At 42.3% G+C, this 72,089-nt stretch overlaps 1 protein-coding gene across 3 annotated transcripts; it reads right to left on the bottom strand.

The window, feature by feature from the left end:
- Nucleotides 1-13,147: 13,147 nt before the first annotated feature.
- Nucleotides 13,148-39,406, bottom strand: LOC115147118 (LIM domain transcription factor LMO4-B-like). Of its 3 annotated transcripts, XR_003866274.2 has the most exons (6): nt 38,668-39,038; nt 23,916-24,158; nt 16,663-16,759; nt 16,334-16,492; nt 16,037-16,112; nt 13,148-15,906 (listed from the first exon to the last, which is right to left on the bottom strand). XR_003866274.2 is itself a non-coding variant. In XM_065004607.1 (5 exons), exons 2-5 carry the CDS (start codon nt 24,149-24,151, stop codon nt 16,104-16,106), a joined length of 501 nt encoding a protein of 166 aa, XP_064860679.1. In that variant the 5' UTR covers nt 24,152-24,158; nt 39,321-39,406; the 3' UTR covers nt 13,148-16,103. The 3 variants fall into 3 exon arrangements, 2 of the variants coding, with proteins under 2 accessions (XP_064860679.1, XP_029544993.1); XM_065004607.1 differs by lacking the exon at nt 38,668-39,038 and adding an exon at nt 39,321-39,406 and having other exon boundaries at nt 13,148-16,112; XM_029689133.2 differs by having other exon boundaries at nt 13,148-16,112.
- Between the last annotated feature and the right edge of the window lie 32,683 nt (nt 39,407-72,089).

The following is a 72,089-nucleotide window of genomic DNA, read 5'->3' as shown; positions in this document are numbered from 1 at the left end:
TCCTATCAGAATCTAAGCTTGACACCCAGAAATGAGAGTCAACAACGGGAGTCGACGTGCAAGGTGTCGAGGAATCAATCATTTTGGAGTCGACTCCCCACGACTCCAGTGGCTTGCGAAAGTATTCACCCCCATTTTTCCTATTTTGTTGCCTTACAACCTGGAATTAAAATACATTTTGGGGGGTTTGTATCATTTGATTTACACAACAAGCCTACCACTTTGAAGATAATATTTTTTCTTGTGAAAAAACAACAAGAAATAAGACAAAAAAAAATGAACTTGAGCGTGCATAACTATTCACCCCCCCAAAGTCAATACTCTGTAGAGCCACTTTTTGCAGCAATTACAGCTGCAAGTCTCTTGAGGTATGTCTCTATAAGCTTGGCACATCTCACCACTGGGATTTTTGTCCATTCTTCAAGGCAAAACTGCTCCAGCTCCTTCAAGTTGGATGGGTTCCGCTGGTGTACAGCAATCTTTAAGTCAAACCACAGATTCTCAATTGGATTGAGGTCTGGGCTTTGACTAGGCCATTCCAAGACTCTTAAATGTTTCCCCTTAAACCACTTGTGTTGCTTTAGCAGTATGCTTAGGGTCATTGTCCTGCTGGAAGGTGAACCTCCGTCCCAGTCTCAAATCTCTGGAAGACTGAAACAGGTTTCCCTCAAGAATTTCTCTTTATTTAGCGCCATCCATAACTCCTTCAATTCTGACCATTTTCTAAATTCCTGCTGATGAAAAACATGGTGTTCTCGGGGTGACGTGAGGTGTTGGGTTTGCGCCAGACATAGCGTTTTCCTTGATGGCGAAAAAGCTACATATTTGTCTCATCTAACCAGAGTACCATCTTCCACATGTTTGGGGAGTCTCCCACATGCCCTTTGGCGATCACCAAATATGTTGGATTATTTTTTTTCTTTAAGCAATGGCTTTTTTCTAGACACTCTTTTGTGGAGTGTACGCTTGGTGGTGCCCCTTGTATTCTTGGTGGTGCCCCTTGCTTAGTGGTGTTGCAGACTCTGGGGCCTTTCAGAACAGGTGTATATATACTGAGATCATGTGACAGATCATGTAACACTTAGATTGCACACAGGTGAACTTTATTTAACTAATTGTGTGACTTCTGAAAGTAATTGGTTGCACCAGATCTTATTTAGGGGCTTCATAGCAAAGGGGGTGAATACATATGCAGGACCACTTTTCCATGATTTAAAAAAAATGTGTTAAAACAATGTATTTTTTTCATTTCACTTTACCAATTTGGACTATTTTGTGTATCTCCATTACATGAAATCCAAATAAAAAATAAATTTCAATTACAGGTTGTAATGCAACAAAATAGTTATTCATGAAGACAGGCACATAAATTAGCTAGCATAAAGCTAACTCTCCCGGATTCTCAGTTCACAAACATCAAAGGAAAATGTTACAATTCTCTTTTTTTTTGTTCTGCTCACTCTGATTGTCTATGCACTCAAATCTTCTGTACTATATTTACACATTACACCTTTTGTTTCTTGTAGATTTCTGAGTTATCAGCGTTCAATATTTATACTAATGTTGTAGTACTCGAGACTAGTCCAGTATCGAGACCACACTGATTTCTTGGTTTCTTTATGCTTCTAAATTTGTGGGTGTCTTTGAAGGCAAGTTGGAAAGAGAACGAAATCAAAGTTACAACTAAAGATGTTCAGACAATAAAGGTCGCCAACTAATTCCCAAACCTAGTCTTAAAATGACAAAAAGTTGGGGACTATCTTGTTTTGTGAAAACAGTGGCGACACGTCATTGTTGTGAGTCCCACATTTTTAACTGTTTTATGTGTTATTTTGGGATTATTACGTGTCACGTATCAGTTTGCAAACAATGTAAAAAATATATACTACCGCTCAAAAGTTTGGGGTCACTTAGAAATGTCCTTGTTTTTGAAAGAAAAGCAATTTTTTTGTCCATTAAAATAACATCAAATTGATCAGAAACAATGAAGAGGCGACTCCGGGATTCTGGCCTTCTAGGCAGAGTTGCAAAGACAAAGCCATATCTCAGACTGGCCAATAAAAATAAAAAATGAAGATGAGCAAAACACAGAAACTGGACAGATGAACTACGCCTAGAAGGCCAGCATCCCAGAGTCGCCTCTTTACTGTTGACGTTGAGACTGATGTTTTGCGGGTACTATTTAATGAAGCTGCCAGTTGAGGACTTGTGAGGCGTCTGTTTCTCAAACTAGACACCCTAATGTACTTGTCCTCTTGCTCAGTTGTGCACCGGGACCTCCTACACTTTCTATTTTGGTTAGGGCCAGTTTGCGCTGTTCTGTGAAGGGAGTAGTACACAGCGTTGTACGAGATCTTCAGTTTCTTGACAATTTCTTGCATGGAATAGCCTTCATTTCTCAGAACAAGAATAGACTGACAAGTTTCAGAAGAAATTATTTGTTTCTGGCCATTTTGAGCCTGTAATCGAACCCAAAATTGCTGATGCTCCAGATACTCAACTAGTCTAAAGAAGGCACATTTTATTGCTTCTTTAATCAGGACAACAGTTTTCAGTGCTGCTAACATAATTGCAAAAGTGTTTTCTGATCAATTAGCCTTTGAAAATGATAAACTTGGATTAGCTAACACAACGTGCCATTGAAACACCAGAGTGATGGTTGCTGATAATGGGCCTCTGTACGCCTATGTAAATATTCCATTACATCATTCCATCAGCCGTTTCCAGCTATAATAGTAATTTACAACATTAAGAATGTCTGCAATGTATTTCTGATCAATTGATGTTATTTTAATGGCCAAAAAATGGTCTTATCTTTAAAAAATAAGGACATTTTTAAGTGACCCCAAACTTTTAAACGGTAGTGTACAGTTGAAGTCGGAACTTTACATACACCTCAGCCAAATACATTTAAACTCAGTTTTTCACAATTCCTGACATTTAATCCTAGTTAAAATTCTGTCTTAGGTCAGTTAGGATCACCACTTTATTTTAAGAATGTGAAATGTCAGAATAATAGTATAGAGAATGATTTATTTCAGCTCTTGTTTCTTTCATCACATTCCCACTGGATCAGAAGTTTACACACACTAAATTAGTATTTGGTTGCATTGCCTTTAAATGGTTTAACTTCGGTCAAACATTTCGGGTAGCATTCCACAAGCTTCCCACAATAAGTTGGATGAATTTTGTCCCACTGCTCCTGACAGAGCTGGTGTAACCGAGTCAGGTTTGTAGGCCTCCATGCTTGCACACGCTTTTTCAGTTCTGCCCACACATTTTCTATGGGATTGAGGTCAGGGCCTTGTGATGGCCACTCCAATATCTTGACTTTGTTGTCCTTAAGCCATTTTGTCACAACTTTGGAAGTACTCTTGGGGTCATTGTCCATTTGGAAGACCCAAGCTTTAACTTCCTGACAGATGTCTTGAGATGTTGCTTCAACATATCCATATATCCGATTTGCACATTTTGCACCAAAGTACGTTCGTCTCTAGGAGACAGAACGCGTCTCCTTCCTGAGTGGTATGACGGCTGTGTGATCCCATGGTGTTTATGCTTGTGTACTATTGTTTGTACAAATGAACGTGGTACATTCAGGTGTTTGGACATAAAGATTACACAACAATTTGGAATTCGCAAATTCAACAATGAGTTGTTTGGAAGGAATCAATGGCTAACTCCAAGAGTTGCAAAGCAACCACTAACGTTAGCCTGCTATTCAATGGAGTGGCTATGTGTTTTTCCCCCCAGAGTTCCCACCATAGATCCAGAGAATGCCAGACTTTGATGACAAAATTTGCCCACAAAGGACTGCTGCATAAATGTCTTGTATGCTGCTGCATAAATGATGTTAAATCCCAGGGAGATATTTACTGTAGCTAAGAAAGTAATACTAAGTGTATGTTGTGTAGTAAGCAGTTAGTAGCCCATGTGCCTCATCATAATAATTTGGTCTATTTTCACCAAAGCGGTATTGTAAGCACATGGTTCGTGGCCCAGTGTGTGCTTGTTTGACAACTTTTTTTGTACAGCTTTGACAGTGCTGATTGTAGTGGTGGCGCTTGGCTTGCACGTGCAAATTCAGACAATATTCTATAATAGAATTGTGTTATTTGACGTGTCAAATTAAAACCTTATTTAAAACACGTGAAATAGTGTTACATGAAGTGTATCTTTTTTGACATGCAAAGAACCAAACGGCCTTCAATGTGCCTCACCCTAATAATTTGGTCTATTTTCACCTCTTCATTTCGCCTACTGTTCTGACTTGGTGGTGCACATGTAGCCTATAACCTGTTTTAGAGAAATGTAATCATTGAATATTGTAAGAGCTTTCATTGTCTGTTTATATGCCCCTTTATTTATCTGAATTGGTGTACAGGGAGAACACTGTAAGAATGGCCCATGTTCTGAATTTAAAAAGTGCTGAACAAATAATTATAATGACTACGCCCGTCGTCGCTCGCTCATTAATGTCTTAATCGAAATCCGCTGTCGTTCCCTTATGCCGTAGTTTGTACATCTCAATTGTCAGTAGAAACCACATTTGTTTAACAAAGTCAGCCATATCAGCTGATTTTTTTTTAAAGGCGGTAAATGAGGCTGAATAAACTGTTTCTCTGCCAGTCAAGGCTCCGCTGAAAGCCAGGTGTAGCAGTGGTAAGGTGTTGGGACAGCTTTATGTAAGCACTAACAGTTTGTGGGCACCGTTTGTCACCGTTAAAATGCAAGTAATATATTGTTTAGTGTTGTGTTATGTAGTGGCTTTGCTGGCATGCATCCCACATTATTATTTTTTTGGCCCCACCAAGATTTCCATGGTAAAATCACCACTGCTTTGGGAATGTCTAAAATAGCATGGGCTACACATGCAAATTTGTGCAGAATCTCGAAACAGCATTGATCCCACTTGAACTTTGTTGTGCTTTTATTTGGTTGAAAGCGCATTGCTAACACATTGGGAATTGAACAAACTTCTGTTATTTTGAATGGGTGAAAATAGGTTGAAATCTCATTGATCAACATGAGACCACATATGACTCATATTTCCATGTTGAAATGATGTGGTGTGCTCAGTGGGAAGATATTAGATGTTGCTTAGTGATTTCAAGTGGCTGGCCGGTCAGTGATTATGAAAGAGAGGAGACAAGGAAAGGAAGTTCTTTAATGGAAGTATTTGCATGACTCTGTGGACTTTAGATCCATCAAACTACCCTCAATATACTGTAGCCTCTCTGTGCTCTGATTCACTGTAGACCGTCATGGCTGTAAGAAACTCAAGCTAGATAGTGCCAAGACATTCCACTTTTGGTCTCCAAGGTTACACATGTTCCGACCAATGTCATTCACCAGCCGGTACATGTTTCCCAGGACCCTCCAAGTGCCAAACCATCGAGGCGACACATGCTCTGAGTAACGACAACAGTGTGTGTGTGTGACAGCTGTCTCCCCCTCCCCCCCACCCCCATTTGACAAAAGGATCAGCCTGTATCTTATCCCCATCCCTCCCAATTACTGCGGGTAACTCGTGTAAACAGAGCAGTCCCCCCCCTCTTCCTCACCCCCCTCCCAGGCTCAGCTGTCACGCTCCTTTGATCAGGGCCCCTGGCTCATTAATACCCTTATCTTTAGCCTTAATTAGCTCCAAGGGTCACTGTGGCCTCTGGAAACTGACCTGGGATCTTCTGCGTGGGGCGGTCACCCATCCGTTAGACAGGGGTTCCCCAAAATATTTTCTTTGTGACCCACCAATTGAGGTGCCTTTTGAGTCACGACCCACCATAAGGGTTGAGAGGTGAAAAAACATACAGACCAAAGAATAAGTCAAAATATCCTGCAATTCTACACATTTTGACATGGCTAATGTTGTGTTACTATGCTCAAAAATAACATCAATTGAGGCCTGATTTTATAGTTTTTATTTGGTTGATTATACATTTTCAAAGATTATAAGCTATTATTAAAACATATTTAGGTCCATTATAATTTCTACATACTTTCTGTCAATTAATTTCACACTGAATGCATTTTTCCATCCCCCCCAATTTTTTTTTTTTTTTTTTCAACGATCCACGTGAGCCCCCGACCCACCGTTTGAGAACCACTGCGTTAGACCATTAGACTCTGATCGCAGCAGGAGGAGGCACTGACCTGAGGTCAACGTGGTAGTGTGTGCTGTGGTAACAACATCTGCTGTGCCAACACATGCTAGCCCTTCAACGTGGGTGGGTGTCCTTTTGGCAATGATGATGATGATACGGTGGCTAACTGAGAAACTTGAACTTTGTTGGACTGGCTGCAAAAGGTCTTGCCTTAAAGGCCCAGTACAGTCAAAATATTTTCCCCTCTCTGTTACGTATCATATATACACTGAAAGTGTTTTCTTTATCAGTGTTATTCCCCAACAGTTGCTGGTTGAAAATACAATCTACATAGGACCTTCTAATCAGCAGTTTTTTGCATGGGTGGAGTTTTTGCTTTGCTGGTGACAATGCATAAGTTAATAGACCAATAAACAAAGTGAATTCCAAACCTCTCTGCCAATAACAGCACATTTTCAGGTTACATATTATTCCCATTACTTCTGTGATTGCTTCTGGGAAGGATGGATTATGGGATGGACATCCATCCATTCATTTCTTGCACTAGAGGAATATCACTGCCAGACTCAGGTCAGGCACTGAAACCCCAGCATGGCTCCAATAGGCAACTGGCTCTGCTGTAATCGCAGGTCAATCCTAACACATTAGCATCTACGGTGGTCAGTGGTCCTGAAATAAAAGACATCGGGAAAGAAATGTTTGTAGTTATAATGTACCTAACCTCTTCCTACGACAAGTACGCAGAAGAAAAACATTGCCATATCGACTAGCCTGACACGACCAACAGAGAATTGTCGAGATACAAACCCACTTTTTCTCCACGCCTTCCATTTTGCAATGTCACCAGTATACAGAGACCCAAGTGAAGAACCAATTAATTTAATATGCAAATGACTCCCTTGTCAGTCCATGTGATTTTTCTGTTAATTAGTTTCCCAGATCCCCAGATTGAGATGGAAAGGGAGGATAGAGAGCAGAAGGTTGGTTCCCTGGGGGGAGATTGGAGAGAAGAGATGAGTGTCAGAAACTACATGTCAGGTCTAAATGGTGTGAGTATGTCCAAATATTCCACAGTGGCTACCTCTCATCTCTTCTCCTTCATGTGTACCTCATTTGAGGTCAAAGAATAGGGAGAGCAATTTGCTGGATGTCTACAAGGAATGCTGCTTCCGCCTGTCTCGTTTTCCATACCCATGAAGGAAAGGAGACGAGAGGAACCCCCTATTGAGATGCACCGATAGAAAAAGGTGATAGCATTAGCTAGTGATGAAGAAAGGTCTTTGCTCTCCTAAAACAAAGTAGGATTTCCAAGGGGAGGACAGGCTGATTCTCAACAGACACATCCGTACCCCCGATCCATTTATCATACTCTCCAGTGAGTGTGCAGTGTTGCATCCTAGAATTTTTAGGATGCATTAGCAACAGCTAAAGCCCTCTGAAAGTGTATCAATAATGATTAAATTTCATTAACAGCAAATGTGTTTGGATGGAAAAGTGTATGTGTGTGTGTGCATGTGTGTGTGAAAGAGAGAGAGAAAAAGAGTGAAAGCGAGAGAACGAGTGTGTGTGTATGGAGTTATTTGGGAATAGTGAACGGTGTGGGAGGTGGGGGTGTAAAAATCAAGCGGGGAACTACAATGTTGCTAATTCATTTACAGATTTAATTAGATGGTTGGAACCCTTGCCATTATTAAAATGGGGGAGAGAATGTTGCCAGCACTACAGCACTTAATTATGACTCCACAGCCCCATGTGCTGACGTCTGGGGAACCAGTTCATTAAAATCTTTATTATTGTATTTTTAATTAGTTCCTCCTCTTTTGTTTCATTGCGCCATATGGCCATGTTTTGTGGTCAAATCAACTTAATTTAGCTAAGGAAGTTGATCAGTTTAATTATTGAAAGCGCTCGGATTGGATGGAATTGCTACCCCATACTCCCTCCAAACCTATCCCAACCACACCCACCCCCTATCCATAAAGTTGACGGTGGAATCTCGGTCGCCGATAGCACCTCTTATTGCGGCAGCGCGTATGGTAATGGACACTTAATAACTTCGGTCATATCTATAGAGTGCAAACGAAGCCTCTTTAGCCAAGAGGTCCCATTATAATAACTTCGGTCATATCTATAGAGTGCAAACGAAGCCCCTTTAGCCAAGAGGTCCCATTATAATAACTTCGGTCATATCTATAGAGTGCAAACGAAGCCCCTTTAGCCAAGAGGTCCCATTATAATAACTTCGGTCATATCTATAGAGTGCAAACGAAGCCCCTTTAGCCAAGAGGTCCCATTATAATAACTTCGGTCATATCTATAGAGTGCAAACGAAGCCCCTTTAGCCAAGAGGTCCCATTATAATAACTTCGGTCATATCTATAGAGTGCAAACGAAGCCCCTTTAGCCAAGAGGTCCCATTATAATAACTTCGGTCATTTTTTTTTATTTTAATTTTTTACCTTTATTTAACCAGGCAAGTCAGTTAAGAACACATTCTTATTTTCAATGGCCTGGGAACAGTTTAACTGCCTGTTCAAGAGGTCCTTGTCAGCTCGGGGTTTGAACTCGCAACCTAAGTAACGCTCTAACCACTGGTCAGTCATATCTATAGAGTGCAAACGAAGCCCCTTTAGCCAAGAGGTCCCATTATAATATGGACGTTTTAGCCCACCGTCTACAAATCGAAAGGCAGTGGGCCCCATGAGATTTGTCCTTATCACTGATCCAAAAGAGGGCTGACATGATACTCTTATTGACCCTTCGCCGATGTCGTTAGCTTAGCGCTACCCTGTCTTGCTGCCTGAGGACCCACTAGGCTAGCTGGATTCGTTAGGGAAAGGGGGATACCTAGTCAGTGCAATGCATTCAACTGAAATGTGTCTTCCGCATTTAACACAACCCCTCTGAATCAGAGAGGTGTGGGAGGCTGCCATAATCGACAATGAGCTACAATACAAGGTCAGTCTCTCCTCTCGCTAGGCTAATGACTCACGTTAATGAGGGCTGATTCATCCCAGTCTGTTGCCAACAACACCTAACAACTGTCCTCTCTGAGACAGTCCTTGTCACTGTTCCACTTTATTGATAGTGAACAAAGATATAAACGCAACATTCCAGTTCCAGAAATCAGTCAATTGAAGTAAATTCATTAGGCCCTAATCTATGGATTTCATATGACTGGGAACACATATGCATCTGTTGGTCACAGAAAATAGTGTTTTTTTGAGGGTGTGGATCAGAAAACCAGAAGGCAACTGGTTTTGCATCATGCAGCGTGACACATCTCCTTCACATAGAGTTGATCAGGCTGTTGTGGCCTGTGGAATGTTGTCCCAGTCCTCTTCAATGGCCGTGCAAAGTTCCTGGATCTTAGCGGGGAACTGGAACACGCTATCATACACATCAATCCAGAGCATCTCAAGCATGCTCAATCGGTGACATGTCTAGTGAGTATGCAGGCCAAGGAAGAAGTGGAATTGTGCACAGATCCTTGTGATATGAGGCTGTGCGTTATCATGCTGAAACATGAGGTGATGGCCTCAGGATCTTGTCACGTTCTCCGTGCATTCAAATTGCCATCTATAAAATGCAATTGTGTCCATAGTTTATGCCTGCCCATACCATAACCCCACCACCACCCTGGGGCACTCTGTTCACAACGTTGACATCAGCAAACCCCTCGCCCACACAACGCCATGCATGTGGTCTGTCTGCGGTTGTGGGGCCGGTTGGACATACTGCCAATTATCTAAAATGATGTTGGTAGCGGCTTACGGTAGATAACCAGAGCAGATCATTTAATGTTAACAGCTCTGGTGGACATTTCTGCAGTCAGTAATGCCAATTGTACACTCTCTCATAACATAAGACATCTGTGGCATTGTGTTGTGTGACAAAGCTGCTTTTTGTGTGGCCTTATTGTCCCCCAGCACAAGGTGCATCTGTGTAATGATCAGGTTGTTCAATCATCTTCTTGATATGCCACACCTGTCAGGTGGATGGATTATCTTGGCAAAGGAGAAATGCTCACTAACAGGGATGTAAAGACATTTGTGCACATTTTAGACAAATAAGGTTTTTGTGCATATGGAACATTTATGGGATCTTTAATTTCAGCTCATGAAACATGTTTTTAGTTTAGTTCAGTGTAGATTTATTTTCCTTCAACTGTTTTTTCCCCGTCTAGCCATCGTTTCCCATCTTTCCTCATCTCTCTCACTACTCATCTTTCCCCATCTCTTCTCCTCGTCCTCCCTTTCTTTCGCATAGGCAGTCTTTTGCATGTCCCCTCTTCTCCAGATAGCTGTGGACTTAAGAGATGGCGGAAGGGGAATGAAAAGCCCAGCTAATGTACTAGACTGGGAACTCTGGTGTGAGGGGGGGGGGGGGGGGGGCTGTTACTACTGAACTGACTGTACCTAAGAACATAGATTGTTTTCCATTGTGAGGTTTTTTCCCCCACTGAACATGACCCATGCTTCGTCTCGCATTGGTCCAAACAGAGAGTAAACGCCACGACTCCAGCATCTTGCAAGGGGGATATGTCATAAAGTAGGATGAATGATTTAACCATCTAGCTTTCCTAAATATTCTGAAATCATTTCATATTTCAGAGTTCATAAAGAGACTTGAAATGGGCATGGTGTAAACGCACTCAACACTCTCATGATAATGAGTGGTGCTACTCTGTGATGCAGCCCTCTGCTAGCCTCAAATCAAGTGATCGGGACTTTTGCAAGTGATCAGGCACTTTTGGGATAGTCACATTGCATAATTTTTTCGAGGTGCAGATTTCATGGAAGAAAGTGCACTGTTTGTGGCCTTGTTTTATACTAGGCCGCCTACAAAATCCCAATGACTTTTGTTTTCACAGTTCATTATCTCTTGAAAAGGTGTGTGTGTGTTTTCTACTGAGACTAGCAAGTGAGTTAACACATTTTTGCTGCCTTAAAAAGCTATTTAGAAAGGGATAACATTTTTGTCCTAGTTATCTACACAACCTGCTTAACATTTTCAAATTTATAAAAATATATAATTTTTTCTTAATTTAAAAATCTAAAACAAAGATGTCTTGATTTGCGTGGGTCTTCACACCCCAGAGTTTATACTTGCAGGAAGCACCTTTGGCAGCATTTACAGTTGTGAATAATATAGAATAAGATTCTATCAACTCTGCACAACTTTTAGGGTTTTGCATACAGGTAAACTGCCAAAATAATTCAAACACTTGAGTAAATGACAGATAGAAAGTATACAGGTGTGGTTCCTGAGTTAATTAAGCTTTTAACATCCCATCATGCTTAGGGTATACAAATGCTGGGCAGGCCATTATTTTGGCGACCATGGTGGCTATGCCTCCATAGGATGACAATGCCCTCATTCACAGGGCACGAGTGGTCACTGAATGGTTTGATGAGCATGAAAATAATTCACTGATGTCATTGCTGCCAAGGGTGCTTCCACCAAGTGGGGTGGAAAGACATGTTCATTTCACTGAAAATGTCAAACAGGTTGTGTAGATAAGTAGGGAAAAAAAAGGTAATGTAATCCTTTTTAGACTTTTAAGGCTGCAAAATGTTAACTGTGCAAGGGGTGTGTAGACATTCACTAGGCACTGTAATTGCAGCTATAGATACTCCTCGCCTCAATTTATTTGCAGGATGGGAGTAATGATGGCTTGAAAACTACTGCTACAACTAGTCAGGGAAGTTAACGTTGCTAGCTCGCTCTGAGAGTTAGCTAGTATTGCGTCCATGGTTGTTGTGTCTGTTGGAAACAGGATGACAGAATGTTAAATACATTCATGTTTCTACCCCATGGTATTGTTTAGCTAAGACAATACCTAGCCTTGACTGTATGCGTGTTCAGATAGGAAAGGCATAGACACTGTCAATGAGATTGCATGAGCTCAGTCATGTAGATACAAGATGCCAGGAGCAGATACTTGGTTATGGCTTGATAAAGAAGTGACTGTGGTCTACCTCTGAATAGCTTTTGATAATTCCAAGGACACTATTCCTAATTAAGAGGACGTTGACATATGGCCTCATTTCCCAGAGTGCCATGTGAAGGCAGGGGCATTTGGTGGAAGTCATATACTGACTGGTCTTAGAAAACCAATTCCCAGATCAATTCAAGGGATGCCGTGTGTAAGTACTGTAGGGATTGTGTTACAATCTGCCGATAGGATTTGTTAGGAATGGATGTCAAGCACTTTGGAAGGGTCAGCTTTCTCAGGTATTAGGTCTCGCCTCCTTCTCAAAATACATTGGAGAAGCCAGCCCTGGGACCTTATTTTCCAATGTAGTTTAAGAAAGTGACGAGGAGAGTGGACGTGAGGACTTGAGGAAGACAATTGGCATCACCTCTCTCGCCCAGCCCCTGCTGTGAGGGGCAGGTCTACTGACTGTCTTTCCCTCTCCAGCATCAGGAGGGAAAAAAAATCAGTTGTTTCTTCCGTCATTTTTTCCCTCCTTCACACATGAGGTGACAAAACAATGCAATTACACCAATTAGCATGTGTTAATTTGATTAACTAGTGAATTGAGAGGGTAGAGAGAAAAAAAAGAAGCTAACGCCACTTCTCGAGTAGGGAAAGGCACATCATGAAACTGTGCACCTGAGAACTTTTCTTGTGCCAGCTCGGTTGAAAAAGCAAAGCCGTGTGGCGGAGAAGCTATTTGAGAGACACGCTAATTGGTTTTTGAATATGTGGTGCTAATTTGTGGTATGCAGATGAGGCTTGATTGGTTTGAATGCAAAGTGTAACTTGCACCACAGAAGGGGTTGGAAGATTCCCTCCCCTCTTTTACTTATCAAGATATGGAGATAATTGCAATTAGGGTTGTGTGCATACATTAATGAATTAGTATGATGTATTTCCAAAAATCACAGACGTGGGATAAATAATTGATATCAGCACAAGGGATGTCAAGCTGCCACCCTGCAGAAGGGTGTGGACTGTGGAGCTACAAATAAAACCAGTCTTCACTGAAGATCGCTATTCATTATCTGTGGCAGATATGGAGTCAAAGACTTACAAATCAGTAAATAATGTTTAATTATGGAATTTCCAGTGAATGAGTTACCTATAATCAATAGTTTCTTGATCATGTTCAGTGTCAGTCTTATAACCTTGACCGAACAGTTAAAGGGATTGCCTGAGGAGTTTTTTCACTTTATTTTGATGAGACGACTATTAGTAAAGCTATTGAATAAAATCGTAATTAGGTATACAAATTGAACATTGCATGTGACATTGGTTAGAACTGTTAGAGAGACTGTTTGTGTGGATGTTATCAGTATGCAGTTCTCCTTCGTTTCTTTAAACATCCACACTAACGTTAAGGACTGGTTAGGTAACTGCAATGTGATAACAGGTGCTAGAAAATATGTCAAATGTTTTCTTCAGTAGGTTTGGTTGAAGAGATATTGCTTTATTGTGTAGTTCTTTCAGATCAGGTTTATTCTGATTGAACCCCACTTGTGTCTGGAAGTATGGAAGTCCTATTAGAAAAATTGGGGGAATGCCAAAAATATCTTGACAAAAAAGTTTTGAAGATAAGAAACTGGATTATAGGTCTGAAGATCCCGAGGAGTGTGCTAATTTTAAATTATTCTGCATTATTACAATAGAAATGGTTTCAAATCCAGCCATTCATTAAAAAGCCCATTGTTATTTTGAATGTCAGCGCCTGCCTAGTGGTTAGAGCGTTGGACTAGTAACCGGAAGGTTGCGAGTTCAAGCCCCCCGAGCTGACAAGGTACAAATCTGTCGTTCTGCCCCTGAACAGGCAGTTAACCCACTGTTCCCACTGTTCATTGAAAATAAGAATGTGTTCTTAACTGACTTGCCTGGTTAAATAAAGGTAAAATAAAATTGGCTAACCCTAAAGGAGGACCAGCCGAGGGAGGCACAGAGACTTACGGTAAGAGTTTTCTCATGGCATATTATTTTTTAAAATCACAGCTGAAAACTTCATAGATTATTTTTTTTTTCATCCTCTTTGTAGGCCTGTTGCATGTTTGGTTTTAATTTCTCTCCGTAGAAAAGTCACGGAACGATAAGTAAAAGAGGATCACGAAGGTCGACTGGCAGAGAACACCGTGTGATTTCTAGGCAAAAGGTACCTACAAAAAGATGGAATTTAATTAGCTAACTAAATAAGATCGGAGAGGCGTTTGCGTGCCCCAAAAAAATACTGCAAAATGCCATCCAGTACTATGAGTATAGAGCCCTCTACTCCAACTACCAAGTTCAGAACTCAGCAAATAAGTGAAAATGTCATTCAGACATTGTAAAGAAACAGAACAGTGATACAATTATAGAGTTTAGTAGAACGGTGAAGGAAAAGGCTAATTTCTTCCGTTTGTTGTTGCTGTAAAGTCAACAGCTGCTCCTCTAAAACACCCACAGGAACAGGAAAGGGGTCTCTCCCTTTTTAATTAGACTCCAGCCCAGTCCTTTATCTCCTACCACCTACATATCTTCTGTACTGGCCCCGGATCAAGCCTTGGAAAGTCAGCCATGTTTGTCCAAGCCCTGAAAGCATTACACCTCGCGACACACTCTCCTTCATCCTGCGGCATGTAAATATTATCCAATCACTCACTCGTTAGATGTGACAGAAGTGACTCGCGATATTATGAGTAGTTATTTTGAAATGTTTTACAGCATTTGAAAATGGGCCTTTGTTTCAAGCAAAGGCAACACGATGACAAAATTTAACCATAGAGAGTACACAATACAACACTAGAAAAAAAAATATCTACAGTTTATACTTCTTTCCATCCCCATGCCACTCCCCTATTTCCTCAACCTGGATCGTGTTCATTAGGTACCAAACTGAAGAAAACAGCCTGAACCAGGTAGGGACTACCTGGATTTCTCCAATAAGAAACACTTATTTGTCTTTTCGAAAACTGCTACAGTGAGCCATACTCAACATTACCCAAGTTAAATGTGGACCAGTTCAACTTGGACCTTCTCTTCCACCACCACACATGAGAATACATTTAGGACGTATGGAACACTGCGGCGAAGTCATGTTGGAATTACAATTGTCACCGGAATAAAAAAATATTTTAAAACAATTACAAAATGCATAATTTCTATGTTCCCATAAACATGAGTAAATTTCCTAACCCCACAAACCATTTTCAACTGAAAACACAACTAAATATCAAAGAAAATCTACAAAAAGGCAACCACTTGTAGTACAAAAGAATCATGGGACTAAAAGTTGTGTTTTGATGAATATTCTACAGACATTCTTAAATTTTGTACACAGAGAATATTTTTTTTTGTGTAAATGAGACATCCAGGCAGGTGTATTTGATCTTTACTTGTTCGGCCAGACTCACCAGTCAGGTGAAACACAGCTACGGCAGCATAGCACTGCAACCACAGTATTTCCTGTTTCTCGCAACAGATGAAGGAGTCTAGTGAATCTGAGCTCAGAAAGTGTTGCATATGTGTGTGGCCTGTCTTGTTTGAATGTGCTCTTCATGTTTCAAGAGTCAGTATACTGTAGCTTGGTTGAAGCAGCCCCTGACCAGAACCAGTTTATACGTGTTTCCGTATTAGTCCAGGTCTTCTCTCTCTCTCCCCGTAGTGTTTTGTGCTGGCTAAGGAAAGTGAATGGTCCATCACTGGAAATGCCATAGTCCTCCTCTCAGGGCAGTCAGTCACCATTGGCCTTACCAGAAATGGACACTGGCTTGGCTTGACAGTATAAATCATCCTCATCAATAGTCTTTCCCTCCTCAGCATCTTCCCCTTGAAGGTTGAGAACATGATTCTCTATGAACAGAAGAAATATGATTTTGTTGGGAATGACGTGTTGTTTAGAAAGCCACTGGACACTAGCAGCAGTATCCAGAGAATGGATTTAGGAATATCTGAACAAAGGGATGGCTGGTGTAGGACAAACTTAAAGATGGAGGAGAAAGAGCAGGAGGTGGGGGGGAAAAGGCACACGTTGCTTTGTCATCCATCCTTCAGCACACCTGAGATCAGGAGAAAGAGGTGATTAATGATAAGCATTGATTACGCAAAGACCGCAAGAACAAAGATTGTAAGACAACCACAGTTCCAACACCACCTTCAAAAAATATTACCAAAACGGCAAATTCATTCATTAAACCAAATGGATTCTTAACACACAAGGGACAATGAACCACAAACTGTGTAGTTCTATCAAAATAGGGTCCGGAGCACATCCCCATACCTTCTGGTCAGACATCATGCCGTTCCCCTGCAGTGGGGTCAGGTGACTGCGGAGTAGAGCGCCCCCTGGCCTGTCGTGCTCACAGAAGATGGTGCCATTAACGTAGTGGAAGCGGTCGCCCGGCACCAGCCGGTTCCTACAGGTGGCACAGGTGAAACACTGCAGAGGGAGAGAAAGGAAAAATGGAGGAAGGAGTTGTTTAATGAAACAGTTTTAAGAATGAGCAACAGAAGCTTGGGTCAAATTGCTGTGTCTAAGGACCCTTAAATATTTAGCTTTTGCAGATCTGTTGGGGTCGGGCTTTACATTCAGGCTGAAGTTAGTCTTACCTTGAGGTGGTACACGTTGCCCTGTGCCCGCATCACCATCTCACTGGCAGGGATGGACTGGCCACAGGCGCTGCATGCCCCGCTGTGCCCAAACAGCCTGCGGGTCAACCCAAACAAACTGTCAGACAACTGCAACCACTTACCCTTCAACAGATTGGGAATATGAGGCGACTTGGTCAACGACAATGATGTGTGGTTCAGTACCACTCTCGGCCTTCAACACCTGATTCTATTCAGCTTACCCTTTCTCAATCCTAACTAGAACCAACTCAAGCAATTAATTCTAAATAGTTCTCAGAGCAGTGGTTGAAGTCATGAATAAAGCAGGTTTCCAGAAGAACTGAATGGGAGGGATGCAGCATGGAAATAGTGCCGGTGGTGGTGCTGCGACTCAGGTCTTGTGGTGCTCAGCCGGAGAATACAGCTCAACCACCACCTGGAATCTGTAGACGAAGTCCATGGCGGGTTACTGGGAGAGAATATGTTTCAGCTGATACTGGTGAGGAACCCGGATTAAGGATTCTTCTTCACAAGTCAGTGAATATCTTTTGTAGGTGCCAGTGATAATGTCTGTTTGGTGTGAAGCATATGAAAACAATTTGATCCGCTATAGGACTATTTTTGGTGAACTACATATTTCCTTGCTCCTGTCAAACACTTAGCCTCCTCCTTGGACCAATAAGTAAACTCAGCAAAAAAATAATATTTGGGTGAACGTGTCTTTGGCATGCTGCAAGGAGGCATGAGGACTGCAGATGTGGCCATGGCAATACATTGCAATGTCCGTACTGTGAGACGCCTAAGACACAAGTTAAGTTTGCTGTAAATAAACGCAGTTGACAGTTTTTTATTTTATTTTAATTTTATTTTACCTTTATTTTACTAGGCAAGTCAGTTAAGAACAAATTCTTATTTGCAATGACGGCCTAGGAACAGTGGGTTAACTTGTCAGCTCGGGGATTCGAACTTGCAACCTTTCGGTTACTAGTCCAACGCTCTAACCACTAGGCTACCCTGCCGCCCCAGTGAGAGGACGTTTCTTTTTTTGCAGAATTTACATGCGATTTACAAGAAACCTTCACACCACATTTAGTACAGACTACCCAGAGCTAATCGGACCATCTCTCAGTGCCCCTAGCGTGTAAACAGTTAAACCATTCAGTCTTCATAGGAAGCCCCTTTCCTGCTCTCATTACACCCCCTTCCTTGTGACGCTTACCATACCGGTTTTGGCTGCTATATACCTCCCCCTCTATACTCTCTCCCTTGCCCTATTGATCTTAATACAAACAGTAAATTAATAAGCAAGTGCCCGAGAAGAACCCTGTTCTCCCTAATTAAAGCTCCCTCTCCCTTTATCGGACCTCGTTGGCACCGGGTCACTTGGCCATGAGGACCCACCAACTGTATTATACATATTTGATATGCTGCGAATTGCGTTACAAATGTCTGAGGATGGACCTTGAGCGCATGGACACAAGGTCCTGTCCACGAGTGTGACAACCGTTAAAGCAGCAGTGCAGAAAAAAACAGATACTTCTTATATTAAATGGTGTCGATCCATACGGCTAATTAACTTAGGTATTTTGGTGGCAAAAACACTTATGCAAATCCCAATAATTCTGTGATGGTTGCAATGAGGAGTTATTGGCACAGGCGTCAAGGTGAAATTGAAGCAATACATTGTACATTACATTTCACAACCATACATATTTTGTATATCACATATACTGAACAAAAATAAATGCAACAATTTAACTAGGTTACAGTTCATATAAGGAAATCAGTCAATTGAAATAAATTAGGCCCTAATCTATGGATTTCACATGAATGGGCAGGGGCGCAGCCATGGGTGGCCTGGATCCACCCACTGCGGCTCCAGGCCCAGCCAATCAGAAGGGCTTTATTACAGACAGATATACTCAGTTTAATCAGCTGTCCGGGTGGCTGGTCTAAGACGATCCCGTAGGTGAAGAAGCCGGATGTGGAGGTCTTGGGCTGGTGTGGTTACACATGATCTGCGGTTGTGAGGCCGGTTGGATGTACTGCCAAATTCTCTAAAATGACTTTGGAGGCTGCTTATGGTAGAGAAAGAAACATTAAAGTCTCTGGCAACAGCCCTGGTGGACATTCCTGCAGTCAGTATGCCAATTGCAAGCTCCTTCAAAGCTTGAGACATCCGTGGCATCATGTTGTGTGACAAAACTGCACATTTTAAAGTTGCCTTCTATTGTGCCCAGCACAAGGTGCACCTGTGTGATGATCATGCTGTTTAATCAGATTCTTGATATGCCACACCTGTCAGGTGGATGGATTATTTTAGCAAAGAAGAAATCCTCACTGAGGAATGTAAACACATTTACACATTTTGTATACATGGAGAATGTCTGGTATATTTTATTTCAGCTCATGAAAAATGGGACCAACACTTTACACGTTGCGTTTATATTTTTGTTCAGTGTAGTAGTGAAGTATAAGTGCTTTATTAATTCCACTGGGAGTGGCTTTAAATCCCCTGAACTATTACTGGACAAATGTACAAAGTGCCCAGTGTCTCTGCACTATCCAGGAGGCCTCCCTCCGTGCGGGCGCTCTTGGGCCGTGGGTTTTCAGACTGCTCCGGATCTCCCCCAATGTTTGCCCTGGAGAGCGCTAGTGCGTGAGCAGTGCCAACACAGGACCCACACAATCCCTTGTCTGTGTTAGATCAGCCAGCCTCTGACGCGTGGGTGCGCACACACACCAGAATTTTGACTTCGATACCAATACCAGGTTTAGTATCATGACACTCAATACCAAAACAATACCACAGCAACAAAAATGAAAAAAAAGAAGCAAATTTGATTTTTCATTATCAAAATGAAGGGACTGTATAAAAAAATTAAAATTGGATGTTCTAAGTCCACAACAATGCTTTAACCACACGTGATGGAGTTTGCAAAACAAAATGGCCACTGGATTGATGCCAATTCTGCCAGGTAGGCATAACTACAAAGTAGCCTCAATTGAGAAGGCATTTGTGAAAGCCTAAAGATGGTTAGCCTATCATTAGCATCGCAAACGGCTACACAAGTTGGTAGACAATTGTGATTTTTTTAACGCCGATGCCGATTATTGGAGGACCAAAAAAACTGATACCGATTCAAATCGGCCGATTGTTTTTAAAATTTATTTGTATGAATGACAATTACAACAATACTGAATTAACACTTATTTTAACTTAATATAATACAACAATAAAATAAATTTAGCCTCAAGTAGATAATGAAACATGTTCAATTTGGTTTAAATAATGCAAAAAAAGCGTTGGAGAAGAAAGTAAAAGTGCAATATGTGCCATGTAAGAAAGCTAACGTTTCAGTTGTATTTCATTAATCTTTGAATATTGGATGTTCTTATAGACACTTTAGTATTGCCAGTGTAACAGTATAGCTTCCGTCCCTCTCCTCGCTCCTCCCTGGGCTCGAACCAGCAACACAACGACAACAGCCACCACATCTAAGCAGCGTTACCCATGCAGAGCAAGGGAAACAACCACCCCAACCAAGGCTCAGAGCGAGTGAAGTTTGAAACGCTATTAGCACGCGCTAACTAGCCAGCCATTTCACTTCGGTCACACCAGCCTCATCTCAGGAGTTGATAGGTTGGAAGTCATAAACAGCGCAATGCTTGCAAAACGCACGAAAGTGCTGTTTGAATGAATGTTTACACGCCTGCTTCTGCCTACCACCACTTAGTCAGATACTTGTATGCTCAGTCAGATTATATGCAACACAGGACACGCTAGATAATATCTAGTAATATCATCAACCATGTGTAGTTAACTAGTGATTATGATTGATTGTTTTTTATAAGATAAGTTTAATGCTAGCTAGCAACTTTCCTTGGCTTACTGCATTTGCGTAACAGGCAGTCTCCTGTTGCAACGAGAGAGAGGCAGGTCGTTATTGCGTTGGAATAGTTAGCTGTAAGGTTGCAAGATTGAATCCCCCGAGCTGACAAGGTGAAAATCTGTCTTTCTGCCACTGAACGAGGCAGTTAACCCACCGTTAGGGCCACCGTTCCTAGGGCGTCATTGAAAATAAGAATGTGTGAATAAAAAATAATAAAATAAGAGTGTTCTTAACCGACTTGCCTAGTTAAATAAAGATTAAATAAAAAGGTGAAAAAAATAATAATAATCCGCGCCCAAAAATACTGATTTCCGGTTGTTATGAAAACGTGAAAATCGGCCCTAACTAATCAGCCATTCCAATTAAAACGGTCGACCTCTAGACTAAACACCTCCCTGGATCCTGGACTTCCTGACAGGACAAATCAGGATAGGTAACACATCCGCCACGGTGATCCTCAACACAGGGGCCCATCAGTGGTGTGCTCAGCCCCCTCCTGTACTCCCTGTTCACTCATGACCGCATGGCCAGGCACAACTCAAACATCATCAATACATTTGAAAATGACAACAGTGGTTGGCCTGATCAGCGACAACAACGAGACAGCCTATAGGGAGGTCAGATACCTGGCCGTGTGGTGCCAGGACAACAACCTCTCCGTCAACGTGATCAAGACAAAGGAGATGATTGCGGACTACAGGAAAAAAGGAGGACCGAGCACGCCCCCATTCTCATCGATAAGGCTGCAGTGGAGCAGGTTGAGAGCTTCAAGTTCCTTGGTGTCCACATCCCCAACAAACTAACTTGGTTCAAGCACACCAAGACAGTCAAAACAAAACCTATTCCCCCTCAGGAGACTGGAAAGATTTGGCATGGGTCTTCAGATATCTCAAAAGGTTCTACAGCTGCACCATTGAGAGCATCCTGCCTGACTGGTTGCATCACTGCCTTGTATGGCAACTGCTCGCCCTCCAACCGCAAGGCACAAGAGAGGGTAGTACGCATGGCCAAGTACATCACTGGGAACATGCTTCCTGCCATCCAGGACCTCTATACCAGACGGTGTCAGAGGAAGGCCCTGAAAATTGTCCAAGACTCCAGCCACCCTAGCCATAGACTGTTCTCTCTGCTACCACATGGCAAGCGGTACCAGAGCGCCAAGTCTAGGTCCAAGAGGCTTCTAAACAGCTTCTACCCCAAGCCAGAAGACTCTGGAACATCTAGTCAAATGGCTACCCAGACTATTCACTCCCACCCTCCCACACCACTGCCACGCTCTGTTGTCATCTATGCATAGGTACTTCAATTAACTCTACCTACATGTACATACTACCTCAACTAACCGGTGCTCCCGCACATTGACTCTGTACGGGCACCCCCTGTATATAGTCTCCACATTGACTCTGTACGGGCACCCCCCTGTATACAGTCTCCAAAATTGACTCTGTACTGGTACACGCTGTATATAGTCTCCACATTGACTCTGTACCGGTACCCCCTGTATATAGCCTCCACATTGACTCTGTACGGGCACCCCCTGTATATAGCCTCCACATTGACTCTGTACGGGCACCCCCCTGTATATAGTCTCCACATTGACCCTGTACGGGCACCCCCCTGTATATAGCCTCCACATTGACCCTGTACGGGCACCCCCCTGTATATAGCCTCCACATTGACTCTGTACGGGCACCCCCCTGTATATAGTCTCCACATTGACTCTGTACGGGCACCCCCCTGTATATAGCCTCCACATTGACTCTGTACCGGTACACCCTGTATATAGCCTCTTGACCTGTACCGGTACATTGACTCCACATTGACTGTACCGGTACCCCTGTATATAGCCTCCACATTGACTCTGTACGGGCACCCCCACATGTATATAGCCTCCACATTGACTCTGTACCGGTACCCCTGTATATAGCCTCCACATTGACTCTGTACTGTATATAGCCTCCACATTGACTCTGTACCCCCCTGTATATAGCCTCCACATTGACTCTGTACCAGTACCCCTGTATATAGCCTCCACATTGACTCTGTACCAGTACCCCTGTATACAGCCTCCACATTGACTCTGTACCGGTACCCCCTGTATATAGCCTCCACATTGACGCTGTACCAGTACCCCCTGTATATAGCCTCCACATTGACTCTGTACCGGCACCCCCTGTATATATTGTTATTTTCTACTGCTCCTCTTTAATTACTTGTTACTTTTATCTCTTATTCTTATCCATCATTTTTGAAACTGCACTGTCGGTTAGGGGCTCATAAGTAGGCATTTCACTGTAAGGTGTAATGTTGTACCTGCTGTATTCTGCACATGTGACTAATAAAATTGGACTTGATTTTGAATTAGAACCACAGTAATATAATGGTGGCTATTTAAAATAATCCTTTGCCAATTAAGCTTATATAAATTTGCACCAAAACAACTTTCACATAATCAGGCTATCCTATCAATCAATGGATCATTTACAAGCTAGCATGCACACCACATTTTCTTCAGGAAATGTACTTTTATAATTAGTTACAATTCTAGTACAAACCGTTTTCCATGTTGTGGTATTGAAAAAGTACATAAGTTTCAGTGTACCAGGCAACACACACACATTCACACGATTGGGCAAGAAATGAAGTCAAACCGAGTAGGAGCAATGCAGTGGTGATGGAATTGGCTAATGTGTAGTCTATTCCCAGTTTCCTCTCACCTTACGCAACTCTTTAAGGGTTTATCATCAAATGCCTAAAAAGTAGTGAGACAGTTGGTCATGTCTTGAGAGGTTAGAGAGCTGCTGTTAAATCCATTGCTTCACCGGCCCCACACACAACCCTGGTGTGTGCCTATACCCCTTCCGTAACACCCTCCAGTAGCTCTAATCCTGCCATGCCCGTTTGCATTCACACACCAACACCTGGTGCCTTTATGTGTGCGCAGACAAATTCCTCCATTCTTCCACCTGTTTCAAAGCTGTCTGTGCTTGTTTGGACAAACATTAAGACTCATCACGCGTGATCAGTTGTGGAAAGTGGATTTCTGTGGCACTTTTAATTTCTATTTTCATTGTCCATGTCAAATGGTGGACGATAGCTAAAACATCTGAGACTGTTAACCTACAAACTAAAGTCATTGCAGACTGCTTTATAACAGTCCACTAATTTCCCACACGGAATTCTGCTTTCCACATATCTATGTCACCCTAGTAGGGTTGATTGCAATCAAATCTCTTTCCTTTAACTACATGACCAAAACGGAGGCAGACATTACACCTGGCCTACCAGAGGTGAAGCTATTACCGTGTTGCGTCCACCCCAGTCCTTTCTGATTTGAATGCTGCCTCCCCTGACGCTCACCTGATGTAGTCGTTCTTGCAGAGGATCATGCCCCCTTTGCTGTAGCAGGTGGTGCCGATCTCACCCAGCTGGGCGTGGCAGCAGGAGCACTTGAGGCAGCGCGTGTGCCAGTAGCGCTCCATGGAGAAGAGTAGGAAGCGGTCAGTGATGCGCCCGCCGCAGCCTGCGCAGGACCTGCCTGACGAGCTGCCGCCTGTCACCGCCACGGCTGATGCCTCCACCCGGCTGTTCACCATGGCTGGCCTGGAGAGAAGACGGGAGGTGGAGATAAGATTGGTAACAACAAGGGTGGGTGAATGGTGAAGTGTGTCTATTCTGCAGCACAAAAATTTAGCTTAATATGGACAGACGTTTAAGCCTACAAAACACCTGTCATTAACAGTCAAGGCAAAAATACGACCACCAACATAAACCCATCGTGAGTCTTTATTTCAACTATGAGTATTTGGTTGATGCTTCTACCATGTGAAGGAGACTCTATTCCGTAAACCACCAGAACATTCAGGAAATGTAGCTTCCTTGGAAGCGTTCACAAGAGCTGCCGCTCAATCATCCCCGTTATCAGGGTCTTCCTAAATAAATCTGTGCCATACATTACACACACCTGGAACGTGTGTGGCTAGGAGAGAGAAGCCGAAGACAGGAAAGAGGCCTCTGATTCCCAAATGTGAGTCTTGGCACCGTAACCATTCGGGTGGTTCAGGGTCTCCCAGGCAAAGAGCTTAGGCCTAATTATTTAAGGAATATGGGGGGCGGGGGCAGTTCCGTGAAAAAACATACGCCTTTGAACTGACTGGCATCCTCGAAAGCAGTTGTCCCACGACAACCTCCACACAAACAGACCTCTTCATTGACACTTCAAAATAAGTCCCAGAGGAGAAGTCTTTGATGTTGCAGAGTGCTGCTTACTGAATAAATGTGGTTGGGTTGCATTGCAGAGTGGAGCTGTGTAAACTACAGTCGGCAGAGGGGTTGGTTTTTCAAAAAGGTTTTCACTAGGGTTACAATGTAGAAAATAGTACAAATTTCTCATTCCAGTGTCTGTTCTTTTGCCCATCTTAATATTTTATTTTTATTGGCCAGTCTGAGATATGGCTATTTCTTTGCAACTCTGCGTAGAAGGCCAGCATCCCGGGGTCGCCTGTTCACTGTTGACGTTGAGACCGGTGTTTTGTGGGTACTATGTAATGAAGCTGCCACTTGAGGACTTGAGGCATCGGTTTCTCAAACTAGACACTAATGCACTTCTAGACACCTCCCACTTCTTTCTATTCTGGTTAGAGACCGTTTGCGCTGTTCTGTGAAGGGAGTAGCACGCAGCGTGGTACGAGATCTTCAGTTTCTTGGCAATTTCTCACATCTTTGTCCCCATGTGCAGTGGCAAACTGTAGTCTGGCTTTTATGTGGCAGTTTTGGGGCAGTGGCTTCTTCCTTGCTGAGCAGCCTTTCAGGTTATGTCGATATAGGACTCGTTTTACTGTGGATATAGATACTTTTGTAACGGTTTCCTCCAGCATCTTCACAAGGTCCTTTGATGTTGTTCTGGGATTGATTTGCATTTTTCACACCAAAGTACGTTCATCTCTAGGAGACAGAACGTGTCTCCTTCCTGAACGGTATGACGGCTGCGTAGTCCCATTGCATAGTATTGTTTGTACATATGAACGTGGTACCGCCAGGTGCTTGGAAATTGCTCCCAAGGACGAACCAGGCTTGTGGTGGTCTACAATTTATTTTCTGAGGTCTTGGCTGATTTATTTCAATTTTCCCATGATGTCAAGCAGAGAGGCACGGAGTTTGAAGGTAGGCCTTGAAATACATTCATTGGTACACCTCCAATTGACTCAAATTATGTCAATTAGCCTATCAGAAGCTATGACATCATTTTCTGGAATTTTCCAAACTGTTGAAAGGCAGTCAACTTTGTATGTAAACTTCTGACCCACTGGAATTGTGATTGTGAGTTAAGTGAAATAATATATCTAAACAATTGTTGGAAAAATGACTTGTCATGCACGAAGTAGATGTCCTAACAAACTTGTCAAAACTATACTAAGAAATGTGTGGAGTGGTTGCAAAATGAGTTTTAATGACTCCAACCTAAGTGTACGTAAACTTCTGACTTCAACTGTATATAATGTGGGTACTTGATGTAATGATGCCAAATAACATTTTGCGCGACAAGTCATCTCATATGTATATACTGTACTCGATACCATCTACTGTATCTTGCCTATGCTGCTCTGTACCATCACTCATTCATATATCCTTATGTAGATATTCTTTATCCCCTTACACTGTGTATAAGACAGTAGTTTTGGAATTGTTAGTTAGATTACTTGTTGGTTATTACTGCATTGTCGGAACTAGAAGCACAAGCATTTCGCTACACTCGCATTAACATCTGCTAACCATGTGTATGTGACAAATAAAATTTGATTTGATTAATCGTTGTGACATATGAAATATGAGTGATAGATTACACTGTGTAATAACTACGTAGAAATGTATGAAAGCGTTACATTATTGTGACGTGCAGTCATAGTCAGGTCCTGATTGGTCAACAAGCGTATTTGTCATGTCAAATAGTGTTATTTGACACGCAAAGACCCAAACGGCATTCCATAGTATGAGAAATCCTTGTTGAGAATGAAAAGAATGAACACAGCAAGTAAGTGAAAGAAATAAGTTTTTATTATGTTTTACTGGTCATGGGGACATATGTAAATACCAACAAAATAGCGTTTTGGTCAGTGTGTGTGTAACACATTTAAATAGGGAAGTCAGTTAAGAACAAGTTCTTATTTACAATGACGCCTACCCCGGCCAAACCAGGACAACGCTGGGCCAATTGTGCGCCGCCCTATGGGACTCCCAATCACAGCCGGAAGTGATACAGCCTGGATTCGAACCAGGGACTGTAGTGACGCCTTTTGTACTGAGATGCAGTGCCTTAACACACATGGACGCAGCGGTCTAACTATTTAACTGTACCAGAATGCTTAAAAGGGCGCTACTTTAAAAAAAATATCGGTATTGTATATTTTGGCAAGGAAAATATTGGATATCGGTATCGGTCAAAAATGTTATATCGGTGCATCACTACCGGAAATACTTTTTTTGTAGGTTAGGAAAATTAACGTAGCAGGTTAGGAGAAAAATGCAAAGATTAGGAAAAGGGTTTGCTAAAATGCTGTGTGTGCTAGCTCTGGAATAGGTTAAATACACAAACTCGGGACTGCCAAGTACAGTCCTCGGTTACAACACTCACTACCATGTTCAAAACTGCTTCTGGAAGCAAAGTCAGCAAAATAACTGTTCATCAGGCGCTTCATGTAATGGGTTTCCATGGCCGAGCAGCCGCACACAAGCCTAAAATGACCATGCACAATGCCAAATGTCGGCTGGAGTGGTTTAAAGCTCGCTGCCATTGGACTCGGGCAGTGGAAACACTTTCTCTAGAGTGATGAATCACGCTTCACCGTCTGGCAGTCCAACAGACTAATCTGGGTTTGGATGACAGGAAGACGCTACCTGCCCCAATGCATAGTGCCAACTGTAAAGTTTGGTGGAGGAGGAATAATGGTCTGGGGCTATTTTTCATGGTTCGGGCTAGGCTCCTTAGTTCCAGTGAAGGGAAACCTTAACACTACACCATAATGACATTCTAGACAATTTTGTGCTTCCAACTTTATGGCAACAGTTTGGGCAAGGCCCTTTCCTGTTTCAGCATGACAATGCCCCAGTGCACAAAGCAAGGTCTATCGAGATCGGTGTGGAAGAACTTGACTGGCCTGCAAAGAGTCCTAACCTCAACACCATCGAACACCTTGGAGAGAATTGGAATACCAATTGCAAGTCATGCCTAATCGCCCAACAGTGCCCAACCCCGCAGCAATGTTCAACCGAAGGGGCTAACAGGCTGCCCTTAAATTAATGATTATTTCCCTGTAAGCTTGACTTCGTCTTCATACTGAAGCTTCCAAAGAACTGCTGCAGTGCAGCTACGTGTGAGTCTCAAATGAGTGCACAAATCACGGCTCCATGCTTCGACCACAGTTGTATTTTGCGACCTTTTGACTTGGCTGTGATAGTTACATTTTTAATTGGTCACACTAGTGCGAGCTGTACATTCCACCTGGTCACCTCCAATCAAAACATTACATATTTTTAGGCGGAGAACACCATGATTTGGTCAAACAGTAAAGTGCATTAGTCCTGTAATGATAGTGTCCTCCCTTCCGCAGTGCAATTTCATACTGTATTGACATATCAAATACGTTTTTCAAATATGGAGCTGCGCATCGGCCATTGCGAGTGCACTAGGCATCATTGAGTCATATTGAACCAGGTAGGAAGTCAATTAAATGTATTGAAATCAATAGAATATTAATTACATTTGCCCAAGTTTATAATGAAGACTAACAGAATACAGCAAGTAAAATTGTGTGTCACAGGCCCCCCCCCCCCAAAAAAAGGTGTAGACCTTACCGTGAAATGCTTACATGCCAACAATGCAGTTCAAGAAATATTTACAAAAATATTTACGAATAAAATAAAATAGTAACGAGGCTATATACATAGATATAGGGGGTACCGGTACCAAGTCAATGTGTGGGGGTATAGGTGAGTGGAGGTAATTTCTACATGTAGGTAGGGGTAAAGTAACTATAAATAAATAAAACATCGAGTAGCAGCAGGGTAAAAAAAAAAAAAAAAGGGGGGGTGTAAATAGTCTGGGTGACCATTTCATTAATTGTTCAACTGTCTTATGGCTTGTGGATAGAATTAAGGAGCCATTTAGACCTAAGACTTGGCACTCTGGTACCGTTTGCCGTGCAGTAGCAGAGAGAACAGTCTATGACTTGGGTGACTGGAGTCTTTGACAATTTTGGGGCCTTCTTCTGACACCGCCTAGTATATAGGTCCTGGATGGCAGGAAGCTTGGCCCCAGTGACGTACTGGGCCATATGCACTACCCTCTGTAGGCTGTCTCATCATTGTCAGTGACCAGGCCTAGCACTGTTGTGTCGTCATCAAACTTAATGGTGTTGGAGTCGTGCTTGGCCACTCAGACGTGGGTAAACAGGGAGTACAGGAGGGGACTAAGCACGCACCCCTGAGGGGTCTGAGGATCAGCGTGGCAAATGTGTTGTTACCCATCCTTACCATCTGGGGGAGGCCCGTCAGGAAGTCCAGGATCCAGTTGCAGAAGGTGGTGTTTAGTCCCAGACTCCTTAGCTAAGTGATGAGCTTTGAGGGCACTATGGTGTTGAACGCTGAGCTGTTTACATTTTTTATCTCACCTTTATTTAACCAGGTAGGCCAGTTGAGAACAAGTTTCATTTACAACTGCAACCTGGCCAAGATAACGCAAAGCAGTGCGACAAAAAAACAACAGAGATAGCGAATTAATAGCAGTCTCACATTGGTGTTTCTTTCCTTTGTACAGGTGGGAACAGGCAGTGTAGAGTACGATTCAGATTGCGTCATCTGTGGATCTGTTAGGGCGGTATGGGAATTGATGTCAAGCAACGAGGCACTGAGTTTAAGGTAGGCCTTGAAATACACAGGTACATCTCTAATTGACTCAAATGATGTCAATTAGCCTATCAGAAGCTTCTAAAGCCATGACATTTTCTGGAATTTTCCAAGCGGTTTAACCTCTCTGGGATATGTGGGAAGGTAGCATCCCACCTGGCCAACATCCAGTGAAAATGCAGAGCGCCAAATTCAAATAAATTTGTATAAAAATTTAACTTTGATGAAATCACACATTCAATATACCAAATTAAAGCTACACTTGTTGTGAATCCAGCCAATGTGTCAGATTTAAAAAATGCTTTACGGCGAAAGCAAACGATGCTATTATCTGAGGATAGCACCCCAGTAAACAAAGAGAGAAAAGAATATTTAAACCCTGCAGGTACGACACAAAACGCAGAATTAAAAATAATTATAATTCATGCCTTACCTTTGACGAGCTTCTTCTGTTGGCACTCCAATATGTACCATAAACATCACAAATGGTCCTTTTGTTCTATTAATTCCGTCAATATATTACCAAAATGTCCATTTATTTGGCGCGTTTGATCCAGAAAAACACCAGTTCCAACTTGCGCGACATGACTACAAAATATATCAAAAGTTACCTGTAAGCATTGTCCAAACATTTCAAACTACTTTTGTAATACAACTTTAGGTATTTTTAAATGTAAATAATCGATCAAATTGAAGACGGGATGATCTGTGTTCAATACCGGAGGAAACCAAAGTGGAGCGTGCTTTCAGGTCACGCACCTCTAACAAAAAGAGTACACTTCCCTCGAGCCTCATTCTGAACTATGTTACTTCTTCATTTCTCAAAGGAAAAACCTCAACCAATTTCTAAAGACTCTTGACATCCAGTGGAAGCGATAGGAAAGTCGATTAGAAATCTGGATTCCCAATGGAATTTGAGGGGGGGTCAATCTGAACGGTTTGTCCTCAGGGTTTCACCTGCCAAATAAGTTCTGTTATACTCAGACATGATTCAGTTTTAGAAACTTCAGCGTGTTTTCTATCCAAATCTACTACTAATATGCATATCTTAGCTTCTGGGTCTGAGTAGCAGGCCGTTTACTTTGGACACGCTTTTCATCCGGACATGAAAATACTGCCCCCTCTCCCAAAAAAGTTAAAGGCACAGTCAACTTAAACTTCTGACCCACTGGAATTGTGAAATAATATCTAAACAATTGTTGGAAAAATGACTTATTTACAACAAATTCTTATTTACAATGACGGCCTACCCCGGCAAAACCCAGATGACGCTGGGCCAATAGTGTGCCGCCGTATGGGACTCCCAATCATGGCTGGATGTGATACATGGACTATAGTGATGCCCCTTGCAATGAGATGCAGTGCCTTAGGCCGCTGCGCCACTCGGGAGCTCAAAATGGATGGATGGCTTATTTTGTATTTCAAGGAATTGAATTAATATATTAGTCATTTACCATTCTTATTCTCGGACTGGAAACCTTATTTACAGAGTTACAGATTTTTCAAGTCCTTGTTTTAAAAAAATATTTTGGAAATGATTTCATTTTCAAATAACCAAAAGTGAGCGGTTGTAACCTAAATCAAGGGGAAAATACATTTTTGAACATGGAGTGAGACAATTATGCCCTTTAAAATTTTGTCTGGCTCACTGATGGTTGAAACCAGTTCAGATTTAAGTATAACTTTTGTAAGACGGACACCTTTAGTGAGAGGTCTAATGCTTTATCTTTTGCCCTCCGAATTCATAATATAAATAGGCCCATGTGCACCTTCATCAGAAGAACCGCAACATGTCAACTTGATTATTTAGCAGACATCACTTGCTTATTATTCAGTCAACCCACACACTACCATTTTTGAAAACCTACTAATTCAAGTGTTTTTATTTGTACTCTTTCTATATTGTAAAAAAAATTGACATTAAAACTATGAAATCACGTAGTAACCAAAGAAAGTGTTAAAAACATAGTTTGATTTGTTTATGACATGCTTCAAATAGCCACCCTTTGCCTTGACAGCTTTGCACACTTGGCATTCTCTCAACCAGCTTCATGAGGTAGTCACCTGGAATGCATTTCAATTAACAGGTGTGCCTTGTTAAAATTACATTTGTGGAATTTTTTTCCTTATTAAGGCATTTGCGCCAATTAGTTTGTTGTGACAAGGTAAGGGGGTATACAGAAGATAGCCCTATTTGGAAAAATGACCACGTACATATTATGGCAAGAACAGCTCAAATACACAAAGAGAAACAACAGTCCATCATTACTTTAAGACATGGTCGGTCAATAAAGAAAATTTCAGGAATTTGAAGGTTTCTTCAAGTACATTTGCAAAAACCTTCAAGCGCTATGAAACAACTGGCTCTCATAAGGACAGCCACAGGAATGAAAAGACCCAGAGTTACCTCTGCTGCAGAAGATAAGTTCATTAGAGTTACAGGCCAAATAATTGCTTCAGAGTTCAAGTAATAGACATCTCAATATCAACTGTTCAGAGGAGACAGCGTGAGTCAGGCCTTCATGGTCGAATTGCCGCAAAGAAACCACTATGAAAGGACACCAATAAGAAGAAGAGACTTGCTTGGGTCAAGAAACATGAGCAATGGACATTAGACCGGTGGAAATTTGTCCTTTGGTCTGATGAGTCCAAATTCAAGATTTTGGTTCCAACCGCTGTGTCTTTGAGACGCGGTGTGGGTGAACTCATGTTCTCCGCATGTTTATTTCCCACCATAAAGCATGGAGGTGGTGTTCTGGTGTGGGGGTGCTTTGCTGGCTACACTGTCTGATTTATTTAGAATTCAAGGCACACTTAACCAGCAAGGCTACCACAGCATTCTGCAGCAATACGCCATCCCATCTGGTTTGGGATAAGTGGGACTATCAGGTTTTTCAACAGGACAAGAACCCAACACACCCCCAGGTTGTGTAAGGGCTATTTTACCAAGAAGGAGAGTGATGGAGTGCTGCATCAGATGACCTGGCATCCACAATCCCCTGACCTCAACCAAACCGAGATGGTTTGGGATGAGTCAGACCGCAGAGTGAAGGAAAAGCAGCCAACAAGTGCTCAGCATATGTGGGAACTCCTTCAAAACTGTTGGAAAATAAGTCCAGGTGAAGCTGAGAATGCCAAGAGTGTGTAAAGCTGTCATCTATGCAAAGGGTGGCAATTTGAGGAATCTTAAATAAAATATATTTTGATTTGTTGAACACTTTTTTGATTACTACATGATTACATGTGTGTTATTTCAGTTTGTCTTCACTATTATTCTACAATGTAGAAAATAGTAAAAATGACAGAAAACCCCTTGAATGAGTAGGTGTTCTAAAACTTTTGACCGGTAGTGTAGATCTTAAGAACATCATGGATTATAATTGAACATTTTCATTAATACATTCAAATCACCTGCTTCACCCTCATCATTCAGTTCATTGAAATTCAATTTCGAAGTTGTGCACAATTATCCGTTTCTATTTTTAAATATTTTAATCGCCCCTTCATTGTCAGGTAGACACATTTAGCGCCTTGGGACACAAAAGCATAATCCGTTCTTTAACTCCCCCTTGCGGTGGTCTGGAGCAATGAAGCAGTGACTTTTTCTCTCCACCTTTATTGGTACATGGTACCGTACTAAACCACAAATTACCTTTAAACTTTTAGCTGAGCAACCACTGTATAAGCGTCAGGATTTGTGTCCCACTCCTTGAAAGCGGCAGCTCTAGCCTTTAGCTCAGTGTGGATGTTTCCTGTAATCCATGGCTTCTGGTTGGGATATGTACGTACGGTCACTGTGGGGATGATGTTGTCGATGCACTTATTGACGAAGCCAGTGACTGAGGTGGTGTACTCCTCAATGCAATTGGATGAATCCTTTAACATATTCCAGTCTGTGCTAGAAAAACAGTCCTGTAGTGTAGCATAGCATCCGCGTCATCTGACCACTGCCATATTGAGCGAGTCACTGGTACTTTTTGCTTTAGTTCTTGCTTGCAAGTTTGATCATAGTTATATTCTCTTGATTCCGACTTGCCAAATAGAGGGTGATGGAGAGCTTTGCATGGGTCTCTGGAGTAAAGGTGGACTATAGTTTCCCCCCCTCTGGTTGCACATGTGACATGCTGGTAGAAATGAGGTAAAATGGATTTAAGTGCACTAGGATCACTGCTTCTGGATGAGCATTTTATTGTTTGCTTATGGCCTTTTACAGCTCGCTGAGTGAGTTAGTGTCAGCGTCGGTTTGTGGTGGTAAATATTCGGCTATGAAAAATATAGATCAACTCTTGGTAGATAGAGTACCTCATAAGCTCTAGATCACACTACCTCAGGCAAGCAATACCGAGATTTCCTTAGTATTAGACATCGCACACCAGCTGTTATTGGCAAATACACAGCCACCTTTCATCTTACCAGACGTAGTTGTTATGTCCTGCCGAAGCACGGAAAACCCAACCAACTGTATATTAACAGTGTCGTTGTTCAGCCAAGACTCTGTGAAATATAAGATATTACAGTTTTTAATGTCCCGTTGGTAGGATAGTCTCGAACGGAGATCTAGTTTGTTCCCCATTGATTACCATTTGTTCTATTGGCCAACGCGCAAAGGTGGGTTGTCCACTTGCTGACAAATTCTCACAAAGCACCCCGATCTCAGCCCCCTATATTTCTGTCTTTTCTTCATGCGAATGACTGGGATTTGTGCCTGGTCTGGGAAAAGCAGTATATCCTTTGCGTCAGACTCATTAAAGAAAAAGTCTTTGTCCAGTTCGAGATGAGTAGTCGCTGTTCTGATGTCCAGAATCTTTTTTCGGTCATAAGAGACGGTAGCAGCAACATTATGTACAAAATAGGTAACAAACAACTTGAAAAAACACAATCGCACAGTTGGTTAGGAGACCGTAAAACAGCAGCCATCCCCTCCGGCACCATTATCACAGATCAGTGATTTGTATTTCCTGCAACTTTCAGAAGAAGCAGCGGCCCGTCTCATCGGTGTGTGTGCGATGCACGTACGTCTACCACTGTAGCTGTTAGCGATGCAAATGAATGTCTTCTGATAGATGGACAAAGCCTTTCGTAAAAACCTTCTCATTCTCACACCTGCAGAAATGTCAACCGTACACGAAGAGACAAAATAACGCAGCAAAAAAAGAGAACTCTTAAATGCAAATAAACATTTAATCATCTTTTGCAGCACAAGGAAAAATCTGAGACTGAGCCTGAGGGATGTCATCATCATCATCTTCAGAGGGGGAGATATTTCAATGCAGAGAAACACTTAGGTTGGAGCAATTAAAACTCGTTTTTCAACTACTCCACAAATTTCTTGTTAACAAACTATAGTTTTGGAAAATCGGTTAGGACATCTACTTTGCATGAAAAGTAATTTTTCCAACAATTGTATACAGACAGATTATTTCACTGTATCACATTTCCAGTGGGTCAGAAGTTTACATTCACTAAGTTGACTGTGCCTTTAAACAGCTGGGAAAATTCAAGAAAATTATGTCATGGCTTTAGAAGCTTCTGATAGGCTATTTGACATCATTTGAGTCAATTGGAAGTGTACATGTGGATGTAAAGCAAGGCCTACCTTCAAACTCAGTGCCTCTTTGTAAGACCTCAGAAAAAATGGCAGACCTCCACCAGTCTGATTCATCTTTGGGCGCAATTTCCAAATCCCTGAACGTTACCACATTCATTTGTACAAACAATAGTGTGCAAGTATAAACACCATGGGACCAAGCAGCCATCAAACCACTCAGGAAGGAGACTCGTTCTGTCTCCTAGAGATGAACGTACTTTGGATCAAAAGGTACAAATCAATCCCAGAACAACAGCAAAGAACCTTGAAGATGCTGGAGGAAACTGGTACAAAAGTATCTATATCCACAGTAAAACGAGTCCTATATCGACATAACTTGAAAGACCGTTCAGCAAGGAAGAAGCAACTGCTCCAAAACAGCCATAAAAAAGCCAGGCTACGGTTTGCAACTGCACATGGGGACAAAGATTGTACTTTTTGGAGAAATGTCCTCTGGTCTGATGAAATGAAAATAGAACTGTTTGGCCATAATGACCATTGTTCTGTTTGAAGGAAAAAGGGGATGCTTGCAAGCCGAAGAACACCATCCCAACCGTGAAGCCCGAGGGTGGCAGCATCATGTTGTGGCGGTGCTTTGCTGCAGGAGGGACTGGTACACTTCACAAAATAGATGGCATCATAAGGGAGGAGAATTATGTGGATATATTGAAGCAACATCTCAAGACATCTCAAGTTAAAGCTTGGTCGCAAATGGGTCTTCCAAATGGACAGTGACCCCCAAGCATACTTCCAAAGTTGTGGCAAAATGGGGACAACAAAGGAAAACAAAGTCAAGATATTGGAATGGCAAAGCCTTCACCTCAATCCTGTAGAAAATGTGGGCAGAACTGAAAAAGCGTATACGAGCAAGGAGGCCTACAAACCTGACTCAGTTACACCAGCTCTGTCAGGTGGAATGGGCCAAAATTCATCCTACTTATTCTGGGAAGCTTGTGGAAGGATACCCGAAACATTTGATCCAAGAAACAATTTAAAGGCAATGCTACCAAATACTAATTCAGTGTATGTAAACTTCTGACCCGCTGGGAATGTGATGAAAGAAACAGAAGCTGAAATACATGAAATAATTCTCTACTATTATTCTGACATTTCACATTCTCAAAATAGAGTGGTGATCCTAACTGACCTAAGACCAGGATTTTTTACTAGGATTAAATGTCATGGAATTGTGAAAAACTGAGTTTAAATGAATTTGGCTAAGGTGCATGTAAACTTCCGACTTCAACTGTACATTAGCCTAAACGGGACTTAGACAAGCTTAACTCCCCACTGAACACACTAGACACCCACCTAGTTTGGAGGGCACAAGGACTTAGTGTTCCTTCTTATCACCTCCCAGCAGAACGCCCGTAATACCGATCTGTAACCAGAGCCTTTTGCTAAAAACAAGGTAGGGCATTTCTCCAGGCAAAGGAGCATCTTGGCTTTCTAAATACAAAAATGAGAAAGGGGGTTAGGAAAGTCTACACAAGGGAGGGGGGTGGTGACAGAGTTATATTTGTTACGATTAAAGCTTGAGTCTGCCTGGCACTCTGTCCTTGACTAGGCTACTTACGCTCTTTCCTCTGATAAACTGGAGTCATTATCGAGAAATAAGCGCATGTGGGCTCTGATTTGTAATAACCTTGGTCTCCGTTGCAGTGTTTCATGATAAATGAATTATCAAGCAAAACAAAAGGTTAGTGAGGAGAAGAGACAGCGCTGTTCCGCTCTAGTAATAGACTGATTAAAAACAGAGGCTAATGAGGAGGAACACAATACCGTGGCTGTCTGAGTACAGACTGATGGATTGCATCTGGTTTCAGGTTGACAGAGCAAATAATAGTTAACTTGCCGATACACAATTGCATTTGGCTCTTCTTCATTGAATTATTCACTTGGGGAGAATATACTGAACAGAAATATAAAATGCAACATGTAAAGTGTTGGTCCCATGTTTCATGAGCTGAAATAAGAGATCCCAGCCAGGTTCCATATGCACAAAACGCTTACTTCTCTAAATGTTGTGCACATATCTGTTTACATCCCTGTTAAATGAGAATTTCTCCTTTGCCAAGACAATCCATCCACCTGACGTGTGATGTCATATCAAGAAGCTGATTGACACAGGTGCACCTTGTACAATAAAAGGTCGCTAAAATATACAGTTTTGTCACAACACAATGCCACAGATGTCTTATTAGTTGAGGGAGCATGCAATTGGCATACTGATTGCAGGAACGTCCACCAGAGCTGTTGCCAGAGATTTGAATGTTCATTTCTCTAACATAAAATGCCTCCAACATAATTTTAGAGAATTTGGCAGTGCATCCAGTACATCCCACATGTGACCACACCAGCCCAGGACCTCCACAGCCAGCTTCTTCACCTGCGGGATTGTCTGAGACAAGCCACCCGGACAGCTGACGAAACTGAGGAGTATTTCTGTCTGTAATAAAGCCCTTCTGATTGGCTGGGGCATGGCTGCGCCCCTGCCCAGTCATGTGAAATCCATAGATTAGGGCCCAATTTATTTATTTAAAATGGACTGATTTCCTTATGAACTGTAACTCAGCAAAATCGTTGCATGTTGCATTTATATTTTTGTTCAGTATACATTGACGGGTTTCCTTAGAAGTGGGGAGCTGTCATGTTATCCATGTTCAATTTGATGCTTGTCTCCCAATCATTTAATCTTCTTATATTGCAAAGCTTCTTTGGAGAAGGACCTACCTAGGTAGTATAGGCCTATATAACCTTATTTCCTCAACATATGGTGAGTACTAACTGTTTTATAAGACCACCAGGCATTTTGTAGTCTAAGGCATGTTTGCCTTCTCTTGTTTAAATTCAATTCATGTGCATCAACAAGTCCCATATATCAGTGGCTCAGTTCAAATGTCACATTTGACCAGTCACTCTGTAGAGAGGTATTGCTCCCTCTGCCTTAGGTAAACCTACACTAATGAAAACCTGTCAAAACCCAACCCCCCGGTTTAAATGAACAAATAATCCGTTCACACAAGCGAGGGGGAAGTCGTTTGTAATTAAAAGCATGACTAACATTAACAGCCACTATAAATAGTACCAATAGCAGGCCTACAGTGAGCAGTGGTCAGGCGCGCTTCCCACCAAGGCAGATTAGCAATATATCCTACTCGTTTAATAATGCGCTCAAGGGCCATTACTACACCCATCCCAGCTTCATTAAAAATGGTCTCCTTTTTAATTACCATTACGGAGCACAACTCCCCATTGTATAAGTGCTCCCTTGCAGCTGTGATGCAGTCAAATCAAGGCACACACCCACCCACCCAAGAACAGCATGGAAGAACCGTTAAGAGATGTGTGCTACGATGAGTGGTAAAAGTGAGTCATGTTCTCCACTTTCACCACCGGAAAGAGGGAAATGTAGAATCACGGACGAATAACTTAAGCTCAAGAATCTGTCCGAACATGTCAGACATAGGCTAGAAAACGGGACCAACATGTTCTAATTATAGCCTTAAATGCATTACTATGTATAAGTCTAACAGTCGTCCGAACCACAAGCTGCAACTTTGAACGATATTGGACTATGGAAAAAATATTTACAAAAGTGGATAAATGGCATCCGGTGCTCACCTTTCCGTCGTGGTAGTTTATGTGAAGTCAAGGCGAAGAAATGATCACGGTGGTGGCGCGTGTCACAACACGAGGCGTAAGCGAATTCAACCAATTCGTGGACTGCTGCAATGATCGACTGTTGCTGTTCTCAAGATGTAACAACTTCAAACAGTTGCTTAGTATTCCGTTTGGAGATCATGCAGACTAGTCCAGAAGTAGGCTAAATCTGTTTCCTTACTGTGTTGGCCGAATTCATGGATTTCAAATAGGCATGTGAACCATTAGGCTACATATGGTGAATGAAGTAAATGTCATGTCAGACAGTCGAGCTCTGTTAAAAGAATGTGATTCTTGTTCATGGCTATACACCGCTTTGTGATATGAAGGCGGAGCTACTCCCTACACGGAACCCAAACCGGCTGCGCGCGTGCGCTATCGTGCATACATTTATTTGGTCCCCCTACACCAAACGCGATCACGAGACGCAGGTTAAAATATTAAAACAAACTCTGAACCAATGACAATTAATTTGGGGACAGGTCGAAAAGCATTAAACATTTATGGCAATTGATCTAGTTAGCTTGCACTTGCTAGCTAATTTGTCCTATTTAGCTAGCTTGCTGTTGCTAGCTAATTTGTCCTGCGATATAAACATTGAGTTGTTATTTTACCTGAAATGTACAAGGACCTCTACTCCGACAATTTATCCACGCATAAAACAGCCAACCGAATCGTTTCTAGTCGTCTCTCCTCCTTCCAGGCTTTATCATCTTTGAATTTATATGGTGATTGGCATCTTTCATAGTATTACCATGACAACCGGCAACAGTTCGTCTTTCAATCACCCGTGGGTATAACCAATGAGGAGATGGCACGTGGGTACCTGCTTCTCTAAACCAATGAGAAGATGGGAGAGGCAATAGGAATGAGTTCTATTTTAGCCCTTGGCAATGCAGACTCTGCGTTGCGCTGGAGCAGTGTGGGTGCAATAATTGAATGACATGGATTTCTAAATTTATTTTGCGACGCTTGCGCACGCGACGTGTCCGATCAGCATGTTAGTTCAAAGCCAACAGGGAACACACATTTAAATCACTCCTCCTATGACGCGTTTGAGGTTCAGCCCCAGCAGCCATTGAACATCAAGGGGGTTTGTGGGGTTTGACAGAATGCCTCGAACACACGGACAGTGGCATTGTATTTTGGTACACCAGAATTACATTCAGTTCCAATTAAACTCTGCATTTGCCTTGCAGCATTGCTTTGCAGAGGCAGTTGCTATGCATTCGGTGAATAAATTTGATTTATCAAATGAGTGGGTAAATGTCTTGACAGAAATGTTATAGCAGAAGGTCAATGTTGAACTTTTGTTGCATACATATCCAGATGTTGCTGCATAGTATTTTGCGCAATGATGCTGTCAGTGTAATCAAAGAGTTAGATGTCTGTTTAAGGAACTTTGGCCTATTTGTGGCTGTTTTAAATAGTCCATAATCAGCACCACTGAGCAATGTTGAAAAAGCAATTCATTAATCCTTAAATGGGAATTTAGCCCTAGGGTAATCTGGTCTTGTTTTCATCATGTCCATGGCATTTCTAGGTCAGTGAGATGTTTCACACATAATTGCCCAGGAGGTCTGGGATTCGCATGCCAAACGATACACCCTATGATCATACCATGGCATTTTTTTTCTTCACTTTACTGCCATGGTACATTTTTGTAAGGGGATGGGGGAATTCAGCAGGCGCCATTGCCAGATCAGTTGGACAAAGTTGTGATGGGATACATTCTGCACGTGCCAGTGTGAACCGGAAAGACTTGACACAATGCTGGCCAAACAAGATGTACTGTAGCTACAAACAAAACAAAGTTAAATGGTTCCAGTCTGTCGTGAAGCATTCATCCATGTACACGGATAAGAGTCTAGCCACAGTTTCAGATATGATATGTTTCTAATTTAGTTAGTCAAAAGTAATTTTCATTGCAAGTTAATGCGTACTATTAGCTAGCTAGCGAGCGTTAGCTTGCTGACTTGCTGACTAACTTTACGTGTATGATCTATGTATAAATATTAATCGAATCAGAATCCATTTGCATTGCTAGTTATAGCCTAATGTTACCTAGATAACATTGCACCTAGTTTTGTTAGCATTAGCTACCTGCAGCTTCATACTACAGCTATATCAATGTTTGTATTGGTATTAGTATGAGTTGGGATTATCCCGGTTCATTGTTTAGATAGCTAGCTAGCTGTCTCAACAAAATACTCCACTTCACCAGATGATTACATGACCCATCAAGTTAACCAGGTGTGGCTTGGGGTGATTACGGCCATCTATTGTATTTCATGAAGATGTGTACATGTCTAGACAATAGTGACCCATCCACTTAGCTACATGTGGCTGAGGGGTGGTTATAGAATTTCTTTCACATGACCAGTCAATTTATACAAGTATATCTGGGAAAACTTTTGCTACTATGCAAGTAACCATTTCACCGTACCGTTTACACCTTCTGTGTCCTGTGCATGTGACAAATAAACATAGATTTGATATAGTGTGTTTACCAGAAACGGCAACGTGAAGATCAACATGACCTGTACCAAAATCAGATTAGGATATAGTCCAAGGACTAGATGAAGTGTATTTTTACCTGGAGTTTATTCCTTATTGTAGGCTACTACTTTTACCACATTTAGTCTTGAAATCTTTGGTTATTTAGCACATGGCATGTGAATCCTTAAAGTGATGGGTGGGGCTAAGGTTTATGAGGGTGTGGATGATGCTGAATAGTTGTAGACAAAGAAGAGTTCTCCAGTAGGTGTACCAAAACATTCAAGGGCCAGTTTCTCAAAAGTGTGGTTACAAGTTTATCAACTTAAAAAGCAGAATTACTTGCCTATTGTTCCTCAACTGCAGTGTATGATAGACCATTTTCTAGCTCTGAGTCTCGACTTTTGTCCAATGTAAGAAACAGCATTTCAAAATGTTCTTCATAGTACCGAATCCAGCTGTTGGGGGTCACATATTGTGTATTGTTGGCTAACATACTAATGTGTTACAGTAGGTGGGAAATCAAATACATTTTATGTTTGCTAACTAAGACAGCTAGGTAGGTTGCTAGTTACTGGTAGCCATGTCTATGACAAAAATAGAAGAGATTTTACAATCGGAGATCTATTGTATCTCAATTGTAAACCTTTTCACTTTTTAGTCGTATATATGGTTACTATACAAATGAGCTATTCCAAACAAATGTAAATAACAATGATTGGCTATCCAGCAAGGTAGCTAGTTAAATTTACTAGCTAACAGTGAGGAGAAACAATAATTTAACACTTTAACTGTTGTAAATCTCTAAAACTGATTAGCTGGTTTTATTATAAAAAATATTTGACTAAGCATGCCTGTTAGACATGGCTGTACAGTAGCTAGATACTGTCTGCTTACCTATCTATGTACATCTGTGCAAAGGTTGAAGGTTATGACATATTTCTTTCTATTAGGATAGATATTGTTTTAAATATAATCTCTATGCCTATGTATGCATGTTCAACTAGTCTACCCTAATGTTGTTCTGCTGGGAAAGTTCAGCTCTTGTTCAAACTGTGCAATGCAGGATGATTTATTATGTTTTTTTGTCCGACAGACAATACCATGTGGCACCTGGACTTCTTCCTGGAGTGGATTCTTGTTGAGAAACAGAATTCCTTTGCCTGTGTGTGTCATTGTAGCAGAACTGTATCCCGTAAACTGTATCCCTCTCGCTGGATTGGATATTATGATGGATTTCAAGTTGAAGATTATTCAAAAGCAGCTGAATGGCAGTTTAACATGATAACACTCCTCCCACAGTGACAAGTGTTCCCTGAACTTAGTGTATGTTTCTTTGGAATGGAGAGACACACCTGTCTCGATCAATGAGAGAAGACTTGAAATAGATAAGATGGTTGCGTACACTGTTGGATTACTTCATGGAGTAAAACATTTTTTTTATACTGATAACGGAGGGTTTTCTAAATTTAAACGGACCCCATGCAACTGGACACAGATATTTTGAGGACAAAGACAGCATTGCCAAGGTTGGTCAAAAATTTGCTGTGCTGCACCAAACAGTACCAATCCTGTACCTTCCAGTAATGGATATCAAAGAACTTTGGTTAAATCACATTATCTGGTGTAACATTCTGTAGCTATAGTGCTTTACTACACTGTTCATACTGTGTTTTTGTTGTATGTTACCTTTACCATTTAACATGTTTGTTGAATAGCCAGTTCTCTTTTTGAGGTAGCCTTAAATATTGTATTGTGCTCACTCCCTTGTATTTTATCTTTTAAACATTCTTTGGATATATCTGCATGACTGTTTGATGCTACAGAGTCCTATACCGCTTATAGAAATATTTTCATAAAGGCAGACAAATTTGCCAGCTGGATAAGATTGCCTGAAGTGGTGTAGACCTTAACCATCAACCGTTTGGACTAGAAGTCGACCGATTAATCAGAATGGCCGATTAATTAGGGCCGATTTCAAGTTTTCATAACAATCGGAAATCGTTTATTTTTAATTTTTAATTATTTGATCTTTATTTAAAAACCACTTACAGATAGGGGGCAGTATTTTCACTTTGGATGAATTGCGTGTGCCCATAGTGAACTGCATCAAAATCTGTCCTAAATTGCTAATATATGCATATTATAATTAATATTGGATAGAAAACACTCTGAAGTTTCTAAAACCGTTTGAATTATGTCTGTGCGTATAACAGAACTCACAGGGCAGGCAATCTTCCAAACAAGTTTTGAAATCCTGAAAGTTGGGGCAACTTTGACGTCATCGCCCCCTACCTTCCCAACAAGTTATGGATCTGGAAACACTTCCTACGTCTTCCACTAGATGTCCTCATTCAGTAGAAAGTGTAATGGAGCATTTGCTGTGAACTTTGACCTTGTCGGAAAATAGTCGGTGTCGCAAGAGAATGCCATTTTGTTCTCTTTGAGTGCTACGGCTGTTCCAATCAGCCCCAGATGAAAACGAATGATCCGGTTGGAATGTTATTGGATATATATGATTATAACATCCTGAAGATTGATTCTGCACTTAGTTTGACCAGTTTCTTCGACCTGTAATATGTATTTTGGAAGTTTTGGAAGTTTTCATGCAAAGTTATCCTGGATCAGAAGTCATTTTTTGGGCATGTGAGCTGAAAGTGATAGCAAAAGCTGCTACTTGGACACTAGAATTGAACATTATGGAACAAAACGATTTATTGTTGAACTACGACTCATTGCACTACATTCTGATGAAAGATCATCAAAGGTAAGGGAATATTTACGTTGTAATTTTGTATTTCTGTTGACTCCAACATGGCGGAGAAATATTGTTACGTCTGAGTGCCGTCTCAGATTATTGCAATGTTGGGCTTTTTCCATTTAAAAAAAATGTGACACAGCGGTTGCATTAAGAACCAGTGTCAGAGGTCAGTAATCCAGATCAGAGTCCAAACGGTACAGAACAGCAGGCAGTCTCAGGGTCAGATGAGGCAGAGGTCAATAATCCACAAAGTACTGTACGGCAGGCAGAATGGTCAAAACCGGGGAAACTAGAAAATAGGAACTGTAGAAAAGACAGGAGCAAGGGGAAAAACGCTGGTAGGCTTGACAAACAAAACAAATTGGCAACAGACACAGAGAACACAGGTATAAATACACGGGATAATGAGGGGAGATACCTGGTGGTGGGTGGAGCCAAACAAAGACAGGTGAAACAGATTCAGGGTGTGACAAGATCAGTCAACAAAGTGAATGGACTGGAGGGCTACACAAGGTGTGAAAAGGGCAGTTCTTATACAGCAATACATTTTCTGTCTCTGAGCACAACCAAAACCCCCTAACTCATCTCAAAGCCCCTATCTGTAAACCTCCTCCAGCCCATTGACTTAGGCAGATCACTCTTGTTAATTGTAGCAAGGGAGTTTGTAGATGTCTCTTTGTATTGTGTTTTGAGAATCTGCAGAGAGAAGAATGAGGTTGTTGTGTCATTACGGTTGTCTTCTTGATTTTATACCTTTCAGTGGCCCTTGCTCATTTTGTCCCACAATCTTGTTGCGTTCCATAACCGTAAGGTGTCTCCTCCCTCATGCTCGTGTTCCCAAAATGCCACCGCTTTGGACTCAAGATAACCTGAGTTTTACAAAGAGAAAAGGGTCTGGAAGGTACTCTGTGGTCCTCAGTTTACATCTAACCACCTCTAATCTCATAACACAAACAGAGATCCATACAATCACTACCCAATACCTGTTTACGCAATGCTTACTGTAAGTTGCGCTATCTTAGCCTTCAACTTGTAAATAGTTTTGCCAATTTACCTTCACCTTGTGCAGAGATAGGGGTTGGAAATACATGCTGGTGGAATCATGCACCACCTACAACAAAAAAAGATAACAATACACAATTTAACCATTACACTAATTTTATTGAACTCTAGACTGGCTAGTTTAGCACACCTAGCATGGACATTTAATATTGTCAGCTTGCTGTTAGCTAGTTAGCGTCATTAAATTGGCAGCAAGATTGTTAGCCAGCTGAGAACCAACTAACCAACCATAGACAATTTATACATATTCATCATTATTATACCAAAACACCGAGAGTGAGTTAGCTATATCGACGATTCGATTTTTAGTAACAGAGTGTTTTCCAGACAAAGGTGGAATAGATGGCTACCAGATTGAGTTGCTCGTATTTGCTAACGTTAGCTAGCTTACGTGAGCTGACCTTAGTTGAAGATAGAACAAACAAACATGTTTACTCTGCTGAAGGTAGCAACCAGTCTAGCAGTGACTACGATGGCATCGGTGAAATTGATTGACAGTGTGTATCCAAAAGATAGCTAGCTATATGATTTAGCTGATGGCTTTCAGAGTTCAATACAGGACTGAAACATTAGCTGCTAATAAAATCCCTCTGATAATCTTTGTTCACCGTAAGCATCATTGTTGATTGCCACAAACGACTGGCAGCATCAGGGTAAGTCTCTGGTAGGTAGAACTGGGGAAAGATAACACATTTTTGCACTTGTTTGTAATTAGCACAGCCAGACATAACAAACGTCAGTGAAAAACAAACGTTTAACCCATAAATTTGCCTAGAGAAGTTCTGAGATTACTGTCCGTTGGTTGTTTGAAGTAAACAATGCCATCAACCAAATTTACCTGGCGGTGCGGTATCTGCATTCACTATGAATGCTGGACTTTGTGGTTCACTATGAGCAGACGCGTATACAGGAAGTCAAAACTTCCCGATTCTACCAGTGACATGAATATACGCTTGGTCTACTGTAGCTTGTGGTTTGGATAATGTTGATGTTTATGACAGACGTAATGTTGTTATATATTAATGACTATGTACCGTGGCAGAGGTGAAATTCCTCTTTAACCCATAACAGTCAAAGCTCTGTCTAAGCCGGGGAGGTTCTAGTAAGCTATATGGAATTGTTTTAAGAAGAACATACCATGGACTATTTAGCTATTTGATTTAGAATATTAGAAAGATCTCTTTAGGTATCCCCAAAAATATGAAAATTATTATTTGATGAACAATTATTTTGGGCCTTACTGCTATTAGCCCATACAAAGGCATTGAAGAACAGATTAGCTACATGGAACAACAGAGAGTCCTCCCCCAAATATCTAACGGAAGATTGTTTTTTTATTTCACTTTTATTTAACAAGTTCTCATTTACAACTGCCTCCTGGCTAAGATAAAGCAAAGCAGTGCGACACAAACAATAAAGAGTTACACATGGAATAAACAAACGTACAGTCAATAACACAATAGAAAGGTCTATATACAGTATGTGCAAATGAAGTAAGATTAGGGAGGTAAAGGCAATAAATATACCATAGTGGCGAAATAATTACAATTTAGCAATTAAACACTGGAGTGATATACATTTGAAGTTGGAAGTTTACATACACCTTAGCTAAATGCATTAAAACTCAGTTTTTCACAATTCCTGACATTTAACCCGAATAAAAATTCCCCATCTTAGGTCAGTTAGGATCACTACTATTTTAAGAATGTGAAATGTCAGAATAATAGTAGAGATAATGATTTATTTCAGCTTTTATTTCTTTCATCACATTCCCAGTGGGTCAGAAGTTTACATACACTCAATTAGTATTTGGTAGCATTGCCTTTAAATTGTTTAACTTGTGTCAAACATTTTGGGTAGCCTTCCACAAGCTTCCCACAATAAATTGGGTGAATTCTGGCCCATTCCTCCTGACAGAGCTGGTGTAACTGAGTCAGGTTTGTAGGCCTCCTTGCTCGCACACACCTTTTCAGTTCTGCCCACAAATGTTCTATAGTATTGAGGTCAGGGCTTTGTGATGGCCACTCCAATACCTTGACTTTGTTGTCCTTAAGCCATTTTGCCACAACTTTGGAAGTATGCTTGGGATCAGTGTCCATTTGGAAGTCCCATTTGCGACCACGCTTTAACTTCCTGACTGATGTCTTGAGATGTTGCTTCAATATATCCACAACATTTATCTCCCTCATGATGCCATCTATTTTGTGAAGTACACCAGTCCCTCCTGCAGTAAAGCACCCCCACAACATGATGCTACCACCCCCGTGCTTCATGGTTGGGATGGTGTTCTTCAGCTTGCAAGCCTCCCCCTTTTTCCTCCAAACATAACAATGGTCAGTTCTATTTTTGTTTCATCAGACGAGAGGACATTTCTACAAAAAGTATGATCTTTGTCCCCATGTTTCTTCCAGCATCTTCACAAGGTCCTTTGCTGTTGTTCTGGGATTGATTTGCACTCTTCGCACCAAAGTACGTTCATCTCTAGGAGGCAGAACGCGTCTCCTTCGTGAGGGTATGATGGCTGCGTGGTCCCATGGTGTTTATACTTGCATACTATTGTTTGTACAGATTAACGTGGTTCCTTCAGGCTTTTGGAAATTGGCATTTGGAAATTGCTCCCAAGGATGAACCAGACTTGTGGAGGTCTACAATTTGTTTTCTGAGGTCTTGGCTGATTTCTTTTGATTTTCCCATGATGTCAAGCAAAGAGGCACTGAGTTTGAAGGTAGGCCTTGAAATACATCCACAGGTTCACCTCCAATTGACTCAAATGATGTCCTCTATTCATTTGACTGCGTTGACAGTTGAAGAAGACAGGCTAAGAATTCAAAAAGTTTGAAAGCCAATTGTCCATTATTCTAGAACACTGCTGTGCATATGTGTACACGTTTTAGACTGTCATAGAAGCTTAAGGCCAGAGAGGTCCTATTTTAAGGCCAGAGAGGTCCTATTCCAATTTGTTTTATGACTGCTCTGACTCAGGCATTAGGCCTACTGGACGGAAACCTTTCAGTAGCCTAGCCCTAGCCGACATGCATGCCACAGTTACACTTAATACATTAACATTTTAGTCATTTGCAAACGGTCTTATCCAAAAGCAATTTTTTTCTTATGGGATGTTTATTTGAGGTACTTATAGCAATGAATAGGCTATAATGTCACATTTTGTATGTTATTATATCTATGTTATTCATTTACCGGTGAAAAAAAACTGAGTTTGTTGTTTCACATGCCTACAGAGAACTGCTTCAATAGAAGTGAGTGAGATAGTGATGAAGAAAAATTAATTGGGAGGCCAACAGTGAGGTTGCTGTTCTCTCTCTTGTGAGTGGTGTTATACACAGTGTGGCTCACTCAACATCAGGAACAACATCTGGAAAGAGACAATTACCTGCGTGTCGTAAACTCTAGTTTCACTCAACAACTTTAAGCACAACGTGGTGTTCAGCTGGAATGAATAGCAGTTCCGATGCGTGTCGTGCGGTTATACGCCAACACCAGTAGAAATCCAGTTTTTAGAGCTGAAAGACGATGGCTTAACCATGATGATATACAGTGGGGAGAACAAGTATTTGTTTCACAGTGATTTAAGTCAATATATTATTGTTTTAGTATGATATACAGTGAGGAGAAAAGTATTTGTTTCACAGTGATTTAAGTCAATATATTCTTGTTTTAGTATGATATACAGTGGGGAGAACAAGTATTTGATACACTGACGATTTTGCAGGTTTTCCTACTTATTACCCAACTGCAGTAAAAAATGTAACAAACAAAAACTTAGCAGACAGTAACATTGAACAGGTCATCAGAATCATAAAACCTATGTAAGCTCCCAGAATCACTGTTACTACAGAACTGTCATCGCTACATTCCTCACAGCTACTGGACGTATGGAAAGACTTGAAGAGACCTGGGCCTGTTGAAATATAACAGGTTGGGTTCCCACTAGATACACTTCCTATTGGCAGGCTGAGGCTTTGGGGTGTGTTCGTGTTTGTTCGTTTGTGTATGTGGACATGGAGAAACTAAGAATTGTTGGCCCGCGCTACTGATGGCTATGTCGTTCCGCTAATACCGAACTAGTAAAGGCCCAGTGAACTACTTTTGTGAGAAAAAAAATGCTTTTATTTTTTAATTATGTTTTTTTTTATTCCTGATTTTTCACTGGTTTCTACAGCACCCTCAGCACCCCTACTTCCCGCGGCTATGTTGGAGTCAACATGGGCCAGCATCCCTGTGGAACACTTTTGACACCTTGTAGAGTCCCTGCCCCGATGAATTGAGGCTGTTTTGAGGGCAAAAAGGGGTGCAACTCATGTAATCTAAGAGAGGTTTTCCTAAAGCTTTATACACTCCACGTAGGTCTTCATCGTATCTGAGCCTATACCACTGCCCAAGCAGCCCTGGACTTCCCCAATGGATTTCCTTACATCTACATTGTTTAGCAGGAGCTCTTATCCAGAGTGACTGACAGGAGCAATTGGGGTTAAGTGCCTTGCTCAAGGGCACATCGACAGATTTTTCACCTAATCTGCTTGGGTATTTGAACCAGCGACCTTTCGATTACTGGCCCAACGCTCTTAATTAACCACTAGGCTACCATCTGCCCCACTGGCTGGCTGTGGGTGCAACAGTTGGCACCTTCTTGTTGAAACTGAAATGCTGTGTGTTGAGCACATGCAACTGACATCACCATACATCAGATGGCATATCCACATATATAAAGATTTTCAGGGCAATTGAATTTAGATCTAAGCAGAAATTTGATTGACGAGAATAGAATGCTCTCTTCAGTGACTTCACTCTAATATGCATATACACATGGCTGAGAGACTACTGTATAAATTCTTAAAGGTCGACTTTGAGCACAAAAAACAGTCCAACTCCACCTCTTTCTCAATTTTCAAATCCAAATGGGGTGTGCCTTTGGTGGTTCATCGATATGTCATTCTGGTCATGCGTAGAGATCAGTAAGACATGACACTTCTGTAGCTAAGTATCTTATTCATCCATTTAAAAAAATAAAATTACCTTGTATGATGGTGCATTGATCAGTTATACAGTTTAAAGCTGTTATTTTTGCTTTTTTGCCAAAAGTCGACCTTTAACATGGACACAATTTCAGTCAACACATGCATGTGGTTATAAGAATGAAGATAAACAATATCCAATATATTTAAATTAATTATTAACTTCACAAACAAAGTGACAAACTCAACCCTTTCACAGTCTCACACCCCTGTCATGATCATACCATGTAATGGGGTTGTGAGAGACCGGGTTGAGTTTTTTGGCTGAAAATGGCCACTGCTACATGACATTAAGAAATTCAATATATCTTTGCAGTAGGAAAGATAGTTTTGATAAGTAATAGTTTTCTATCTTTATTTCATGTAACAGAGTTGAGTTGTTAAGCTTGACGAAGCCAATCTAAAAATAAAAATCTATGAAATATAGATAACTTCCTTGTCTTTGCACCATATAGTTCAGAAAACGTGTATGATGTCACTTTCCAGTTGATATCACATAAAAATAAGTTCACTATTTTTATGGGGGGGGGGGGGGGGGATTGGTTGGCATCATGTGGTTGAGGGTAGACTGAGATACGCAACTAAACATTGTTGATTTTAATCAATAATCATGTATTTATTTGCAAAAAATACATTCTGAACAAAAGAGCACCAATACATGTAAGTGGTGTAATGTATTTGAGTAAAAATACTTGAAAGTGCTACTTAAGTCGTTTTTTTGGGTATCTGTACTTTGCTTGACAATTGATATTTTTAGCAATTTTGACTTTTACTTCACTACATTCCTAAAGAAAATGATGTACATTTTACTCCATACATTTTCCCTGACACCCAAAAGTACTTGTTACTTTTTGAATGCTTATCAGGACAGGAAATTAATTCACACACTTATCAAAAGAACCACCCTGGTCGTCCCTACAGCCTCTGATCTGGTGGACTCAATAAGCACATGCTTCGTTTGTAAATTATGTTTGAGTGTTGGGGCATGCCCCTGGCTATCGTTAAATAAAATAAATAAAATGATTTGCTGTATGGTTTGCTTCATATAAGGAATAAAACATGTATAGTTTTCCTTTTGATACTTAAGTATATTTGAGCAGTTACATATACTTAAGTATATTTAAAACCAAATACTTTTAGACTTTTATTCAACTAGTATTTTACCGGGTGACTTTTACTTGAGTCATTTTGGTGTATTTACCTTTTAAGTATGAAAATTGGTTACTTTTTCCACCACTGCCTACACTCACTTGGTTACGGGTGAGTACCCTTTATTTTCATATTCTCCTGTTTAAATTATTTTCCCTCAATTGAACCTTTGTTTTATTGTGCCAATAAAAATAATTTTATTTAATTCCATAGCTTTAATCCAAACATTTGTGCAGACCAATTACCAGTTCATAAACTAACTCAGGTTTAGCTCTGTGAAGAGTCAATCATTTGTATTGGGCGACACCTTGTGGATTTATCTCACAAGTGCTCCTCCTAATACAGTAATCCAATGACACATCAAATACTGTGCCAGCTCAATCACATAATCGAACTGACACTTCAAATAATAACAGTCCATTATCATTTTCATTCATCCAAATAGAAGTTCAATGGAGAATCAAACTACATATAAATAATACACAAATATTTAAGCATATAGAAACATTAACTCATCGCACATGCATGTTTGTAGCCTCTTATCATCTTCTTATCATTATATGGTTGGTACACTTCCCACGCTACTCCATGCATTAGATGTTGCTTTATCGTTCCCACCGGCTCTGGGCTTCTGCACCTTTCCCATCACTCAAATGTACAGGTAACTGTCCAAATACAGGAAACAGAGTAAATGAGGGATACAAGGTATATTGAATGCAGGTACTTCCACACAGGTGTGGTTCCTGAGTTAATTAAGCAATTAACATCCCATCATGCTTAGGGTCATGTTTAAAAATGCCCAGTTGCCCATTATTTTGAAGAGATCTCGGTGACTTTGAAAGATGGGTCTGAAAGGAGCATAGGGGTTAAAGGGTGTGTGTCTCAGTCACCAGATCTCAACCCAATAGAACGGCATCTAAGACAGTGTTTTGCTTGCCTCATACAAGCCATCCTGATCTCGGCGGGTTTACTATCTGTTTCGCTACGTGGATATAATCTGGCCACGACCAGACTCAAACCGTTTGAGACCCTCCCTTCCGTCCACCATATGGCCAGACCAATCAGCATCCTCTGATAATCTGTGGGGGTGGTTAAATTGTTGATGACATCGAAAATCTAAATTCATAAGAACAATGACTGGAGGTTGCTGTTAACCGCAGCAGTAGCGGTATCCTGTCAGAATTGAAGGGCATAACTTAATTGAAGGCTTTTCTTGGGGGAGAAGATGTTTTTCGTTCTTCTCCCGAATGGGTTTGCCAAGCACTTGATTTACGAGCTAGTTCCACTGGTAGTCAAGAAAATGGGACGGATCAAGAACCCAATTGTCATTGTTGTGTCAACGTGGGTTTAATGGAGGTCCACATCACATACAAATGGTCAGTATAACTACATAATTTGATATCAAACTAGTCCACGCTATGTTGAAAATTAATTGGACTCCTAGCTAGCAGCATGTATCTGACCTCAAAGACAATATGCCTTGCTCTAACTTGACATTACAATGTTACGGACAGTATGATGACTTCTGTTTGCAAGTCCATAACTACCGTTATACTTTCTAATCTAGATTCTAATATTGCATCATTTTCTTTCAACCAGGGGAGAGGTCACAATATGGTTGGTGGTGTTTCAATCGTTAACATAATGGATTTTTTCGAATTATGAATGAATCAAGAGGTATAAATTAATTAAATTTGCTTTTAACATTGTTACAGGAGACAACAGAACAATGATGCATGGAAAGTTATACAGATAAAGGCAGATAAAGTTGTACTGATAAATACAAAACTTAAATACAAAATACAGATGAATAAGTTCCATTTACAGTGACAACAGTTGACTGCACCTTAACTTCCAGTCACTGTCTACCTCAGGGGTCGGCAACCGTTTTTCTGTTGAGTGCCAATTTACCCTAACATTTCTAATGATCTGCCAGTTATGAATTTCACATGAGTTCCTGGACATTTCTGGGGGGGATGGCCCTAGCCCTCACCCTCCGATTCAACAGGTTCCAGACGTGCTCAATGGGATTGAGATCCGGGCTCTTCGCTGTCCATGGCAGAACACTGACATTCCTGTCTTGCAGGAAATCACGCATAGAACGAGCCGTATTGCTGGTGGCATTGTTATGCTGGAGGGGCATGTCACGATGAGCCTGCAGGAAGGGTACCACATGAGGGAGGAGGATGTCTTCCCTGTAACACACAGTGTTGAGATTGACGGCAATGACAACAAGCTCAGTCCGATGATGCAGTGACACACCGCCCCAGACCATGACGGACCCTCCACCTCCAAATCGATCCCGCTCCAGAGTACAGGCCTCTGTGTAACGCTCATTCCTTCAACGATAAACGCGAATCCGACCATCACCCCTGGTGAGACAAAACTACGACTCGTCAATGAAGAGCACTATTTGCCAATCCTCTCTGGTCCAGCGATGGTGGGTTTGTGCCCATAGGCGACATTGTTGCCTGTGATGTCTGGTGATGACCTGCCTTACAACAGGCCTTCAAGCCCTCAGTCCAGCCTCAGCCTATTGAGGACAGTCTGAGCACTGATGGAGGGATTGTGCGTTCTTGGTGTAACTTGGGCAGTTATTGTTGCCATCCTGTACCTACCCCGCAGGTGTGATGTTCGGATGTACCGATTCTATACAGGTGTTGTTACACGTGGTCTGCCACTGCGAAGACGATCAGCTGTCCGTCCTGTCTCCCTGTAGCGCTGTCTTAGGTGTCTCACAGTACGGACATTGCAATTTATTGTCCTGGCCACATCTGCAGTCCTCATGCCTCCTTGCAGCATGCCTAAGGCACGTTCACGCAGATGAGCAGGGACCTGGGAATCTTTCTTTTGGTGTTTTTCAGTCAGTAGAAAGACCTCTTTAGTGTCCTATGTTTTCATAACTGTGACCTTAATTTCCTACCGTCTGTAAGCTATTAGTGTCTTAATGACTGTTCCACAGGTGCATGTTCATTAATTGTTTGTTTCATTGAACAAGCATGGGAAACAGTGTTTAAACCATTTACGATGAAGATCTGCGAAATAATTAGGATTTTTACAAATTATCTTTGAAAGACAGGGTCCTGTAAAAGGGACGTTTCTTTATTTGCTGAGTTTATATTCCGAAATCATTGCAGGATAAAATAATATATAATTCAACAAACAGAAAAACTGTGGATTTTTCTCCATCCTCCCATTATTCGGAAAATATAATTTTCATTGTCATGGCACACTTTGTTTGAGAGCTTTGAAGATTGAATGCCGGAGAATTAAAAATAATCTTTAACCAGAAATAAAACGGTGGATTTTTCTCCATCTGATTCAGAATATATCATTTTCATAGTCATGGTATTAGGCGATAGCCCTGGTTCCCACAGACACAGTAGTATACGTTTTGTGCCTGGCTGAATCCTATGCCACAGCCACTGACAAAGCACTCTAATCCTTACATCGTAGCGCAGCAGGGGAGACTGGTTTCACTACGGTAACACATTGAGATCAATTTATTACCATTAATATAAAATCATTTGATTTGAAACAAAAAACACTTTCTGTTTGTCAATATTAATATGAGAGAGAAAGGCGAGTTCCTAACAGGTTCAGGAATCCAAGCTAGGGCTCTGTGTGGTCTTCACAGCAGTGGGGGCAGATGTTTAGATCAAGAGAGACCTTTTAGCAAACATCTACATTTTCTCTTAAACTAAACATGCAGATGCATTTTCAGTTACAGTATAAGGAATGTGAAGTCCTATGGTTTTTGGTTTATGGTTTTTATAATTTGATTATACTATAAGTCATTTCAAATCTTATTCATACAGTTTTGTTGAATAGGAAATGTCATAAAATATGAAATATTTTTTGTCATATTTGTACTGTGTACTTGAGTTTGTGTCCTCAACAGTGACTACACCTCAGCATTTTATTATAAAAATGACCAGAAAGGTGAGATTGTAACCTTTCTTGGTGTATGCAGCATTACTAGTTATTGTTTATGTTTTTTGTCAATGTTAAATTATTACTTTCGGGGATAACGTAGATTACTTTTAAAATTAAATGTAGTTACGTTTTTTTTAGAAAGCATGTAAATCATTTCAAGTCTTATTCATACATTCGGGAAATACGTCAAAATATTTCCTATTTTTATCATATTTGTACTGTGTACTTGAGCTTGGGTCCTCAAAAGTGAATGCAATTATATTTTAGATGACATGTAGTTACATTTTTAAGCACAGTCTGCAGTCTCATGATGTGGTCTAAAGGACGTCTGTCTAAACTCCAATACAAGTCCTGTTACATCACTAGTAGAACTAGTGTGTTAGTCATGTTTCTGGTTGTCATAGATCTAAACCTCTTGCCTACACTATGTCCATGTTAACTCAAAGCCCCAATACGTTAAATGCCCAACACCAATACGGTGTTAAGATGCTTCCAATACTGTATTTCTTTCTAATATTTCTTTCTCAGCCACTAGAGAACTTGGATGAGGCTGAACAAATGGAGGGGTTTCTTGAAGATGAGGATTGGAGCCTGGCAAACAACAATATATTCCAAGTGCCAACTGTATTCTTAGAGTAAACTGAAACAGTTTTGTTATTTGTTTCTTATCTTTTCCGATTTGGTCCTGCCGTACATACATACATGTACACTATGGTCACAAGACGCAGGCCTCCTTACTGTCCCTAGAATTTCTAAGCAAAAAGCTGGAGGCAGGGCTTTCTCCTATAGAGCTCCATTTTTATGGAATGGGCTGCCTATTCATGTGAGAAATGCAAACTCGGTCTCGACCTTTAAGTCTTTATTGAAGACTCATCTCTTCAGGAGGTTCTGTGATTGAGTGTAGTCTGGGCTGTGAAGGTGCTGTGAAGGTGAACGGAAAGGCACTCGAGCGATGAACCGCCCTTGCTGTCTCTGCCTGGCCGGTTCCCTCTCCACTGGGATTCACTGCCTCTAACCCTATTACGGGGGCTGAGTCACTGGCTTACAGGTGCTTACAGGTGCTCTTCCATGCCGTCCCTATGAGGGGTACTTCACTTGAGTGGGTTCAGTCACTGACGTCATATTCCTGTCCGGGTTGGCGCCCCTTCGGGTTCGTGCCGTGGGGGAGATCTTCGTGGGCTATACTCGGCCTTGTCTCAGGCTAGTAGGTTGGTGGTTGAAGATATCCCTCTAGTGGGTGGGATTATATCCTGCCTGTTTGGCCCTGTCCGGGGATATTGTCGGTCAGTGCCACAGTGTCTCCCGACTGCTCCGGTCTCAGCCTCCAGTATCTAGGACCATGCCTCAGGACTACCTGGCCTGATGACTCCTTGCTGCCCCCAGTCTACCTGGTCATGCTGCTGCTCCAGTTTAAACTGTTATGCCTGCAGCTATGGAACCCTGAACTGTTCACTGTACATGCTACCTTGTCCCGGACCTGCTGTTTTGGACTCTCTCTCTACCGCACCTGCTGTCTCTAACTCTGAATGATCGGCTATAAAAAGCCAACTGACATTTACTCCTGAGGTGCTGTCCTGTTGCACCCTCTACAACCATTGTGCTTATTATTATCTGACTTTGCTGGTCATCTATGAACGTTTGAACATCTTGGCCATGTTCTGTTATAATCTCCACCCAGCACAGCCAGAAGAGGACTGGCCACCCCTCAGAGCCTGGTTCTTCTCTAGGTTTTTCCTAGGTTCTGGCCTTTCTAGGGAGTTTTTCCGACTCACTGTGCTTCTACATCTGCATTGCTTGCTGTTTGGGGTTTTAGGCTGGGTTTCTGTACAGCACTTTGTGACATCGTTTGATGTAAGAAGGGCTTTATAAATACATTTGATTGATTATTTCAAAAGTCATATCATGATCAAATTTGAACCATCGTTTGTTATTAAAAAAATAAGTCCACTCTTGATCGTCCCAAAATATGTTGCATGTCAGCAATGATGTTTTCAAAATATAGGACTTTCAAGATGCAAAGTGTAGCATGCCACATCATCATGATGCAGCAAAATTCATCATGAGGCAAAACGCATCATCATGAGGATGGCGCCGGAGGCTGGCCTTTTACAGGCTCCTATCCAATTGTGCTCTTGTGTTCTTTCTCATTATTTGTAACTTATTTTGTACATAATGTTTCTGCCACCATCTCTTATGACCGAATAGGGCTTCTGGATATCAGAACAGCGATTACTCACCTCGTACTGGACAAAGATTTTTTTCTTTAACAAGTCGGACGTGAAGAATTTACTTCAGACACTGGACAAAGGCCCAAATCCCTGAGTGCCCTGAGATATAGGGCACTTAGGTCGGGATGCCTTGTAAGAATCCCATGGCGAGTGGGTAACCCGCCTATACCTTCCGTATTATTAGCCAGTGTGCAATCATTGGATAATAAACTGGATGAGCTCTGATCAAGACTATCCTACCAACGGGACATTAAAACTGTAATATCTTATGTTTCACAGAGTTGTGGCAGAACGACGACATGGATAACATACAGCTGGCTGCTGTCGGCAGGACAGAACTGCTGCCTCGGGTGAAACAAGGGGTGGCGGTCTGTGTCTATTTGTCAATCAAATCTTTGAGGAAGTCTCAAGCTTTTGCTTGCCTGAGGTAGACGATCTCATGATAAGTTGTAGACCACACTATTTACCAAGAGTTTTCATCTATATTTTTCGTAGCTGTCTACTTACCACCACAAACCAATGCTGGCACTAAGATCGCACTCAACAGGCTGTATAAGACCATAAGCAAACAAGAAAATGCTCACCCAGAAGAGGCGCTCCTATTGGCCGGAACACTTAGTGGCATGAAAACTTAAATCCATTTTCCTAATTTCTACCAGCATGTTAAATGTGCAACCAGAAGAAAATAAACTTTAGAACACCTTTACTCCACACACAGAGACATGTACAAAGCTCTCTCTCACCCTCCATTTGGCAAATCTGACAATACTCTTTCCTGATTCCGATTTACAAGCAAAAACTAAAGCACGAAGTATCAGTGATTCTCTCAATACGGAAGTGGTCAGATGACACAGATGCTAAGCTACAGGACTCTTTTGCACAGACTTGAATATGTTCCGGGATTCTTCCGATGGGATTGAGGAGTACACCACGTCAATAAGTGCATCGATGACGTCATCCCCACAGTGACATACGTACATACTCCAACTAGAAGCCATGGATTACAGGCAACATCCACACTGATAAAAGGGTAGAACTGCCACTTTTAAGGAGTGGGACTTGAAATCCCGCAATGCCCTCCGACGAACCCTCAAACAGTACAGTACTAAGATTTAATCCTACTACAACGGCTCTGACTCTAGTCAGATGTGGCAAGGCTTGCAAACTATTACCAACTACAAGGAATGGTCCACCACCGAAAGGACATCCAGCCAACTTGACACAATTGTGGGAAGCATTGGAGTCAACATGGGCCAGCATCCCTGTGGAATGCTTTTGATACCTTGTAGAGTCCATGCCCTGACGAATTGAGGCTATTCTGAGGGCAAAAGGGGGGAGGTCAACTTGATATTCGGAAGATGTTCTGAATGTTTTGTATACTCAGAGTATGCAGTGCATTCGGAAAGTATTGAAATCAGACCCCTTGATTTCGTTTACCATTATGTTACGTTACAGCCTTATTCTAAAATGTATTAATTTGTCTCCCCCCACCATCAATCTACTCCCCATAATGACAAAACAAAAATAGTTTTTTATACATTTTTGTTAATTTATAAAAAATTTAAATTAAATTAGTATTATCCTTTACTCAGTACTTTGTTGAAGCACCTTTTGAAAGCGATTACATTCTAGTCTTCTTGGGTATGACGATACAAGCTTGGCACACCTGTATATGGGGAGTTTCTCCCATTCTTCTCTACAGATCCTCTCAAGCTCTGTCAGGTTAGATGGGGAGTGTTGCTGCACAGCTTTTTTCAGGTCTCTGAAATGTTTGATCGAGTTCCAATCTGGCTGGGCCACTCAAGGACATTCAGAGACTTGTCCCGAATCCACTCCTGCGTTGTCTTGGCTGTGTGCTTAGGGTAATTGTGCTGTTGGAAGGTGAACCTTCACCCCAGTCTGAGGTACTGAGCTGTCTGGAGCAAGTTTTCACAAGGATATCTCTGTACTTTGCTCCGTTCATCTTTCCCTCAATCCTGACTAGTCACTGAAAAACATCCACACAGCATGATGCTGCCATGACCATGCTGCACCGTAGGGATGGTGCCAGGTTTCCTCCAGACGTGACGCTTGGCATTCAGGCCGAAGAGTTCAATCTTGGTTTCGTCAGACCAGAGAATCTTGTTTCTCGTGGTCAGAGTCTTTAGGTGCCTTTTGACAAACTCCAAGTGGGCTGTCATGTGCCTTTTACTGAGGATTGGCTTCCGTCTAGCCACTCTAACATAAAGGCCTGATTGGTGGAGAACTTCAGAGATGTTTGTCCTTCTGGAAGGTTCTCCCATCTCCAAATCAAAATGTATTGATCACATACACATGGTTAGCAGATGTTAATGCGTGTGTAGAGAAATGCTTGTGCATCTAATTCCGACCATGCAGTAATATCTAACAAGTAATCTAACAATTTCACAACAACTACCTTATACACAAGTGTAAAGGAATGAATATGAATATGTACATATAAATATATGGATGAGCGATGGCCGAACAGCATAGGAAGGATGCAGTAGATGGTATAGAGTACAGTTTATACATATGAGATGAGTAATGTAGGGTATGTAACCATTATATTAAGTGCCATAGTTTATAGTGTCTAGTGATACATTTATTACATCCAATTTTTAATTCTTAAGGTGGCTAGAGATTTGAGTCAGTATGTTGGCAGCAGCCACTCAATGTTAGTGATGGCTGTTTAACACTCTGATGGCCTTGAGATAGAAGCAATATGAAGAAAAAGTGAACATCTGTTTTGAGGGAGGCTACATGTCTTATTGTTGATTTTTGATAGCAGACTATAATACCCATGGAACCACATGTAGAAAATATATTTCATTGAACTGTAACTGTGCAAAACTGTTAAAATAATGTCTGTGAGTATAACATAACTGATTTGGCAGGTGAAAACCTGAGAAATCCATCCAGGAAATAGGATTTTCTTTATTTTTTTGTAGTTTTCTATTCAATGCCATTACAGTATCCATTGACTTTGGACTCAAGTTGTAGTTCCTATGCCTTCCACTGATGTCAACAGTCTTTAGAAATTGTTTCAGGCTTGTATTCTGAAGAATTAGGGAGTAAGACCAGTCTGAATGACTGGACCCTACAGTGTCACAGAGGATTGTTTGTCAGTTTGATATCAGTTTGTCTCTGTGAATGGTTTGTCCTCTGACAAATCAACTGTAAATTTCGGTGTTCCTCAAGGTTCCGTTTTAGGACCACTATTGTTTTCACTATATATTTTACCTCTTGGGGATGTTATTCGAAAACATAATGTTAACTTTCACTGCTATGCGGATGACACACAGCTGTACATTTCAATGAAACATGGTGAAGCCCCAAAATTGCCCTTGCTAGAAGCATGTGTTTCAGACATAAGGAAGTGGATGGCTGCAAACTTTCTACTTTTAAACTCGGACAAAACAGAGATGCTTGTTCTAGGTCCCAAGAAACAAAGAGATCTTCTGTTGAATCTGACAATTAATCTTAATGGTTGTACAGTCGTCTCAAATAAAACTGTGAAGGACCTCGGCGTTACTCTGGACCCTGATCTCTCTTTTGAAGAACATATCAAGACCATTTCAAGGACAGCTTTTTTCCATCTACGTAACATTGCAAAAATCAAACTTTCTGTCCAAAAATTATGCAGAAAAATTAATCCATGCTTTTGTCACTTCTAGGTTAGACTACTGCAATGCTCTACTTTCCGGCTACTCGGATAAAGCACTAAATAAACTTCAGTTGGTGCTAAATACGGCTGCTAGAATCCTGACTAGAACCAAAAAATGTGATCATATTACTCCAGTGCTAGCCTCTCTACACTGGCTTCCTGTCAAAGCAAGGGCTGATTTCAAGGTTTTACTGCTAACCTACAAAGCATTACATGGGCTTGCTCCTACCTATCTCTCTGATTTGGTCCTGCCGTACATACCTACACGCAGGCCTCCTAATTGTCCCTAGAATTTCTAAGCAAACAGCTGGAGGCAGGGCTTTCTCCTATAGAGCTCCATTTTTATTGAACGGGCTGCCTACCCATGTCAGAGACGCAAACTCGGTCTCAACCTTTAAGTCTTTACTGAAGACTCATCTCTTCAGTAGGTCATATGATTGAGTGTAGTCTGGCCCAGGAGTGGGAAGGTGAACGGAAAGGCTCTGGAGCAACGAACCGCCCTTGCTGTCTCTGCCTGGCCGGTTCCCCTCTTTCCACCGGGATTCTCTGCCTCTAACCCTATTACCGAGGCTGAGTCACTGGCTTACTGGGGCTCTCTCATGCCGTCCCTGGAAGGGGTGCGTCACCTGAGTGGGTTGATTCACTGATGTGGTCATCCTGTCTGGGTTGGCGCCCCCCCCTTGGGTTGTGCCATGGCGGAGATCTTTGTGGGCTATACTCAGCCTTGTCTCAGGATGGTAAGTTGGTGGTTGAAGATATCCCTCTAGTGGTGTGGGGGCTGTGCTTTGGCAAAGTGGGTGGGGTTATATCCTTCCTGTTTGGCCCTGTCCGGGGGTGTCCTCGGATGGGGCCACAGTGTCTCCTGACCCCTCCTGTCTCAGCCTCCAGTATTTATGCTGCAGTAGTTTGTTTTCGGGGGGCTGGGGTCAGTTTGTTATATCTGGAGTACTTCTTCTGTCCTATTCGGTGTCCTGTGTGAATCTAAGTGTGCGTTCTCTAATTCTCTCCTTCTCTCTTTCTTTCTCTCTCTCGGAGGAACTGAGTCCTAGGACCATGCCCCAGGACTACCTGACATGATGACTCCTTGCTGTCCCCAGTCCACCTGGCCGTGCTGCTGCTCCAGTTTCAACTGTTCTGCTTTATTATTATTCGACCATGCTGGTAATTTATGAACATTTGAACATCTTGGCCATGTTCTGTTATAATTTCCACCCGGCACAGCCAGAAGAGGACTGGCCACCCCACATATGCTCTCTCTGATTCTCTCTTTCTTTCTCTCTCTCGGAGGACCTGAGCCCTAGGACCATGCCCCAGGACTACCTGACATGATGACTCCTTGCTGTCCCCAGTCCATCTGACCGTGCTGCTGCTCCAGTTTCAACTGTTCTGCCTTATTATTATACGACCATGCTGGTCATTTATGAACATTTGAACATCTTGGCCATGTTCTGTTATAATCTCCACCCGGCACAGCCAGCAGAGGACTGGCCACCCCACATAGCCTGGTTCCTCTCTAGGTTTCTTCCTAGGTTTTGGCCTTTCTAGGGAGTTTTTCCTAGCCACCGTGCTTCTACACCTGCATTGCTTGCTGTTTGGGGTTTTAGGCTGGGTTTCTGTACAGCACTTAGAGATATCAGCTGATGTACGAAGGGCTATATAAATAAATTTGATTTGATTGATTATAAACATCGTTTGAAATGTTTCTGCGAACTTTACGGATCAAATTTGGATTTTTGTCTGCCTGTTGTTACTGCGTTTGAGCCTGTGGATTACTGAAGAAAACTCACAAACCAAACTGAGGTTTTTGGATATAAATAGAACATTTATTGAGTAAATGAATATCTTCTGAGTGCAACCATATGAACATTATCAAAGGTAAGTGATTAATTTTATCTCTATTTCTGACTTGTGTAACTCTTCTACTTGGCTGGTTATTGTTTGTAATGATTTCTCTGCTGGGCGATGTTCTCAAATAACTGTAAGGCATGCTTTCGCCGTAAAGACCTTTTGAAATCTGACACCGTGATTGGATTCACAAGAAGTTCATCTTTAAACCTATGTATATTTCTCTGCTGGGCGATGTTCTCAAATAACTGTAAGGCATGCTTTCGCCGTAAAGACCTTTTGAAATCTGACACCGTGATTGGATTCACAAGAAGTTCATTTTTAAACCTCTGAATGTTTATAATCACTATTTCTGTTTTTCTGCAATTTCACTGGATGTTGATCAGGTGGGACGCTAGCGTCCCACGTACCCTAGAGAGGTTGAAAGCATGATTGTCATACATCAGCCTGAAGCGACATACACAGTGTAGAGCAGAGCTGCCCAATCCTGTTCCTGGAGAGCTACCCTCCTGAAGGTTTTCACTCCAACCCCAGTAGTAACCTACCTAATTCAGTTTATCAACCAGCTAATTATTAGAATCAGGTGCGCTAGATTAGGGTTGGCGAGAACCTTCAGGATGGTAGCTCTCCAGAAACAGGGTTGGCCAGGCCTTGTGTAGAGCATCAACCTCAATAGTATCAAACAAGTTCTAAATTGTACTCTTAAATTGACTCAATTATTCAATCAAAGATCAATGTCTTATTTCAGTCAATAGATGCACAATTCAATATGCATAATTTGAAATGTATTTGCCTGAAATATTTCCTCACAAAATACTAAGGATGGCATTGTATACTTTTTTAAAAGCTTATAGTGAAGCATGTTGAACCTGATGTAACGACATGAGATACTTATTTGAATGGAGAGTAGTAAAGGCACAAACGTTTAAAACGCATATAAAAAACTTACCAACATTATGGTGCAAGTTAGGAACAACAGCGAGAGGAGATGCGTGCTTGTCGCATCATTGTCCACAAGGAAAACATGATTTTCATGGATGCCCGAAACATTTTTATACACAGTTCTCCCAATATGTCAGCTACACTCTTAACACTTAGGATGAACAATTCCGGAATACGCAGTGATCAAATAAATGTGAAGCAGAGGAGCTGTTCACTATTTAGAAATGGTATCTTCTCATGCATTCAAAGGAGACGTAGTTGAGCTCCACTGTTGTTGTGTTTTCTGAGGAGAAAATCCAAGTCCAACTTGGCCCGTTTCTATGGAGATGGCAGTAGTCAGCACAGCTCAACTTGACTCAGGCACTTTGCAATATCATTGAGAGATTTTACAAGTGTCTCCCCCTTTTATAAAGGCTGCCAGACGTTCCTGTGTGACATCATCACAAGCCCTCAGACTCTAGAGAGGGCAGGTGGAGGAGGGCAGGGAGGGAGACGAGGGCTCGGACAAATTAAGTCAGAGGGCTCGGACAAATTAAGTCAGAGGGTGTCCGAGTTGGAAAAGAGCAAGACAAAGTTGAGGCAAAGACCGATGTGGGTGGGGAGTTGGTTGGTGGTGTTTTGGAAAGGAGGGCTGGGGGTTGTAAAGCACCAGGAAAGTGGCCATATTGAGATCAGGATATCTTAAGTCCCTTGTAATGCCTTTTCCAACCGAGGCTCATTGTTTGTTTCTAGATGACAGGCTAAAATTACAGTGAAAGTGCTCTATTGTGGCAAATTGTTAGCGAGTGGGCTGTAAGAGAGCAATACACTCGAAAGATCTAATTTGATAGGCAATAAGTAAGGTGAAAACCTATCCAGTCTGTTTGTCTCACCGTAGTCCCTCATAAATGTTCGCCTATCAATGCCTACAAAGACATCGGAAATGAGGCCAAGTCTGTATGTACATTGACACACAGCTAGGCACGCACACACATTGCCCACACTTACGTCATTCCAAAACTCTTTCCCCCGACAAACACATTCCAGGAAACAAAAGTTCCTTGAGGTTGAAGTCTGCTTGTCTACACAGAGCCAAAAGAACATCTCCATTTCCAAACCTACGGGGACGTTAACTAAAAATTGTCCCAAAAAAGTGTTTTTGACTTGAGCAGGAAGTCCTCACGTCGGTCGGAGCTTGGATAGTCACTCTTATGAAACACAGGAAACGTAATTCAGCACATCTCACGCAAGAGAGTTTCTGGAGGGCCAGGTTGGTTCCTCTGACTAATGCCTCTCACCGCGGCTGTAGACAGCCTGTCAGACTGGCTCCTCTCTCCAACCAAACCATCGGGACTTCACACACACATGGTACATACAGTACCAGTCAAAAGTTTGGACACACCTACTTATTGAAGGTTTTTCTTTATTTTTAATATTTTCTACATTGTAAAATAATAGTGAAGACATAAAACCTATGAAATACATAATGGAATCATGAAGTAACCAAAGAAGTGTTAGATTTTAGATTCTTCAAAGTAGTCAACTTTTGCCTTTGACAGCTATGCACACTCTTGGCATTCTCTCTACCAGCTTTATGAGGTTGTCACCTGTAACTCCCCCTTACATTGGGGGCTTCAAAGTGCGAGCAGTGCAAATGATTTAAGCAAGGAAGTGAGTTTGAGAAAATCTGAAAGTATGCATCTTACAAATAGTTTTCACAAACTGTATATGTCATAACTCAATCAATTGGGCTTCCCAAAATAATATGTCCAATGTGATAGACCATTTATTTTGATTGGTGATTTTTGCAATTTTTCAAAGTCCGATCTAATACAGCTGTAGCAATCTGACTCCCTCTCACGCCTCGATTCAAACCACATCCCATTCAAGTCCCACTTGGTTGCACAGGTCTTGCCAGACTCTGTGCACCAGAAATTCGAGCCTGGGGACGAGGTTAGGTCAGCAGGGATTGAGTCTGTACATTACCATGCTCTTCATAAATCTCACAGCTGAGAGATGAACAAGCTGCACAGTGTGGGAATCTAAGACCAGGTGGACCCAGGGTTTAGATCACACACACCTGTGTGTGTGTGTGCTTGTGTAGACCTCTTCTTGAGCTTGCATACTAGTGTGTTCATGTTTGGGTGTGTCTATGTACAGTGCCTTCAGAATTATTCATACCCCTTGACATATTCCACATTTTTTTGTTACAGCCTGATTTTAAAATTGATTGAATCTTTTTCCCTCCCCCAACTACACACAATACCACCTAAAGACCAAGTGAAAACGTGTTTTTAGACATTTTTGAAAATGTTTTGAAATACAGAAAAACCTAATTTGCATAAGTATTCACAGCCCTGAGTCAATCCATGTTAGAATCTTAGAAGTCTCTAAGGGCTTTGCACACCTGGATTGTACAATATTTTCACATTCTTTTTTTAAATTCTTCAAGTTCTGTCAAGTTGGCTGTTGACCATTGCTAGACAGCCATGTTAAATTTTTGCCATTGATTTTCGAGCCGATTTAAGTAAACACTGTAACTAGGCCACTCAGGAACATTCAATGTTGTCTTGGTTAATGTGTAAACATTTCGAAAAACATAAATCCACTTTGACATTGAGGTATTGTGTGCAGGCCAGTGACAAAATCTCAATTTACTCCATTTTAAATTCATGCTGTAACAACAAAATTTGGAAATATTCAAGGGGTATGAATACTTTCTGAAGGCACCGTATTTGTAGATGAAGGTTGCAGCACACTAAAGACCTAATTTTTCCTAGGAAACAATTTAACACCCTCAACATTGTATCCCTACCACTTGTTTTCTATCTAAATGTTCCATCCCTACAAAAAACTGTTTTACATCACAATGCCAAGTTATATAAGTACAAAAACAGATGGGTGGGTAATTACCATGGAAACCACTGACTGACAAGCCAGACATAGTCGGGTCAGTCGTATTACCAGACTTTTTTGTGACAGGCACAAGAATCCACCTCCCCAAAACAAACAAAAAACACCTTCAAAGCGAATTATCACCAGTGATTTCAACACTTTGCAAGATGGAGTGAGGACCAACAAACTGACTTAAACCAATTAGTAAACAGTTATGTTTGGGATGTGGAAAAGAGGGCTGTTCAGTCTCACTGATGCTCCAAACCTTGGTTTGAGTGGCGCTCTTCATGTGTGGATAAGGTACTGGGCCCTCTGTGCAGCATTAGTGATAGAGATACTATTTGTGGCGGGGGAAGTCTCAGGACAGTCCGGTCGACTTTGTAGGGGGGTGGCTAATTGAGGAACTCATGAAGACACACTAACAAGTTGGGAATTGTGGGGCATTCAGTCCTTCACAGTCAGTCCTATCAACGGGACTGGGGAGACACTTCTTCCAGCCCGATCAATCTCGGAGTGCCTCTCCCTGAACATTGCATGTGTGTGTGTTGAAGTGGCACAGACATCCGCTATGTTTAGGGAGAGGGACTCTGAGATTGATCGGGATGGAGGAAGTGAGCAGACGTGTCCCCTCATGACTCTGTTATGCCCGATTATGAAGGACTGAAGGCGACACAATTCCCAACATGTTTGTGTGTCTTCATGAGTTCTTAATTTAGCCTTACTTCATAAAAGAAAACACATTCTGGGACTAGATGTCATGACTTCTGCCAAAGTTGGTCACTCTTCTTGTTCGGGCGGCGTTTGAAGTCACCGACCTGCTAGCCATCGCTGATCCAGTTCCCCCCATGTCCTTGTGGGTAATTGTTTATTGTAGTGCTTATGCAACGGTATGCTGGTATTTACCGGGTTTTGTTTGACCCATTTATTGTATTGTTCTGTTGACGGTGGTTTATGGCTATTAAACCACACCGTTGCAAGTCAGTTTTCGCTCTCCTGCTCCTAACTTCTCTGCCGCCAGTACGCACCTCACTACAGAATTACCAAACTATGGAGTCAGCAGGTGCAGGTACCCCGGGTATAGGGGTGGAGGAACGCGTCCAGGAGCACGCAGCAATGCTCCACCATCTTGGCACCGCCATGGACCGCGTTGTGACTATGGACCGCTGGAAGAGACAGGGAGTTCAACCGGGGTCTCCCATGAGCGGCCCTCTTCCTCCTGGTCCCAGTGGGATTCGTCTCTCTCTGCCCCAGGAATATGACGGAAAGGCTGCGTACTGCCAGCGGTTCCTTTTACAACTGGACCTATACCTGGCCACCGTTCACCCGGCTCCGTCGGGCCGTGAGAAGGTGTCTGGCTGTTCCCTTCCCTGTTCATGCCTTAGATAGTCGACCATTAGGGTCACGGTTGATTAGGGAGGTCACCGCTCCTTTGGGCATGGTGACGCAGGGGGATCACAAGTAGAGAATTAGTCTCTTCCTTTTTGACTCTCCTGCGTTGCCCGTGGTGCTGGGCCTACCCTGGTTAGCTTGTCATAGCTTGTCATAACCCCACTGTTTCTTGGCCACAGAGGACTCTCACGGGGTGGTTGCGAGAGTGCTCACGTAGGTGTTTAGGGGTTTCTGTCGGTGCTACTGCGGTGGAGAGTCCAGACCAGCGCTTACAACCCAGTGCGTATCCGGGAGGGAGACGAATGGAAGACTGCTTTCAGTACCACCTCAAGGCACTATGAGTACCTCGTCATGCCGTACGGGTTGATGAATACGCCTTCAGTCTTCCAAGCCTTTGTAGACAAGATTTTCAGGGACCTGCACGGGCAGGTGTAGTGGTGTATATTGATGACATTCTGATATACTCTGCTGCACACGCCGAGCATGTGTCCCTGGTGCGCAGGATGCTTGGTTGCCTATTGGACCTGTACATCAAGGCTGAGAAATGCCTTTTCTTCCAACAGTCCGTCTCCTTCCTAGTGTATCGCATTTCCAACTCAGGCGTGGAGATGGAGAGTGACCGCATTTCAGCCGTGCGAAATTGGCCAACTCCCACCACGGTAAAGGAGGTGCAGCTGTTCTTAGGGCTTACCAACTACGACTGGAGGTTTATCCGGGGTTTTGGTTAGGTAGCAGCTCCCATTACTTCACTGCTGAAGGGGGGCCCGGTATGCTTGCAGAGGTCAGCTGAGGCGGACAGGGCTTTAAGTCACCTGAGTGCTCTGTTTACCTTGGCTCTCGTGCTGGCCCATCCGGATCCCTCTTGGTTGTTCATAGTGGAGTTGGACGCGTCCGAGGCTGGGATAGGGGCTGTGCTCTCTCAACGCTCGGGTACGCCACTGAAGCTCCGCCCCTGTGCCTTCTTCTCGGAGAAGCTCAGCCCGGCAGAGCAAAACTATGACGTGTTGGCCATCGTCAAGGCCTTGAAGGCATGGAGACATTGGCTTGAGGGGTCTAGACACCCTTTTCTCATCTGGACTGACCAGCAATCTGGAGTACATCCTGGCAGCGAGGAGGCTGAACCCTCGCCAGGCAAGGTGGGCCATGTTTTTCACCCGTTTTGTGTTTACCCTTTACTACAGACCAGGCTCCCAGAATGTGAAGACAGACGCATTGTCCTGGCTGTATGACACAGAGGAGCGGCCCGTGGATCCCACTCCCATTCTCCCCGCCTCCTGCCTGGTGGCGCCGGTAGTGTGGGAGCTGGACACGGACATTGAGCAGGCGTTACGTGCAGAGCCCGCTCCCGTCCAGTGTCCCGCTGGGCATCTGTACGTCCCGTCTGATGTTCGTGACCGGTTGATCTATTGGACCCACACGTCACCCTCCTCTGGACATCCTGAAACCGGTCGGACAATGCGCTGTTTGAATGGGAGGTACTGGTGGCCTACCTTGGCTAAGGTTTTGTTTACACACGTCTTCTGGTACTACGGGGTGTCTGAGGATATAGTGTCTGATCGGTGTCCCCAGTTCACGTCTAGGGTCTGGAAGGCGTTCATGGAACGTCTGGGAGTCTCGATCAGCCTTACTTCAGGGTTTCACCCCGAGAGTAATGGGCATGTGGAGAGAGTGAACCAGGATGTGGGCAGGTTTCTGTGGTCCTATTGCCAGGACCAGCCATGGGAGTGGGCAGTGTTTGTGCCCTGGGCCGAGATGGCACAGAACTCGCTTCGCCACTCCTTCACTAACCTCTCTCCCTTCCAGTGCGTACTGGGGTACCAGCCAGTTCTTGCGCCTTGGCATCAGAGTCAGACCGAGGTTCCTGTGGTGGACGACTGGTTCAGGTGCACGGAGGTAACATGGGAAGCTGTCCGTGTTAACCTTCAGCAGGCCGTGACGCGCCAAAAGGAGAATGCAGATCGCCACCAGAGATGGCCGCCTCGCTTCGCGTTACTAGGAAACTATGCAGTTTTATGTTTTTTTACGTGTTATTTCTTACATTAGTACCCCAGGTCATCTTAGGTTTCATTACATACAGTCGAGAAGAACTACTGAATATAAGATCAGCGTCAACTCACCATCAGTACGACCAAGAATATGGTTTCCGCGACGCGGATCCTGTGTTCTGCCTTGCAAACAGGTCAACGGAATTGATTCCATGCAGCGACCCCAAAAAACGACTCCGAAAAAGAGGGAAAAGAGGCGGTCTTCTGGTCAGACTCCGGAGATGGGCACACCGTGCACCACTCCCTAGCATTCTTCTTGCCAATGTCCAGTCTCTTGACAACAAGGTTGATGAAATCCGAGCAAGGGTAGCATTCCAGAGGGACATCAGAGACTGTAACGTTCTTTGCTTCACGGAAACTTGGCTAACTGGAGAGACACTATCCGGGGCGGTGCAGCCAACGGGTTTCTCCACGCATCGCGCCGACAGAAACAAACATCTTTCTGGTAAGAAGAGTGGCGGGGGCGTATGCCTCATGACTAACGAGACATGGTGTGATGAAAGAAACATACAGGAACTCAAATCCTTCTGTTCACCTGATTTAGAATTCCTCACAATCAAATGTAGACCGCATTATCTACCAAGAGAATTCTCTTCGATTATAAACTCATCCGTATATATCCCCCCCCAAGCAGACACATCGATGGCTCTGAACGAACTTTATTTAACTCTTTGCAAACTGGAAACCATTTATCCGGAGGCTGCATTCATTGTAGCTGGGGATTTTAACAAAGCTAATCTGAAAACAAGACTCCCTAAATTTTATCAGCATATCGATTGCGCAACCAGGGATGGTAAAACCTTGGATCATTGTTACTCTAACTTCCGCGACGCATATAAGGCCCTGCCCCGCCCCCCTTTCGGATCCCTGCCTACAGACAGAAACTTAAACAAGAGGCTCCCACGCTGAGGTCTGTCTAACGCTGGTCCGACCAAGCTGACTCCACACTCCAAGACTGCTTCCATCACGTGGACTGGGAAATGTTTCATATTGCGTCAGATAACAATATTGACGAATACGCTGATTCGGTGTGCGAGTTCATTAGAACGTGCGTTGAAGATGTCGTTCCCATAGCAACGATTAAAACATTCCCTAACCAGAAACCGTGGATTGATGGCAGCATTCGCGTGAAACTGAAAGCGCGAACCACTGCTTTTAATCAGGGCAAGGTGTCTGGTAACATGACCGAATACAAACAGTGCAGCTATTCCCTCCGCAAGGCTATCAAACAAGCTAAGCGTCAGTACAGAGACAAAGTAGAATCTCAATTCAACGGCTCAGACAAGAGGCATGTGGCAGGGTCTACAGTCAATCACGGACTACAAGAAGAAACCCAGCCCAGTCACGGACCAGGATGTCTTTCTCCCAGGCAGACTAAATAACTCTTTTGCCCGCAATACAGTGCCACTGACACAGCCTGCAACGAAAACATGCGGTCTCTCCTTCACTGCAGCCGAGGTGAGTAAGACATGTTAACCTTCGCAAGGCTGCAGGCCCAGACGGCATCCCCAGCCGCGCCCTCAGAGCATGCGCAGACCAGCTGGCCGGTGTGTTTACGGACATATTCAATCAATCCCTATACCAGTCTGCTGTTCCCACATGCTTCAAGAGGGCCACCATTGTTCCTGTTCCCAAGAAAGCTAAGGTAACTGAGCTAAACGACTACCTCCCCGTAGCACTCACTTCCGTCATTATGAAGTGCTTTGAGAGACTATTCAAGGACCATATCACTTCCACCCTACCTGACACCCTAGACCCACTCCAATTTGCTTACCGCCCAAATAGGTCCACAGACGATGCAATCTCAACCACACTGCACACTGCCCTAACCCATCTGGACAAGAGGAATACCTATGTGAGAATGCTGTTCATCGACTACAGCTCGGCATTCAACACCATAGTACCCTCCAAGCTCATCATCAAGCTCGAGACCCTGGGTCTCGACCCCGCCCTGTGCAA

This window comes from Oncorhynchus nerka, linkage group LG19 (genome assembly GCF_034236695.1).
Source record: "Oncorhynchus nerka isolate Pitt River linkage group LG19, Oner_Uvic_2.0, whole genome shotgun sequence".
NCBI classification, from domain to species: domain Eukaryota; kingdom Metazoa; phylum Chordata; class Actinopteri; order Salmoniformes; family Salmonidae; genus Oncorhynchus; species Oncorhynchus nerka.
This window is presented reverse-complemented; position numbering and strand designations above follow the sequence as displayed.

What these genes read in the sequence shown, in the direction of transcription:
- LOC115147118 (XM_065004607.1), bottom strand. Translation starts at nt 24,151, where the DNA reads ATGGTGAACAGCCGGGTGGAGGCATCAGCCGTGGCGGTGACAGGCGGC. An exon ending in TGCAAGAACGACTACATCAG is followed by an intron (nt 16,760 to 23,915) that starts GTGAGCGTCAGG and finishes GTTGACCCGCAG; the next exon opens with GCTGTTTGGGCACAGCGGGG. An exon ending in GCAACGTGTACCACCTCAAG is followed by an intron (nt 16,493 to 16,662) that starts GTAAGACTAACT and finishes CTCCCTCTGCAG; the next exon opens with TGTTTCACCTGTGCCACCTG.